The sequence below is a fragment of the Thamnophis sirtalis genome, unplaced genomic scaffold (assembly GCF_051295495.1).
Source record: "Thamnophis sirtalis isolate CommonGarterSnake01/CBP01778 unplaced genomic scaffold, rThaSir2_p1.2 scaffold_7, whole genome shotgun sequence".
In the NCBI taxonomy this organism is placed as follows: domain Eukaryota; kingdom Metazoa; phylum Chordata; class Lepidosauria; order Squamata; family Natricidae; genus Thamnophis; species Thamnophis sirtalis.
The window spans coordinates 11,054,126-11,106,273 of record NW_028261387.1 but is presented as its reverse complement, the minus strand read 5'-3'; the positions used below and the strand labels follow the sequence as shown (position 1 = coordinate 11,106,273).

The 52,148-nt window shown below is 39.1% G+C and overlaps 2 protein-coding genes and 1 non-coding gene across 3 annotated transcripts; 2 read left to right on the top strand and 1 right to left on the bottom strand.

Annotated features, from left to right (window-relative positions):
* The first annotated feature begins 214 nt into the window (after window positions 1-214).
* RPL5 (ribosomal protein L5) lies at window positions 215-9,997 on the top strand. Its single transcript, XM_014065764.2, has 8 exons — window positions 215-335; window positions 1,874-1,943; window positions 2,043-2,158; window positions 3,346-3,480; window positions 4,514-4,716; window positions 5,818-5,995; window positions 6,680-6,768; window positions 9,839-9,997. The coding sequence occupies exons 1-8, from the start codon at window positions 333-335 to the stop codon at window positions 9,936-9,938; spliced, it is 894 nt and encodes a 297-aa protein (XP_013921239.1). The 5' UTR covers window positions 215-332; the 3' UTR covers window positions 9,939-9,997.
* On the top strand, window positions 5,599-5,694 carry LOC148044537 (small nucleolar RNA SNORD21). Its single transcript, XR_015697431.1, has one exon. It is a non-coding gene; the product is annotated as a small nucleolar RNA SNORD21 (small nucleolar RNA).
* Window positions 9,998-15,898: 5,901 nt separating the features above from the next.
* Window positions 15,899-46,382, bottom strand: DIPK1A (divergent protein kinase domain 1A). Its single transcript, XM_087719300.1, has 5 exons — window positions 46,236-46,382; window positions 26,286-26,420; window positions 25,746-25,853; window positions 20,608-20,784; window positions 15,899-18,911 (listed from the first exon to the last, which is right to left on the bottom strand). Exons 1-5 carry the CDS (start codon window positions 46,287-46,289, stop codon window positions 18,099-18,101), a joined length of 1,287 nt encoding a protein of 428 aa, XP_087575426.1. The 5' UTR covers window positions 46,290-46,382; the 3' UTR covers window positions 15,899-18,098.
* Between the last annotated feature and the right edge of the window lie 5,766 nt (window positions 46,383-52,148).

Genomic DNA, 52,148 nt, shown 5'->3' with positions numbered 1-52,148 from the left:
AATGCCATTAGTTGTGAAGCGGAAGTTTTGCTACAATGATGTCAAAACAGCCGCTATGAATAATGTACTACTTATTCTGAGGAGCTGAACCCACGTAGGCGGCAGAGGTGCAGGGATGAGAACGGGAGAAGCGGAGCAAGCACCTCTCCTCCAAGCCTCCAGAGGGCGGCGTCCTCTCCTCAAACGATCCCTCTTGACGCGCGCTGCCTTGTCAGCCCGGTCACGTGCCGCGCCTGCGTCCTAAGCTCGGCCTTTTCCCACAGCGTTGCGGGTTGCAGACGTTTCGTTAGGCGGCCCTCGGCCTACGGCGAAACGGGAATCCACCGGCAATCATGGTCAGTACCGGGCCCAATCGAGCCGTGGCGGGGGAGGGCGGGACCGACTTTGCATTCCCTTGCTCGGCTGGCTCGTTGTTGGTCTCCTGCTGCCTGGATGGATCCCGATTCGGAAGTGGTGGGCCCAGCCGCGGAAGCGAGTTCCAGCGTGGCCTAATGGCTGCTCTCGCTGTCTTAATGGGAGAGCTGCTGCCTGCCCGAGCTTCATTAAAAGGGTCTCCCGAAGGGTCTGCCTTTCTCACCGTCGCCCGTTTTGCTTCGTCTGTTTCCCTTCCGACTTGGAAGAGTTTTCTTCCTCGGGGCCCCAAGCCACCTTTCTTCATTCGCTGTTCCTCTCTCTTTGGGAAATGATGGAGGGTAGATAGTTGAACCTTCTTTAGACTGAAGCTCTCGAACGCGTGAAAGGTTTCCCAGGTATGCACAGACGTGGAAGTGGGCTTGGCTGAAGGAGGGAGATGCCATCCCTGCAGGATCTGGGCCTGTGGACGGAATGAATGAGAAACAACAGGGGGGGGGGTGTTGACTGGGGTCGTTAAATGGTTTTGCAGAGAAGCCCTAATTACGACCCCGTTCTCCTAGATATGCCCCCTCCCTCTGAACGTCTCTAAGTTTCCTTGACGTTTGTTGTGTCTGGATATGTGTATTTGCTTGCTTTCCAACAGCACATGGTTAAAAACCGGTTCAGGGCTGCTTCATGCATTATGCTTTTCCAGTGGATAGGGATGCAGGCTATTTTTCTTTAAAAAAAAAAGACTTTAAATCATTGTAGAGAGCAAGGATCGATCTGGCAGCCTGTCAGGCTCAATAAAGCTTTTGTGAGTTTTTGCTGTTGCTTTGACAATCTTGCTTGCTTTTTGTGTGTGATTGTGTTCTGCTGCTATATCCAGGAATAATTTCAGTAGCAGCATTTTTTTTTGCAAATAAAAAGGGGGTCCCAGTTGATCCCAGCAGACTAGGATATGATATTACAGGCTTACATTAAGTAAAAGGACTGAACCTATTTCATCAGCCAAAAGAAGTTTAATAGAAGGTGACTTTCTTTGAGGTAGTCAGAATAGGTAGGCCTGCTGGCGTTTTAGAATTCAGTTCATGGTGGGTATCGTTCCATCCACAGTATTTTCAAGAGACTGACAGTATGTAATTTGGGAAGGGGATTAAAGCTTAGAAAACAAATGCAAATGCAGAGTACCTTCATAAATGCGTAAATTGTTGATGATAGATGGGTAGCAATAAAAAAAGTTAGGATGCTTACTTTCCTATATACATTGTCAGTGCTTCTGATGAATGTTTTCACAGTGTTTAAGATACAATTCTGTAAGCATCTACTGACAGAATGAGTTGGGCAGTCCAGTTTTCCATTTTGCCCTTGATTCTGTATTTTCAGCTTCTTGGTTCTCAAGCCTTTTTCTCTGTCATAGACCAGCATAAAACAATCGTGAAAAATTACATCTTTTTTCAGTTTCTAAGCCTCCCCTCCCCCTCATTTGATAGATTGCCATACAGATGTTCTAACTGTGTTTGTGGTCTGTTTATTCAAGGGTTTCGTCAAAGTTGTCAAGAACAAAGCCTACTTTAAGAGGTACCAAGTCAAGTTCCGAAGAAGGAGAGGTCAGTTTCGCTTCTTTACAAAGGTTCAGTACATTGAATCGATCATGGCATAAAGGCAACATTTCTAAATATATTTGATCTTTTTTTTTTCTTATTCAGAGGGAAAGACTGATTACTATGCTCGCAAGCGCTTGGTGATTCAAGATAAAAACAAGTACAACACTCCTAAATACAGGATGATTGCACGTATCACCAACAGAGATATCATTTGCCAGGTAAGGCCCAACTTTTGATTTTGGCTATTGTGAAGAACCAATTTGCATATATATCTTTTATAGCAGTGATTTTGTGTAGATATTTTATCTTTAACCACGCTTTTTCTCCCAACATTTTATTTTTTTTAGACCGAAATTATATTTTGAAACTAGAATAGTCAATGCTGTTAATAATACTTATCCTTTAGAAGAAAGTTATACCTGTACTATTCAGAACTTCATTTGATGTTTTACTCTTGTAGACACACACATACATAACAATTATATTATGTAAAATCAAGATTAATTACATTGCTTTATAAAACAATGAGTGTGCAACTTTGGAATTCTTTTGGACTTGCAACTCCTACACTCGGTCCCACTGATTAAACAGTGACATCTCTTGTGACCTGGGAAGAGTGCCTTCTCCGTCACATGGCTTGCCTTCTAAGAATGAGAACCCTTCAGACATTTGTGCGGTTCTTGCTCTGATGATCTGAAAGGTCTTGAAACCCTGGCTCTGGGTAGGATGGATGTGGCTCCCTTATTTTTTATTTCTATACATATTAGAGATAGATAGATAGATAGATAGATAGATAGATAGATAGATAGATAGATAGATAGATAGATAGATAGATGACAGATATAGATAGATACATAGATAGATACATAGATAAGTACTTGTTAAACAGATACTGTCTGGTTTATTTATATTGTATTACATAATTGTTATAGTATTCATTTTAAGTTGTGAGTGCCAAGAGTTTTGGAATTAGGCAGCAGCTAAATCTAATAAAATGTATAATACTTTTAACATTTCACCAGTAATGATGTTTAAAGAAAGAGTGGACAACAGGTAGCCTTTGACCTAAATTCAGCCTTCTTGCAATTGGGCATGGAAGAAGTGGGTGAATGTGGAAAAGAACCATCGAAAAGAGAAAATGACCTTATAAGGTAGTTATACAATAAGATGCTAGAGGTGAAAACAGATTATAAAGGAATATGCCATCCCTGGATTCCTGTTGTAAAAGTACTAAAAACGTACTTTCTGTAAACCTGGGGAACTATATTTGGATATATACATGTGACTTTCACATACTGAATCATGGATCTATTTTCTGGATTAAAGAGATTTAGTTTAGGAGTATTTGCTGCAGAGGACAGTTGCAATAAATGGATTTGAGATCACTCAGTTTTCCTCTTTTTAGATTGCATATGCCAGAATTGAAGGTGACATGATTGTCTGTGCTGCATACGCTCACGAGCTGCCGAAATATGGTGTGAAAGTAGGCTTGACCAACTATGCTGCTGCCTATTGTACGGGCTTGCTGATGGCCCGCAGGGTATGTATCTCTTGAAGATTACTATTCCTGCCTCCGTATCACTTGGAAGATCTACAGTCATTGATATTACCAATACGGGGAATGAATTACAAATCAATATGCACACAGCCTTTCTGTGTTAGTCCCTCAAGTCCAGTGAAAATTCTTACCAGTGAGATAAAAGGCATTAATTTATAGACGAATCTTATGTTAAATAGATGCAGAGATTTAGGCCTGGGTGTTAAAAGAGAACCATTTCTCCTTTTTTGGTAGTACCATATAGATTTTTCCAGTTTGAATCAGTGCTTTACAGGGGGTCTCTTATCGCACCCCACAGTGTGCAATAGTGTGGGGAGTTCATAGCATGTGTGCTTGGACTCTTTATTGGCCTTTGCCAAGTCAATTAGGACACTGTCTAGGTGATCTTTTGAACTAATATTGGGCTGCCATTTTCTGTTGGGAATTTTATCTTATTGATAAAATAGAGGTTTAATGTGTATCTTTTTGTTTTCTAAATTTTATGGTATTTTATTGTATTTTACTATGTCTTACATTTTGAAATTCCTAAAACTTTGACAGATAAATTAAAAATCTGAAAAATGAGCAAAAATGACACGTTATGGCTTAATGAGATACCCAACTCAAGGACACAATTATAGAGAAACCTTGTTTTAAATGGCTACTTGGGGAGAAGTAGTATAATAGTATTCTGAACTGTTTATTGTGAAAGTACATCTTGGCAATGTTGGTTATCTGTGATAAGTGGTGTCGTGATGATGCCATTTTACAAATGGCCTGATTACGTTATTCAAATGAGGTAAATTGCTGAGGAAATGTGATCTAGGGGTTTTGAAGTCTGCTGTAGCAGAATCCAATAAATCGTCGTAAATCAAGTTTTCATTGTTCTTTAAAAAACATAGTATCTAATTTTTTTTCCAGCTTTACAGGGTATGTTGATTTAATTCCTGTATGGTGGCAAGCATTGCACACCACTGTATAAATGAAGTGTGAACTTTTTTGCCAAGGAAAACTTAACATACGTTGTTGTTTGCAGCTTCTGAATAAATTTGGTCTTGATAAGATCTATGAAGGCCAAGTTGAAGTGACTGGTGATGAATACAATGTGGAAAGTGTGGATGGACAGCCTGGTGCCTTTACTTGTTACCTGGATGCTGGCCTTGCTCGGACGACTACTGGAAACAAAGTCTTCGGTGCTCTGAAAGGAGCTGTGGATGGTGGTCTTTCCATTCCACACAGGTAATTTCTTCCCTTCGGAATTCAATTCACGTTCAGGCAGCTATTTTGTTATATGGTCTCCCCCTTCCCAATTTTTTTTTGTACATTTTTGTACTCTTTATTGAGGCTATAACTGTGTCCAAAGTCACTTGTATTCTGTTGTGGGGTTTTGTGGATTTTTTTATCTAAAAAATTATCCATTTTTTAATCCACATTTATCTTTATAAATAACTCAAGGTGGTGAACATCCTCATTTTTTCCCACCAAAACAACCTTGGGAAGTGAGGTGAGCCAAGAAAGATACTGGCCCGAAATCACTTAGCTGGCTTTCATGCCTAAAGTGGACTAGAATTCACAAGTCTCTCAGTTTCTAATCTGGTGACTTCACCACAACACCAAATTGGCTCTCTGTTGCCACCTACTACACTTTAAGCTATTTTCTGTAGTAGATCCAGTACTTGAGTCATGGTGGTGCAGTGGTTAGAGTGCAGTATTGCAGGCTACTTCAGCTGACTGTTAGCTGCAGTTCAGTTCAAATCTCACCAGCTCAAGGTTGACCCAGCCTTCCATCCTTCCAAGGTGGGTGAAATGAGGACCCAGATTGTTGGGGGCAATAGGCTGACTCTGTAAAACTACTTAGAGAGGGCTGTAAAGCACTATAAAGCAGTATATAGACTTATATAAGTAACAATATCAATTGCACTTAGACTTAAGTGCGATTGATATTGTTACTTATTTGCTGTATACAATTCATCGCTAAAATCTTACATGAACTTGATGCACAAACATCTGCTTCTCTTTTCACTCTGATTTTAGTAGGTTTTCCGAATAAAAAAATTAGTAGAATAGGGTGATTGTAGCATTGTATAATAATCCCATCTTTTGTTTTGCTATTAACTGGCTACTGTGTGATGATATCCCACTGACTGAACACCCTGTAGTTGGTCCTTGGCGTGTGTATGATTGATCTTGGTGTTTCAAGACGGGACTGATGGTGGCTGAAACGCTTGAATCTGCCCCCTCCCCCCAAAAAAACCCCACTTTGGGGGATCTTAATGTTATGTTCCACATCTTACCCAGTTTGCTCCCAGAGTGTATAATGCTCAGCTCTTTGTTTCATAGTACCAAGCGTTTCCCTGGTTATGACTCAGAGAGCAAAGAATTCAATGCAGAAGTCCACCGCAAGCATATCATGGGCCAAAACGTTGCAGATTACATGCGTTACTTGATGGAAGAAGATGAAGATGCTTATAAAAAACAGTTCTCTCAATATATCAAGAACAATGTAACATCTGACATGGTAATACATCTGTTTATGCAAGTCCTTCAATTGCTGCTTAGCAACCATTTCATTGTAGTTAAAGAATTGCTAAAGCAAATTTGTAACTCACCAAAACTTAGACCTGATGTCATTGCTGCATGGTTTCGTGTATACTCTTGAGCATGGCTTATTCAATAAGTATCTAGCCCATATGTAACATTGACAGATGCACCTCCGCAGCGTGACTACTTACCTGCTTGCTTGTTTGCAATGTGTGATTGATTTTTGACACATCTTTTCTAGTGGCACGCTTTCTGCTGTTTGTAAGTTTCCCTCCATCTTTCCCTGAAGTACTTCCAAGAGTTGTTGGCTTTTTGACTTTTTCTTAACTGTTATTCCCTCTTCCCTCGAAATGTATTTTGCTGTCTGGAAAAACAACTCATGTTTTGGTGAAAACAGCTCATTTTGGGGGGGGGGGGGATAAAACTTGAATGATTCAATTTGGATATGAGCCTCTTGAAACCAGTTGTTACATGGATGAACCATGTTGCAGATCCTTCTTAGTGTGTTACTTGTGTATAATGGATTTTGGGGTTGTAGACAGGGGAAGCACTGCATTTGACTTTATTGTAACACTCCTTTCTCCTGTTGGCTTTTGTTTTCAAGACAAATGTACTAAGTATGTAGACAGTACGAATTAACCTTTAAATTATGTTGCCGCAGATGGAAGAAATGTATAGAAAAGCTCATGCTGCAATACGTGAAAAGCCTGCCCATGAAAAGAAACCTAAGAGAGAAGTTAAAAAGAAGAGGTAAGTTGACCTTTTCCCCCCATCTAAGAAGGATTCCAGAGGAAACATGTAATTTTGTATATTAGTAAAGGAATGTATTAAGAGCCGAGGTGGCGCAGTGGTTAAATGCAGCACTGCAGGCTACTTCAGCTGACTGCAGTTCTGCAGTTTGGCTGTTCAAATCTCACCGGCTCAAGGTTGACTCAGCCTTCCATCCTTCCGAGGTGGGTAAAATGAGGACCCGGATTGTTGTTGGGGGCAATATGCTGACTCTGTAAACCGCTTAGAGAGGGCTGAAAGCCCTATGAAGCGGTATATAAGTCTAACTGCTATTGCTATTGCTATTGTATTAACATTGAAATATATACACAAACAAACCCACAGACCGTATATATGGAAATATGGGGAAATTCTATCAATGCCTGGAAAGGGCTGGGATAGGACTATAGGATCATAGCAAAACAGGCTCTAAGCACCATATTATAGAAGTAGAGGTCCACCACGCTAGACAGGACCCAAGGCACAAACTGTGCAGAGAGACCACAGTGTGAGTCTCTGCATAGTCACAGCACAGAGTGGCAGAGTGTAACATGCAGGCAGGGACAGCATACATTGAACAGCACAACCAAGTATTTGTCGTTGTGTACAGGAACATCTATATAGAAAATGAGCTAGACTCTCCTATCTTTAGATGGAGGATCCCACAAGATCTTGTGTAGAGCAGGAGAGTTAAGATCCTGTGGGACTTCCAGAACCAGACAGGCAGGCAGAAAATGACCAATTGACTAGACAATGTAGTAGTAGAAAACAACCAGAAGACAACAGTGCCGATAGACATAGTGGTGCCAAGTGACAGCAACATCAGGAAGAAGGGTTATGAGAAACTGGAGAAGTACCAGGAACTGGAGAAGATGTGGAAAGTAAATGTCAGAGTTGTCTCAGTGGTAATAAGAGAAATAAGGGCTGTTTCCCCTAAGCTGGGCTCCAACAGATCTCGAGAACGACATCGGAAGTCTCTGTCCAGACGAGTACAATGCTAGGAAGAGCTAAGATCTTGTGCAGAATCCTCAAACTCCCTCTGATAGAGGATCTGAGATTGAGGAAGATGCATACCACCCATAAGGATGAGAAAGGTATTTATTCATTCATTTAGGGCAGTGGGTCTCAACCTTCCTAATGCCACGGCCCTTTAATTCCTCATGATGTGACCCCCAACCATAAAATTATGTTTTCCGTATTTTTTTTTGAAAATATGTGTTTTCCAATGGTCTTAGGCGACACCTGTGAAAGGGTCGTTCAACCCCCAAAGAGGTCGCGACCCACAGGTTGAGAACCACTGATTTAGGGGATGCTAAAAAGGAATGGTTTTTCTTTTGTGTTAAGAGTTAAGTTTTTTTCTTAGCAAAACACAATTTAATACAAAGCTTAAAACCAGGTTCCCGTGTTTTAAAATTGTAGAAAATAACTCTTGCTTGCTTATTTAGCATAACATCCTGTTCAGGATGATGCCAAGCCTTTTGTTGCACACCTTTCTGCGTTGGGGAAAGCTCATTAATTGATTTGAAAAAATAATTAGAGGTGTGCACAGAACAATGTGGTTGGTTTCAAACTGAAACCTTGCCTCCCCCCCCCCCTCCAATTTTGGGCAGTTTTGTGATCCATTTTGGCTGAGCAGTGATTCTTCAGAACCAAAACCAGGAATATCCAAAAGGGTCTTATAGGAGTGAGTAAGAGACTAGCCCGCTATTTTCTTTTCATGGCATGTATACAGGTAGTTCTCGAGTTATGATCGGTTGCTTAGCAACTGCTCGAAATTCCAATGGATCTACCTAGGGGGTACTTACGACCTGGATTCAAATGCTAATGTGCACACACAATCAGATGAGCACACTTTGGCCCCTTGGCAACTGGGTCACATAGCTGTGGTGTCCTGCAACTGCATTATACGGTGGTTTTGCAAAATAACATTTCCAGTTTTTCTCCAAAACCACACGCATTGGTTCACTTAATAACCTTGCTGTTCACAACTGTCTCAAGTTAGGCTCCATTACAGTTGTAACTTGAAGCCTACCTGTACTGGCCTGCCCTCCCAAGTTTCCAGTATCTGCTTTTTGCTATTTCTCTTTGTGCTATGTTGGAAATTGAGAACATTAGTGGTGGCAATCTAACTCTCCTATCCAGTCCTTATTCTTTCTAGCCTCTTCATTTTCCTATCTTCACTTACCCATCAACTCCACCACATCCTTGGCTCTTTTTTAATAGACATGGACCACTAGAAATGGAACATTTTTCACATTATTATCATACAGTTATATTTATAAGCTATACGCAGCCTGCTTGCCCTGAAATTTCTGTTTTTGTTTGGAATATAAGAACAGATTCTAATGAGCAGTAATCCAAACATGATCAAAATTTCCCCAGCTACCATAAAGCACAACATGAGGTGGTGCGATTGCATTGTACTTACCATTTTCAGGAGGAAAATAATTGGTTCCATTACCTAGGCATCACTATTCCATTGTCAAACCTCAGAATGAAGCTAATTTGTATTATCAGTTCTTTTGATATAATTTTTCATTCTAATTTGAGATGCATTATCTCTTGGAAAGGGGTATTGTTTTCTGATGAAAGTAATAGCTTTCAGGTTTTCTGGAATGCTTATTAGGATTCATTCTTACTCATTCTAAGATCGTTTACAAGTCCAGTATATTAATCTGTTTAACCAACCTAAGAATAGATAAGAGAAGTTCACAGAGGTGGAGGAGTCCTTAAGCAGAACTCCCGCTCAGTGAACTATTAGATGATGGAATACGGCTCTTGTTTACGAGCATGTTAAAAGGATGTAATGGGCAGAGACTATCATGTATAGGTGGGCGAAGGTACAGGTGATCGTCAATTGGAAGAAGAGCTGGTTTGGATGCCTTTGTGCAATTCCATGACTAATTATTCTCTTGATGGTGTTGTATTTGACCATTAATGCTAAGGATGCTTATGGTGTTGGTTCTTTTTTCTTTCTTTTTTTAAGACTCATTTGGGTAGGTTCTCCACATTAGCAAGAATAACCAACCCCCCCAAAAAAATCTTTTTGCAGGTGGAACCGTCCCAAATTGTCCCTTGCTCAGAAGAAAGATCGTGTGGCTCAAAAGAAAGCTAGCTTCCTTCGGGCTCAGGAACGTGCGGCTGATAGTTAAGATGCCTTCCATAATTTTCTGTGAAGATTTTGGAATACAGAATAAACTTATTGAATCAATGTTGCAAAGTGTTGACTTACTGAGATTGAATTCTAGCTACAATTAAATTGATCACCTGGTTTCTTGGGTCTCCTCCTATGCTTACAGAAGAAGCTACAAATGTGAAGATCAGTCTTCACTGATTCACTGTAGCAAATCCCTCTTATTTATATCCCACTTTTCATTTGGAAGCTGAAGGCATAACACTCCCTTCAGTGTTTTCCTCTCAACAGCAGTCTTATAGGTTGGGCTTAAAGAATATGGTTGGCCCCAAGTCACCCAAGAAGCTTTCATGGCTGAAGATGGTCTTGCGGCTGGGTCTTATTAATCCAACTTCTCAACTACTATGCTTCACTGATGCTCGTTGTTGACATGCTGCTAAATCTTCAAACCATTAAATAAAATCTAACAGGTAAGTGATAAACATCTGGGTGTATGGTCTTATCGGGGACATCCAGAAGCAGACTCTAATTGTGCTCTCTAGATTTGCTAGAGAGACAGCTTTCTGAATTCCCAGGCATTATATAGCCAGTGACTAGCAATAAATGAAACTCACTTAATGAAATCCCAGAAATACATATTTCCTTCTGGAATACATCAATCTCACCTTTTGAATCCCATCTGGAAATTTTCCCAAAGTCCATGTTCAGGAACAAGAATGGATTCCAGTTTTGTGGATGTCTGCTCGCTTGGGAATACTGCAAGCCACTTTTTGTTCTAATAGATCACCATATTAATACATTTTTTTAAAAAGTTGGGTCATATAATGTGATCCAGCTTAATCTTAGGCTAAACTTAGACAAATTGTGGTATCTGCCAGCTTTGCATGACAAAGTGTCAGTAGTTAGGGTAACAGTTTTCTGATGCTAATTTGGCAATTAAAAAAAAACCCCTGGAAGTCAGCAAGGAGAAAACCTACTTATGCATTATTGCCAAGAAAATTACATGAATATGTCCATGAAGATATCTGGAGTCTCACTCGGAAGTTTTAGATGTTATACCTACAATAGTATTGCCATTGAGGATATGTTGTTTTGCTTTTTGCTATTATTTTAAATATAGACTAAGCTGTCTATCCTGTCCTGGGAGAGAGATACCCCGCAGTTGGAAGTGTCTATCACTGCCCCCAGGTGGAGAAGCTTGGTAGTTGGGAGAAAGATGGCTTTTGTCCAGTTTCAAGGAGAACCCGTGGTTCTGGAGGGACCTCCTGGTGATATGGAGGTCCTATAAGGCCTGTTTCCTGGATGAGGATGTCGTCCAGGTAACATTGGAGCCTTATGGGTCTGTGCCTGAGGTGCACTGCGACTATTGACAGAATTTTTGTGAAGATCCTGGGTGCAACGACAGGCTGAGTGGCAGGGCCCTGTATTGATAGTGTCGGCCGTTGTAAAAGAAGCGCAGGAACCTTCAGTGTTGTGGCCAAATTAGGATGTCTAAATATTCCTCCTTTAAGTCAATGGATGTTAGGAGGTCCCCTTAGCGAATCCCTGCGAGGATGGTGTGCAGGGATTGTATCTTGAACCTCCTGTATGTGATGTGCCGGTTGAGGCTCTTGAGGTCCAAGATTGCCCTCCACACCCCTGAGCTCTTGGGGACCAGGAAGAGAATGGAGTAAAATCCCTTCCCCTCCTGGTTGGATGGTACCTGCTCTATGGCCTTTATCTCCAGGAGGCAATGGATCTCCTGGGTCATGAGCTCTCTCTTGAAAGGGCAAGAGAGTGGGGGGCATCGTATGAAGTTCCTTGGGGGCGGATGAAAGGAACTCCAGTGACAGTCCCTCCCTGACGGTCTGTAGGACCCAGCCGTCCTCTGTGGTCTGCTTCCATTGGGAGATGAACAGTTGAAGCCGTCCCCCGATAGGAGGTGACTTGGTGGTCACTTGGATTTGCGGAAGGGTCTGTGAGAAGCCCCCCCCCAGTTGGACTTACTTGGACTTAATCTTCGTAAACGTAAACGTCCACAAGGCAGTGACCCCCCCCCCAGTTGGATTTGTGGAAGTTGAAGTGCTGCCTACCTCTGTGCCGAAAGGACTGTCTGTCCTGGGAGCAATCAGAGGATTGATTGTATGATCTGGGGGCAGCGGAGAAGAGGGAGGAATCATTGGAACGAAAGGACTGACTCCTGAAATAGGGAGTGGGCTTACGATCCTGCTTCTTGGTCAGGGTGGGAAGAACCTTCCGTTTGTCTTTAGATTCGATCAGGAAGGGGTCTAAGACCTCCCCAAAAAGCTTGGCTCCCTTAAAGGGGGCAGAGACGAGCTTCCACTTGGCCTTCTGGTCAGCCTGCCAGTGGCAAAACCACACGAGGCGCCTAGAAGTGACATTAGAGGCCAACGCCCTTGAGGCAAATTTCTCCACATTGAGAGGCGTCGGCAGAGTATTGGGCTGCTGTGATGATCTTTGTAACATCCTGGCAGAGGTGAGTGTCTCCCGCTGGAGCTTAGCCTAGGCTCACGTAGCCAAATAATGGAAGCCGTGTTAAAGAACGAAACGGAGGAAGACGCCTTAATGGCCCATGCTGCCACTTGGTGAGTCTTGTGGCAGGCCTTCTCCGCCTTCTTGTCCTCCGCCTTAAGACCTTCCATCAGGTCTGCCAGGAGAACAGAATTAGAGGTGAGGGCTGCTATTGGAGCGTCCACTCAAGGCAACGTTAGAATGTCCTCCAGTGCAGGTGACACTGAATATAACTTCTTGGCCCCACCACTGGGCACGGCAAGGGAACCCGGTTGGACCTATTGTCGCCGAATTACATCCATGAAGAGGCTGGGGATAGGAACCAGGTCCTGTGACGGGGCCTGAGGCTTAAACATGCTGTCATTGGGATTAGCTACCGAAGGCTCATCTGAGCCTTGGCTAGCCTGACCCTTAGCGCCCACTTGAGTAGTGGTCTTGGCTTTATGTAAAATAGATTTGAAGAGGGTGGGTTTAAAGAGCCCAGAGAGAGCAGGAGCATCTGGGGGGAGATCCTCGTCTTCTGAAAGTTCCTGCTCCGGGTCCTCCCAGGTAGAAGCCTCACTGACTACTGAGGATTCCAAGGAAGGATGACGTCACCTGCGGGCAGTGCTGGGCGCCTCCTTCCTGGCCTGGGGTGGAGCTTTCCTGTGGGAAAATACATAATAGTTTGAAAGATTTCTCACCTCTAAAAATAGTTGTTGATGCTCATCATGCTGGAATGGAGAATTAAGAAAATGCTTTCCAAAGAGCACCAGTGCAGATCATGTACAAATGGAAGCAATTCAATACCACTGTTACCTTAGTTGATCAATCACTCTACTATTGGAGGACTCAAGGAACTTCAAGATAAACTCAATAAAGGCCTTTCCTGCATTGCTAGATGTCAATGTTCATCATCAGAAGAGCGCTGAACAACAATGGTATGCATGGCAGGAACGCAAGGAGAAAGTCATTACTCTCCCAAAAGAATATTGCTGCCCATAAACCATATGGATAAGCCAGATAATTATTGGAAAAAAGTTCTGTGAGCAGATGAGAACAAAATAGAACTTTTTTTTTCACTTGAATGACAAGTATGTTTGGGAAAGGCAAACTCAGGATAAGAACCTTATACCATCCTGTGATGGTAGCAGTATAATGGACCAGGATGGTTTGCCCAGGGCTGTCTTAACAGCATTATGGGCCCCTGGCAAAGCAGCGTACTTGGGTCCCTGCAACAACTACTCACAGGAATAAAAATGGTTGGTAAAATTAAACACTTATTTTATTGGCATTGCAACAAAATTGGTGTTGAAACATTAAAAACATATGGGCTCGTCTCATCTACAGAAAAAAAAATTAGTATTAATTTCTATTTAATTAATCTTAGCATTAATTAAAAATGCAGTAGAATGTAATAAATATGTTGCGGTATTTATGAGATGCAAGGTGCATTAAAGGGTTAACATACATAGATTAGTATGGGGGCCCTTATGCTCATTGAGTCCACGGGCAAGTGCCCATCAGGCCCATGCCTTAAGATAGCCCTGGGTTTGCCATTGATAAACCATTCACTGACCGAACTAGGAATTCTGAATTGTAGCAGGAAATTTCATAAAAATATCAAGATATCTGTCAGTGAACTTGGGCTCCAGTAAAATTGGGGTGTACAGCATGACAACAATCCATGTTGTATAATCAAAGAATGGTTAAAGCAGAAAAAAAGTTAATTTTGGAATGAGCTGTCAAAGTCCTCAACTTAATTAGCAATAGCAATAGCAATAGCTCAACTTAATTCTATAGAAATCTTGTAGGAAGCAGGGAATTCATGTAAGGAAGCCCACAAACAACCTTGAATTGAATCTATTCCATAAAAGGAATTGGTTAAAATTCATCCAAGCCAATGTTTAGGACTGACCAACAGTTATCTGAAACATTTAGTTGGTGTTATATGTGGACACACCGGTTACTGAAAGCGAAGGTTCACATACTTCTGCCATATAAGAGTATAGATTTGGATCATTTCTGTCACATGAACTATCAGGTTTTTGACTCAATTGTTTAATAGTGTTCTCTCCACCTAGTTTTTGGCCTTGTGTGTAGTAGAACAGATCACATTTTAGGTCATAATAATGCAGAAATGTATATGTTTATCCTGGGCTCTTATGGGAATCCCTAAATTGAAACTAAGTAGAAATGGCTAATTGTGTAATAGTGAAGCAACTTTCCCGATTTCTTTCATTACTACATGAATTTTTCAATCTCAAGAGGAAAGCAGAAGCATCCTATTTAGGGCATGTCAAGTTTTTCAGCTTTCAATTTCCAAACATTAGGCGGTGCTCAAAAATTGTGACATGCCTTGGGGTTTATAATGATATTTTGGTTACTTTAATATAATTTAGATGTGCTTAGTAACCAATTGCATAAATATAATTTTAACGTTTTGTTTCATATGTACCATTTCATTAATGTTTTATTGCATTCTATTAAATTTTATATTAAAAAATTATTAAATGCAACTGTACCTCAACCTATTTCACTAGGGGACAGTAAAGGGCTATCTGCTAAAACAGGGAATCAAACAAACTTGTCATCTCAACAGAGTTAATCCAGGTTCGGGTTTTCTATTCCTCAATCATTTCTGCTTTGCAGCAATCACCCTTTGACAAAATGAATCAAATTCAATAGTCATAAGTATCTTTTTTTGTTACAAGAATATGAAAACTACAAGCAGAAACTAGTGTTTTGGACTTATTTCAACACACCTCTGTCCACTAAAATTGTCATATTGTTTGTTGTATTTGAAGAGGATAAGGCACACCTTACACAAACTCAACTATGTAATCGAATTGAACCATGTTCAAATTTACCCAGAATCAATGAGCTCTTGCTATCTTCAGCATTTTATGCTAATAATTACCAAAAATGCAGTGCTTCTGCCCAACATGTATCACTACCAGAAAGGGGAAATAGTTTCAATTTATTGTAAACAGTTCATATTTGAAATAAAAACCTGAAAGTGGTATAACAGCAATCAAAATAAAATACAGTACAAACTGCATTGCTAACAAATCCCATTATTCCAAACTTTCAAATATATATTTTTCCACTGAGCAATGACTGTAACTACTGACATTCAGACTTACTCACCATGGGTTTCCTTATTAAGATTTAAGAATGTTTATTGGTACCACTAATAAATGCTCTCTTTGTCAATTTAAAAACAAAGTGGACATTGTGCAAGAAAACTGTTAGTAAAAATATTTATAGAAGGCAAAAATGTACAAGACCCTAAAGTAAATAATGTCACACATTATACAGGGAACAACAGTTCTTTTGTCTTTATAAGTGCATGTTTGAGAGGTTAAAAAAGAATACTTTGTTGATTTCAATAATTTTTGTCATTTTCTTGTCTTCTAAAACAAAACTGAATCAAGTCAAAAGCTAAAGGTGAATTAGTGTCAAGAGGAACATGCCCAAGTATTTCAGAAGAATTCTGCTAAACAACTACATTGAATAATGTAATTTATTAACTAGCTAGGTGCTAAATAAGATTCCAAAGATTATCCATGTGTGATCAAAGTTATCATTTCTTTCTAGAACTGGGGACTATGTAGTCCTGAGAAAAACACATAAAAGAAATGGAAAGTACAGTGAAGTCCAAGAAGGGTAGTGGTGAAAACATGTATCTTATCACTGCTGTATTTCATTTTGTTGTTTTGTAAGCAATGCCAAAACCAATATTCATTAGCTTAAGACAAATGGCACTTTAGAAATTAGCTCATCACATAGTATGAAAACAAACCTATACATTCTTACAAAATCAGCTTGAATGTAATATTCTAGTTTCCAAAGTGCATATGGTGAAATCAAACAGTTTGATGGTTGAAGGAACAAATATGATTAACTCCCAATAGAAATCTTCCACCTTACAATTACAATACTGAAATTACTTCAGGACAGTGATACATAGAATTTAACTGTTGGATAGGCTTTCTTTTGGTGAGATTGTTCATTATGATTTAAATACTTTGCTGATAAAAAATGAGGACTCAATCATTTGATTGCATTAAAACTCTGGAGCTTAGGGGTCTCTTTGACTTCTTACTTTCAAATGTATAATGCTTAATACTTTTTAATAAATCTGTTCATATAATCCAACTGATTACTGAAGTTTATTGAATCTTATATTTCATATTGCTGCTAGTGTGTGCATGATTGTGTATGCAACTTAAAAATCCTTAAATGCTAGAATGATACAACGGCTATTTTTAACTGGGAGATTTAGCAAACTTACTAACATTAAATGTATGTATGAGGTAAATGTGTATACAAATGTAAAAATCTAACAAAAAGTTCTGGTTTGAAAAACTTCCATTTTAAAACATTTGCAATTATCACATTAATTTTCTCTAAAAATTACTAATGTGCAAATTCTGCCATGCTAAAATTAATAGACAATCCCCAAAATATTATTTTTAAAAAGTAACCTAATAGTGATGGATTCTTCAGGTTGATGATTGTAAAGAAACTTCAGAATTTTAAAAATCACACTTCAGAACTTTTTAAAAGCACAATACATTTTGTATCTTTTTGAGGGGAAGCAAGAACACAAAATAAAGATCTAGTAAGTCAAAAGAACATAAGGAAACTTCTTATCATGTCTGCAAGGTGATAGCTTTGGAACAAGAGTAGGTCCCTAGATGCAATCAATCCTTCATCTACTTGGACTAAATGATATCACAGTTTAGGGACAAAGTTCTTCCCCTTACATTTAATTCAAATGAGAAGATTGTTTGAGTCACCGGGAATTCGTTCATAAAGTAAACAGCATTTACAAAAATGGCAGCTAAGAGTGCTTTAAACTGATAACCCACACAGCCAGCTTCACCTATCCTGTTCCATTCCTTCTAACTTTTCCCTTTGCTAATGATACAGGGCAAACAAAGCACAGGGAACAGTACTTTCCCAGGGAGCAGTTTGATGCTTGGGATGTTCTCAAAAGGAAGTACAAATACATTTATTCAAAGGAAGGGTGGAGGGTCTGCTGGATCCGAGTGTCTTCCACAGCCAGATGAAGCAGCTTGGCTAACTGGAAGTATCTCATGATGCAGAGGTTCTTAAGTAGCTCTCCTTAGCTATTATTTAGAAATGGAAGTGCAATCGGTGTTTTTATACTGTCCTCCTTCAAGAATTCCCAGTTTTTAATAACTAATACATCAGGGAAAAGGGTAGGATAGACTTCAAATGCTAGATTTTTTTTTTTTACATTTAGGAAATTATTCAGTTGAATACATGTGGGTTTATAAATTCTATAGAATAGATTTCCTGGGATTATACCAAATGCTCTCTCCATATGTATAAATTTGGCTTTTAGTAAGTTTCTAAAGAAACAGAATGAATACTAACAACAGAAGGCTGTTATGAAATCTCTTAAGCCAGTGAAGGATAAAAGGGTAACAGGGAATTAGTATTCTTTCCAGCCAGGAGTGTTGTAGCCATATGGCTTCAGTAGTCTGACAGGCATACATTTAAAGTACACATATAACTCTTCGATTGGGGACAACATGTCTGAAAGAGAACTGATAAAAGATGAGGACAACAAATGTTTCAAAAACTATAAAGTATGTTTCATAAAAAGTGGTCAGCTCCTACAGCAGCAACTGCATCGTCTTCTGAGACAAAGCACCTAAGAATCATCTGTATGAGATATTTTCTTCCACAATAGAGTTTTCAAGTTATTGAGTATTAAAGAATGTTCCATTTCCATCTGATTGGCTGAAACTTTCAGGGCAATGCAAGAGTACAATTGTTTCTCTAGTTCTTCATGTATTTCTAAAGGAGCCCCGAGAAGCAGATAGTCTTTAAGCAAATGGCACACCTTTGCTAAATTTGGCTGAATTATTTCTGTAGTACATTTCATTTTACTTTGGTCACATACAGTTCTACAGTCGGAGCCATATACGCAATCCAGGTCAGACTCGCAGTGACGATCTTTAATACGTTCTTTTAAATTCATTTCTGGCACTATTTTTCTCATATCCAACATTTTTAAGTCATATTTATCATTATAGCCCAGGTTTTTGGCACTCATATCACACATGAGAAAATTTCCATACGGTCCATGGAAAATGTCTTCCACAAATTCTAGAAGCCCTATAGCTATTTTTGCCTTTCTCGGCCACGACGGAGTAAACCATTGATCCATGCTCCTTCTGAAACCAAAAGGAATGAAAAGTTCTAAAATCCACGGAAGGCTTATTCCAAAAAGAGAGGTATATTCAACTTTTTCCATCACATAAAGATCTCCGCAAAACCCCAACAATTTGGGAGTGTGTTCTTTATCTTGGAGAATTACCATGAGCAGGAATTCATTTAACTGGAGAAGGGCCCATGCTGACTTTGCTTCTGGCAAGGAAACACGGCCATCTTTATTCCCATCAGCCACAGTCAAGATGAGATTAACCAATTCAGGAAGATTTCCTTGTTCTCCCAGTTTTGCCTAGAAAGAAGTCACATATATGTTGAAATATCAGGTGCACTCATTTCTTTTTTTTCTTCTAAATTTTTTTATTTTTTAAATAAAAACAAATAAAATCATCCTCTATTACAAAGTTGTAGAAAGTGTGTCAATTGGTTACACAGAGTTTTCATGCATCCCTTCCACCGTCATCACTTCTAATTCATATCAAATTATCTACTTTACATCACATATATTTATATATAATTGCTATCATACCTCATCCTTCATATGACTATAGTTGTTTTAACGTCCCTTTATAACACATTCCAAAATTTGAAACAAAACCACATAGTGGCATTCCCTTATCTATTTTCAATATCATCCAATCACATCATTCCTTTATAACACATTCAAAATAAAAAAATAATTATTTTTTTAAAATAACAGTTTTTAAACCTCTTTTCTTAATCATTGTTTACAATGTTTATCCAATTTCCTTTTTATCCTGTCAATACAAATTATTACATTATTAACATTATCAGTCATTTATTTAGCAATAGTTTGTCTAAGTTTAACCTTTCCCCCTTTTTACATCATTTAAATTTTTTACCAAATTTCCTCTTATCAAACCAATACATATATATACATTGTTTCATTTCTTTTTTTTAATTAACTATTGCTTATTATCAGATGAATTTTCAAAAAAATTAACAAAATAAGTATACCAGCAATGAGATAATCTTAAGATATGCAGCAGGTTCATATTTACCAATATCAAAATTTACTACAAATAAGTGTGTTTAAAGGTAGTTGCTTTACAAAATACCAATTGTGAAATTATTGAACAAAGCAAGAGTGAGTGACTCCATCCTAAAGGTAAGAAGAAGACACAGTGACTGAAAAACTCCATTCCAGCACCCAGCATTCACCTTTTATCTTCTGCACTTTCTCTCCTTATAGTAGAGTTAGCTATAACAAATATAATCGCATCACCAGATTCCCTGCAGACCCACATGATTTTGTCTAACCTGTTTGTGGGCATCTTTGACCTGTTTGGTCTCTATCCTTGGTAATTTTGGTGGTGTTTTTTTGGTTCAAAAGACCTATAGGAGCAAAGGTTGTTATCCATCAACGTTAGCATAATTTCATGTTAATTCAGATTAATTTCTTAAAATGTTAAAATATTCTCATAATTTGAGAATATTATTTGCAGATGGGCTTCTTTTATTTTATTACAGATATATTTGTGTGACTGCTTTCTAATAAGCTATTTAAAAGGGAAAATAGATTAAATATCCAATGGCAATGTTACTTAATTTGGTAATGAAATGTCTGCAAGAAAATAGCCAAGCTCAGAGAGCACCAAGGACCTCACAGATTATAAATGAATTACCAATGCAATTTTTAATACCTATACTTAATCCAAGACCTAGCTATATTTTAGTAGTTATCATAAGAGTGTAGTGTTTAAAAGAATAAAAGCAGTAACAGAAAGTCTGTCAACTGAATTGCAATGACAGTTTCTTATTTGTAATAGCCAATTTATAGCAGGATCATAATGGGGAAGAACTTAAAAAGTTTGTTTCATGCAATCCTTATAAAACTTCCCAACACAAAGTCTTAATTTTAATCTAATGATTTTGCCACAAATATGAAGTAATCAAAGAATCTGTCTAGTATCATTACTTTCAGCTCAATCATCACCCCCCAGGCAATGGAGAAATAGTATACTTACTTTAAAAAGCTCATAGACCATCTCTTTGAATTTTTGAACAGTAGTTCCTCTAGTTGGTTTATCAAACAGAGTTGTTTCTTTCCTTGGTTCTAGTTCAGTTCTAAGATCAATATGAGCAATTTCTTCCATCTGGCATTTTATAACTCCTTGCAAATTACCCCATTCTCCTAAATACATCTGTACAAAATGGAATAAACGACAATTATAGGTGGAAATTTATCTTTAACACAAATGCTCTCTTTAATTAGTACTCAGTATTTAATAGACTAAATTGTTGGCTTAAATGATTATTTTCAATAAGATGACCTGATTTTCTGGATAACAAATCTTAAAATGTATATGCTATTTATACAAATATAGGATTTATAAAAGGATTGTAGCTGACAAGTGCTAATCTAGAAACAGCGTTTCCACTTCTACTAAACTAGTACTTATATACTGTGTTTATATAAAAATGCCACATGCTGTCTTTAAAAATACTAAATTTAAGTGAATTTCAAAATATCAGATGAGCAGTTGTCCTTGATTTCTTCATTCTTCTCCCTTGAAAATAAGACATAGAAATAAGGCAACCTGAAGATCATGACACATAGGTGAAATGGGAGTTTAAAGTTTATAGCATTATTTAAATTATTTATATAGAAATATTTTAATGCATTTCATTACAATAAGTCTAGCTTCTTCACCCAGCTTTTACAGAGATGGAAATAAAAGACTACTGGTCAAATACAATCTCTATCCAAGATGGTTGCATAGTGATATCTGTACTCCTAGAACACTGTTTAGCTGTTGTCATTAAACAGTTTTAACAATATATACTTTTTTGCAAGGTATGTAACATGGAAAAGCAAAATTCATTTGGTAAAGGATATTCTGTAATTTTTATTAAATCATGGCTGATAATCATTTAAAATTCATACATTATTGTACATTTTAACATGTACTTTAAATCACTACTAAATATATATTTCACACTCATTTGATTTATGGCACTAATTAATAACCACAAAATTAGACAGTTCTTGAATGCAGTATTATTAATAAAACACTGTTATAAATTATTTTATAGTAACAGGTTTAAATGAAAATCTAGATGATGCTGTTCCAGTTTAAAATCAGATGCGACTAAATAGTAAGACTCATTTCAAAAAAATCCACAAGTACTGTAACTGAATTGGGTCCTTGCATTCCTTCCTATTTAGCAATTTTCCCTAAAGACTCCTTTTATCAAGTCCCTTTGCAGGAGATGATTTTGCAAGCTCAAAATACTATAATGGATGCAAACTTTAATATAGCGTGGTAAGCTTTATAGATTGGGGAGCTACATGTTACATTAAGTCTTGTGTGTAGGATACACGGGGAAGATTAATTTGTCATAACATCACTAGATAGGACTGATCTTTTCAAACTTTTAAAAATAATTTGGTAATGGGATTTCGAGGATAAAATGCATGCTTAAGACATTTGCTCTTAACCCTTCCATTTAACTTCCTCCAAAGCCAAACTTTCAGTCCTTGAATAGGAGGCACTCACCCGATGGGTGAGATTTTTTATTGCTGGAAACCAGAAGTAAACACCAGTTGCTAACAGAAAACACATTGTAAATCCTGGTCATGTGACTGTGCAATGCTGCAAAAGGATATAAATGCCAGCTGGTTACAAAGAGCCCGAAATGTGATAATGGAAGGAGAGGACAACCCTACTTCAAATCTGGGTTATAAGTAGCCCTGGGGAGATCTACCGCAACATTTTATGGTCATTAAGCAACTGGTTGTAAAGTTGAGAACTATCTGTGGGTATTTTGTGAAATTGCTGGATGTTCTGACATTTCGTTTTTGTCATAGTCCAGAACCGTTCTATGTATTGCAGTGTGAAGGGGAAAAGAGAATTATGTAGATTGGGGGAAAGAAATTCTGGGCAAATATGAGAAGGGGAAACAATAGCATGGTAGGATATTCTTAAACATTGGAGCTTAACATTCTCCTCCATATTACAAAATGCTTAAGTCAATTCTTTATCATAAAACACTATCAGCACTATTGCATGGATTCTGTAAATATCTAAGCAAATTCAAGGTTGGCTTTGGCTTTTTAAAGAGTTCTATTTTCTATGACATTTATAAACTAATATACCTTAGAATAACTAGAATGACTGTGTTTGCAGCAATCACTATGTTTAGATGGATCCAATTTTAAGGATCAAGCGAACAAATTGACTGTTGGCTTACCTGAATGGTCGTTCTCTGGGTGCTGTGGGAGTGTCCAAGCATGGGTTAACTTCAGCTTGCTGCCCAAGGACTGAGTTCAAAGTTGTGTAGCTATGCCTCCTGCTCCCTCCTGCTCTAAAGGACCTGCGGGTACCCTGCTGCTTGTTTTTGTCCCTAAACGAAGCCCTGTCATGGGAGCGGTCCTGCATTTGGGAATAAGGTCTGGTAAATCCCCCGGACGTGGAAGGGGAGTCTGCAGTCCCAAAGGTCTGCCTACGAAAAAAGGAATGGCCGTTGCGGTCCGTTTTTTTTGTAACCTCCGGCAAGACTTTGTGTTTGTCCTTGGACTCAATTAAGACAGAATCCAAGACCTCACGCTTGCCGCCCTTGAAGGGAGCTGAAGCCAGCTTCCACTTCGCTTTCATGTCTGCCTACCAGTGGCGGAGCCACAATAGTCTGCGCGAAGTCACATTAGAGGCCAGGGTCCTAGAGGAGAATTTGGTGGCGTCAAGGGAGGCGTCAGCTGAATTCAACCGCTGCAATAATTTTGTTGATGTCCTGGCATGATCTAGTATCGCCAGCTGGAAGGTTAGCTAGCAGCTTACGAAGCCAAAACAGGGCTGCCCTACTGAAGTACGAGGAAGAGGAGGCTTTCATGGCCCATGCAGTGGCCAGATGAGTTTTATGACAGGCCTTCTCCGCCCTCTTGTCCTCCGCCTTGAGTCCCTCCAGCAGATCACCTGGAAGGACCGAATTCGAGGTAAGGGCCACTATGGGGTCATCTACCTGAGGAAGCTTCGGAAGCTTCCTCAATGCCACTTTCCATCTTTTATCTACCACACTGGGATTAGCCATAGATCCAGGCTGGGCCTATTGGCGCTGGATAACATCTAGAAAGAGCTGGGGATCTGGAACCAGATCCTGAGGAGGGGTGCTCTCCTTGAAGAGCCCAGGGCCTGGATCTGAGGAACCAACAGTTTCCTTATTACCCTACTCTGTGGCATTGTTCTTAACAGATTGAGCAGGGAATCCCATCTGGACAGATGAAGCTCTTGCCTTAGTGAGGATGGCCCTAAACATGGAAGGCTTGAATAACCCCGAAAAGGCGGGGATGTCAGGAGCTGGATTTTCATCCTCAGATAGGTATGGGGCATCTTGAACACCCTCTTCATCCTCAGATGCCTCGCTGACGGCTGAGGAAGCGGGAGGAGAGGCCCTGCTAAGTTGGTCCTGAGTGGCAGCGGCATGTGCCTTAGCACTGGCTCGGCTATTGGGAGGCAAGGTGAGGCCTAGTTGCTGGATGCCGTCTGCAATGTCCTGAGAAATCGCACGTGCGACCACCTCCTGCATTGCTAGGGACAACTCAGAGCCTGGATCCTGAGATGTGTGACCCTGGTTCTAGGCTCCGGAGGAGGGAGTTCCTCCTCCAACAGAGAGCAAGCCTCCTCCGTGTAATCCTCCTCCAGGGAGGAGGCAAGGGACCTGGGAGAGGCCCTAGAAGGATTGGGCAAAAAACCGAAATCCCCTTCTTCTGCTAGGGATGGTGATCTATTCTGCTGGTTGGTAATTGCAGAAGGAGCTGCAGGAACCTCAGCTGCTGGTGCCTCCCTGGCTTGGGCAGTTTACTCCTGGGCAGATCGTGCCCTTGGAAATTGCCTTTCCAATACCTTTTGTCGCTTCTCAACCAATCTTTCTTCTGCTTTGGAAGCCCTCTTATTTTGGGGCTGCTTCCCTTTTGCAAGGTGACTTGCACTGTCCCCCTTGGCAGCAGGATTAAGTCTGCTGCGTTTGTTGGTGGAAGGACCTGTCTGATCACTGATTTCAGCCACACTATTGCTGGCCATGGTCCACTCCAAGCTGTAATACAGGCAAGTTGAATAATTTAAGCCTTGGAAGTGCCTGGGATATAAGTGATAGCCCCTTATGCAGTCACAGTTCTGAGGGAAGGGCCAGACAGGGAGCAACAGCGGTGCAAGGTTTTGGCGCCAAATTGGAAAGACCCAGAGCTCCTGCAGATCCACACTATAATAAAACAGGGAATGGCCAGAGCAAAGCCAAACTCCCTGTGGCCGCCTCCAATAGTTTTCCTGGGGAGGGGGGAACCTGCCTGGAGCCCCAGAAGGAGATTCCAATGTTAAACGCCCTCCTAGCAGCGATCTGTTTTGGAAACCAGGCTGCGACGTTTTAAACGGCTGGGAAATAAAGCGCACTACTTTTTTTTCCTTTCAAAATGGCCTCCGCAAACTTTGGAGCGACACCGGGGAACTGTCGGCAATCCAGATAGCTCAGTAGAGCTTCCGGGGCTAGAAACAGTCCTCCGACAGCGTCTGGAGGCTCCCTAACCTTCCTACCTGCCCCCTGAGCTTGCCAGTGGCTGCTGACGAGCCTCCTGGTGGTGCCTCAACTGCGGTGGTCGCGGAAGACAGCCTCGCTCCAAGCTGCCTGTTCCGCGCGTCAGGAAGGCTGTATGCGAAAGTTTTCACTTGCAGGAAAAATAATAAAACACTAATGCTTCCTAAACTATCCACTAACAACAAAAATAAAAAATAGGCTACACTAGACTGTTTGGAGAGTCCAACTTGCTGTCCAAGAACTGGCTCTCCCCAACTGCGTCCTTTTAGGGCGACTGAGCTTTTTAAACTGAGCCTCTGTGGGGGAGCAGGAGGCGTGGCTACACAAACTTTGAACTCAGTCCTTGGGCAGCAAGCTGAAGTTAACCCATGCTTGGACACTCCAAGCAGCGCCTAGGAGAATGAAGTCTTTATTAATTAATAAAGACATTAATCACTGCTCTTTGTAATTTTTTAAATCTTTAATATATGAAGTCCATTTTTATCTATTTTCAACTGAAGCATTATTTAAAGTAAAGTTACACAGTATTATTTATCATTTTATTTTTTTTGAAATACAAAAAAAATCAGAGTACTCATACCTGATTGTTGGGTTGGGTTGACAAACATTTTCTGAAATAAAGTGTTTGTCTTGTACACAGGCTACTACATGCTGATCCATCAATAACCCCACTCTTGTATTTATCACACTGGAAAAATGAAAAATTTATATGTGAGAATTGCTATAATTTTCATCAGTGGGCAAACTCAAAAAATGTTATCATATAGCTCCTTAAATATAGATCTCTCAGTCTATGTTCCCTGATTCACTATTGTATTCCTTCAAATAATTCCTAAACAATACATACGGTAGCTATTTTTTTCCTCTCCAGTGAACTGGGATTTGATAACTTTAATAGGTAAGCTACATCAGGTTTTTTTAATACTATTTCCCATGACAACAAAACAAAAACCAAGAACATAAACTACTGCTACACCTTATTGCACAAGGACAACAGTAAAAGTTTAGTTAATTCTTTCATAACATTTTTCTCATATTTAATTTATAAGAAAATACTGAAAGTGGAAGAGACAGTCAGGAATGCCAACGAACCTGATTTTTTAAAAAAATATATACTTACTATTGTTTTCTTACAGTCATGCCCTCTGCAAAGTTCTGTGTAAGATGAGTACTGAACATAAATAATCCAGCTGCCAATAAATACTCCTAGCCAAGAGAAGAAGAGATATTTCATCCGCATATAAGAGAAGCGAACCTTGAGACAGAGAAAGACAAGTGGAAAGGGAAAAGTTCCAGTCATATTTATGATATTTAAGAAAATCTTGGTTCCCCTGTGCTAGAAATGAAGCATATAACAATAAAAAAGACTTGTGTGTTTCTCTCTCTCCTTTAGAATTTTAAAGAGGCAGGAAAAAAATCTAGGGAATTAGACCACCTTCTTTCATTCTATGATTGGCACACAAGCTCTCTATCGTTCATCCCACCTAAAATCAATCAATCAACGCACATGCACATGTATGAATTACATACCTGACTCTGAGCTTTATTCTCATTCTGGTACTAGCCCAACAAGCCTAGCTAACCTAATAACAATACACTAATGATCCCATAGCAAACTCATTCATGCCCAGATCTAGCTTATATACATGCCTTGACTTCCCTTTTTGAAATTCCAGGTTACTCACAGAATAGCATCACAGACTTCCTCTCTTGTTTCTGTCATTCATTCTCCCACTCAGCTGACCCCCAGAGCATTTTTTCCTCCCTCAATTAATCCTTATTGTCATTTGCCTGATCTCTTCTTTCTACAATAGTAATAGACCGAAAATGTGAAGTGGAAGAAAGGACTAAGTTCAACATAAATTTCCTCTCTGCAGTCATGAGTAATGTTCAGTTTGCCAGACTGCTTCTCCCACTTTCTCCTAATTTAGGAATGTCCAAATTTCTTCATAATATTGCTCTTTTCTACAATATAATTTGGACTTTATTAGACTTGGGCTGGTGACTCTCCATATTTTGCAAAATAGCAGCTTACAATAGCCTCAATCTGCACGGCTAATATTAAATAATGGTTGTAGTTAAACATTCAAGTAATATCCAAACAGTACCCAATTTGTGTGTGTGTGTGTGTGAGTGTGAGTGTGTGTGTGTGTGTGTGAGAGAGAGAGAGAGAGAGAGAGAGAAACTAGGGTTAGTTGGACAGTGTGCAGATTTGGGGGAGAATGAAGCAGTTATCATGTCCTATTATTTGTGCTTTTGCCTGGGAAATCTAGTGCAGCATGGCAACTGTGCATATATTTTGTTTAACTGTACACACGCAAGTTAAGAGTTCATATATATATATATATATATATATATATATATATATATATATATATATATATATATATATATATATATATATATATATATATATATATATATATATATATATATATATATATTATCCACTGTAATCTTCCTGGAGTCTTCCATCACTGTCTATACATGTTTTTCTTTCCCAGACAAGACATGTTTACATTGCCTTTGAAATAATGCAGACTACCTGGAATGAGTTATGAGGACTTCAGTTTGCACAATACAATCATTTTGCTTCATACAGTTAGAATTTTTCTGCAGGATGCTGCATAATTCCTGTAGTATATGAGGACTACTTTCCTTTCAGCAAGTAAAGCAAATAGTATTGGTATGATTAATAAATAAAGAAAAAGGAAGACTTGCTTAGAAAGAGAAGAGATTAAAATTTAAGTGAGCTAGCCCGTGGCTCTTTTATTTTAAAATCTACCAGGAAGGCAACTAGGAATCTTGCAAAAATCTTCATGCTGTTTTCTGATTCATTCTTTTGGAATCAGTGTTTCAGGATAAAAAAACATCCAACTAAACAAGACAATGGTGATTCAGTACAAAACTTGCTTATTCTTCATTAAAAATTAATTCCTAAAATAATCTTCCTATTATTTTCTCAAAGTATAACATATTTATTGGTAAATCATGCAGTTACTATATCAAGGGTGAAATTCAGCAGGTTCTTACAGGTTCTGGAGAAACAATAGCGGAAATTTTGAGTAGTTTGGAGAACCAGCAAATACCATCTCCAGCCCAAGAGTGGGGTGGGAATGGGGATTTTGCAGTATCCTTCCCCCAGGTGTGGGCAGGGAATGCGGATTTTGCAGTATCCTTCCCCTGGAATGGGGTGGAAATGGAGATTTTGCAGTATTCTTCCACTGCCATGCCCACCAAGCCACGCCCACAGAACCGATAGTAAAAAAAATGAATTTCACCACTATACTATATCTGTTTTCATTAGAAGGAAAAAAAATATCAGAAATTAAATCAAGGGGAGGGGGAAACATTGGTTTTATTCACTGCATGGCAACTATCTAACATTAGATCTTACCTTAAATCAGAATAAATTTTCAACTGTCTTAACAAAAAAACAAAAAAACAAAAAACAAAAACACCACCCCAGTAAAATTGTTGGCAGGTCTAAATTTTGGGACAGAAGCAACATTAAAAATAGCAAACCAATTAATCTTACTTTAAAAAAAGACTAGTTTTCAATCAGGAGCTGTTAAAAAGTTTGAAAGAGCAGGAAAAAGCTAGGAGTTTATTAATTGCTCTAAATGTTGATTGTTCAATAAAATACAATGTTATTATTTGAACAATTGGCTGATGGGAAATTTGAATTGCCCATACAGAGAAAAAATGATTTATTGTTACATAAAAAGGAATTTTAAATTTTCATTATAATAAACTACAAAAAGTTATATTAGTTCCATAAAATAGTAAATGCTCTATTTCAGCAATGACTAACCTTATTGCCAGCGTGTGCCAAAAGTGGGGGGAGCACAGAGGAGTCGTGCACCCATTTTTGCCCTCCCCAGGCTCCAGAGGCTTTCTAGGAGCCTGGAAAGGGCGAAAACGCCCCGCCCCTGCAGATGCCCCCCAGAGGCTTCAGGAGGCTTCCCCAAAGCTTCCAGAGGGTGAAAAATGGCGCTATGGACAACCTGGAAGTCCGTTCTCAAACTTCTGATTGCCCATAGGGCTGTTTTTTGCCCTCCCGGAGAGCAAAAAACAGCCTAAAATGAAGGCCGAAGTCAGCTGTCCAGCGCACGCATGTGCGCTGGAGCTGACAGAGCAACGCCTCGGGTGCCCTAACAAATGGCTCCACGTGCCACCTGTGGTACATGAGCCATAGGTTCCCCATCATGGCTCTATTTAAAGAAAACAAAAGAGGAAAAATAAAAAAGCCCAGGAACAATGAAAATACAAACACATTCACACACAAAGCCAAAAATATCATAATAGATTATAAAGCAATTTGGTTTTTGAACATCAAATTAATCTTTGCCCTAGTAGAATTATATTGATCACTTTTTCCACTGCATTGGTAAAAGCCAAAGGCTGAAAGGAAGCGTGTATTCTTCAATCCAGTATTTTCAGTATGGAGCAATAGCTCTTTTCAGCAAAGGAAAATATATTTTCTTGACTATGCTCCAAGTTGTATAAATCCAATGATCATTAATTAATACATTTTAAATTGTCATCATATAATTTGAATTAACATATGTGAAATTATTTTTTTGAACAATATGAACATTAGTTTGAGTATCAGCCCAAAACAAAATTATCAGATTATACAGATGAAATCCCTTCAAATACATTATATCTCCAACATTTGCCGCAGAGTCTGATAAAGATGCAAAATGATCTTTTGGTGAATTAATTTAAACTTAAGAATGTAAGAGACATGCTTAACATTCTTGAAAATACAAGGCCAAAGCTGTATTAAGCTGGGATATTCCTATACTTTATTCTAAAGCTCTTGCAACTTTTCAATATCTATTTTAGAAATACTTTTTAGCTTATAAAAGCACTGCAAGTTTAAATTCTTCCAAACCATATCCCAATACATTTCTTGTTGTTTTTAACCATTCGGTCGTGTCCAACTTTTGGCGACTTTATAGGCAAGTGCAGCTTCTTTCAGTTATTTGATCTACATCTTCATATCAGTTTTGATGTTATTCACATGCAATATTGGATTCAACATTATGCAAACACAAGTAGTAGAACAAAGTCAAACTAGAGTCTTGGACTTTAAGAGCGCTAATTTCAATAAACTTAGAGAGAGCTTGGGAAGAATTCCATAGATGAGAATCCTCAAGGGGAAAACAACTCAAGAAGCTTGGGAAACTTTGAAAAATGAGGTTAGAAAAGCCCAGTCTAGCACAATACCAATGAAGAAGAAAAATAACAGCTCCCAAAAGAAACCATCATGGCTGCATAAAGAACTCTCTGACAAATTGAAAGACAAAAGAGATAAGTATAAAAAGTGGAAAGAGGGGGACATAACTAAGGCAGAATATCAGCAAATAGCCCGAGTCTGTAAAGATGAAGTGAGGAAAGCTAAGGCTCACAATGAAGAAAGGCTTGCCACAAAAGTAAAAAATAACAACAAAAAAGAGCTTCTTCCAACATGTTAAAAACAAGAAAAAAGTTAAGGAAACAATTGGTCCATTGCTGGGAGAAAGTGGCAAGAAGGTGACAAGCAACAGGGACAAAGCAGAACTATTTAACTCATTTTTTGCATCTGTCTTTACACAAAGGGATAAAACAGTCCAACCTATCAAAAACAGCACCACAAAAATCAGATTAGGAACACAAGTTGAAATAGGGAAGAAAATGGTAAGTGAGTACCTGTCTACCTTAGATGAGTTCAAATCACCAGGACTGGATGGATTACACCCCAGGATTACACCCCAGGAACTGGCAGACGAGATCTCAGAACCATTGAACTATATCTTTCAGAGATCCTGGAGCACTGGGGAACTGCCAGAGGACTGGAAAAGAGCTGATATGATTCCCATCTTTAAAAAAGGAAAAAAATAGATCCAGGAAACTACAGACCTATCAGTCTGACCTCAATACCAGGAAAGATTCTGGAAAAGATAATCAAGCAACAAATTAGCAAACATCTAGAAGTAAACAAAGTAATAGCCAAAAGCCAACATGGGTTTGTCAAAAACAGATCATGTCAGACTAATCTTATTGTATTCTTTGACAAAGTGACAAAATTAGTGGACCAGAGGAATGCCGTTGATATAGTTTACTTAGACTTCAGTAAGGCATTTGATAAGGTAGACCATAACCTACTACTAGATAAAGTAGAAGAATGTGGGTTAGACAGCATCACCACCAGATGGATTCGTAACTGGCTGACCAACTGTACTCAACGTGTAGTTCTCAATGGAACTGCATCTACATGGAGGGAAGTATGCAGTGGAGTACCCCAAGGCTCTGTTTTAGGCCCAGGACTCTTCAACATCTTCATCAATGATTTGGATGAGGGAATAAATGGGGAACTCATCAAATTTGCAGATGACACCAAGCTGGCAGGAATAGTTAACACTCTAAAAGATAGGCTTAAGATACAGAAGGATTTTGACAAACTTGAACATTGGGCACTAACAAAATGAAGTTTAATGGTGAAAAAAGTAAGGTTACACTTAGGCAAGAAAAACAAAATGCACAGGTACAGTATAGGTGGTACCTTGCTCAATAATAGTAACTGTGAGAGGGACCTTGGAGTCCCAGTGGACAACCATTTAAATATGAGCCAGCAGTGTGCAGCAGCTGCCAAAAAAGCCAACACAGTTTTAGGCTACATAAACAGAGAGATAGACTCAAGTTCATGTGAAGTGTTAATACCACTTTATAATGCCTTGGTAAGGCCACACTTGGAATACTGCATTCAGTTTTGGTCGCCACGATGTAGAAAAGATGTGGAGACTCTAGAAAGAGTGCAGAGAAGAGCAACAAAGATGATTAGGGATCTGGAGAATAAAACATACGAACTGTTGCAGGAACTGGGTATTAATGAAAAGAAGGACTAGGGGAGACATGATAGTAGTGTTCTAATATCTTAGGGGTTGCCACAAAGAAGAGGGAGTCAAGCTATTCTCCAAGGCACCTGAGGGTAGAACAAGAAGCAATGGGTGGAAACTAATCAAGGAGAGAAGCAACTTAGAACTGAGGAGAAATTTCCTGACAGTTAGAACAATTCGTCAGTGGAACAGCTTGCCTCCAGAAGTTGTGAATGCCCCAACACTGGAAGTCTTTAAGAAGATGTTGGATAGCCATTTGTCTAAAATGGTATAAGGTTCCTGCTTAAGCAGGGGGTTGGACTAGAAGACCTCCAGGGTCCCTTCCAACTCTGCTATTGTATTGTACATTATCAAACCAGCATTTTCTTTGCTTGCCCCTTCTTGTTCCAACCACTATTCCTATCATTATAATTATTTTTAAATTATAAGAATGTATTATACATTTTTTATTTTAAAAAAACCCAATAATTTTGACCAACTAATCACACATCTAGAGTTTATAATAATAAATAATGGGCCACACTGAGAGTCAGCCATGGTGTAGTGGTTAAGGTATCAGGTTAGTAAACCAGGAGAGTTCTGACTCCACCTTCGCCTTGAAGTCAGCTGGGTGATCTTGGGCCAATCATTTTCTCTCAACCTGAAGCAGCAGGTAATGACAAATCACTTCTGAAAAAAAATTGCTAAAAACCCCTGCAAGGACCAGTCCAGGCAGTTGCCAAGGTTTTAAAAAAAATGGCTTTAAGGAACAACAAAACAGAACTAAGTTAACCCAAATAAATACACATAAATATAGCAGTTTGTATCACTATTATTATAAAAGTTATTTGTTATACTTTAAAATAAACCATTACTCTGTCAAATTATATTAATGTTCTATTTGTCTTTCAAAATGGAGAATAAAATTTAGGATATTTATCTGTTCTCAAAAGCACACAATGAAATAAATAGGATGAAAGACTGATTTGTGAAGGTATTAGTATCAGCTTCATGGTCAAGTTGGAAATTTGAACTCATACATTCCCCAATTAATTTTTACCATGAAGTAATGGAGAAAACATAGTACAAATGTGTTAAGTAATCAATATAACACAGTCCTTTTTAATTAGACATACTTCTCAGTTTAACTAGTTTTGGGGGCTCACAAGTAACTCAAAGGATTACGTTTATTGTATCAGAAAGCCAAAATACCTAAACTATTCTCTATCTAGAAATTAATAGAGATTCTTCTGCAGAATTGTTTGTTAATACAGTAGATAATATGAAAAATTATTTTCTACACACTATTTTCTATGCATTGCTTTAAAAAAAGGATAACAAACTTGCAGAGTAAATCAAAATAGTTTTTATACAAGAATAGCAAAGAACATAGGTTATTACTGAATGAATTCAATCATTTAGAGAAGGAAAATACTAGTAAGCCAATTCCATTTCCCTACCTCAAAAACAAACACTCTAGTGCTGGCAACTCACACATTATTACAAAGTTGCTCATTTCACATTCTTCTTTTACATTTTGCGTAGATATGATAAATACAGACTGACTAACTATATATCTTCTTATCTTATCTCTTAGTATGTATATATGTATGTATGTATCAGAGGTGGGTTCCTACCAGTTCGCACCTATTCGGTAGAACCGGTTCGTCAAATCTACCGAACTGGTTAGAAGAGGTTCCACCAGTGAACCCGGAAAGCAGGCCACACCTACAGAAGAGGTTCCAAAATTTTTCGAAACCCACCACTGGTCCTTGTATATGATTATTCTACACTATCATGCTGATATTTATAAAACTCAGTGCCTCTGTGAAAGGTAAGGATGACTACTGCGTTTGTGGTGCAATCAGAACATTGCGTGTGTTGAAGTTGTTTTAACGCCAACCAAAGATGCCTTTTAAAAAACAAGTTTACATCATATTCTTATGCATGCCAATGCTGTGTGTGAGGTAATTTAAGGTGGTTCTGACAAGTGTCGTTGGCATCTTCATATCCGGTCACATGGGTGGCAAGCCACTCCCATCCAGTCACATGGGTGGCAAGCCACTCCCACAAAGGAGGCCACACCCACAGAGTAGGTTCGAACAATTTTTGAAACCCACCCCTGGTATGTATGTATGTATGTATGTTCGTTCGTTCCAGCATAACTCTGGACTGCCTTGAGCAATTTCAACCAAACTTGGTACACAGATGACTTACCCTCTGGAAACAAATACTAGGGGGGAGGGGGAGAAGACACCCCTGGTGTGTGTGTGTGTGTATGTATGTGTGTGTGTATTTGTTCCAGTATAACTCTGGAGAGTTAAGGAGAGCGAGTACGGCATCCTAGAGCAGCAATTGTTTGTAATGTCATGGGAGAGAGAAGTAGCAATAGCAATAGCAATAGCAGTTAGACTTATATACCGCTTCATAGGGCTTTCAGCCCTCTCTAAGCGGTTTAGAGTCAGCATATTGCCCCCAACAACAATCCGGGTCCTCATTTTACCCACCTCGGAAGGATGGAAGGCTGAGTCAACCCTGAGCCGGTGAGATTTGAACTGCAGAACTGCAGTCAGCTGAAGTAGCCTGCAGTGCTGCATTTAACCACTGCGCCACCTCGGCTCCTGGGCCATTAAGGAGAACATATGAGTCATCCTAGAGCAGCAATTGTTTGTGATGTCACTTCCTTTGCAGCTTCCTCTGGAAAGCCAGCCATGACGTTCGCCATCCAGTGGACCAATGGAGAAGCACTTGAAGGATTTGGGGCAAAGTGCAAGGAGCATAGACAGGGCGGGAAAGAGGAGTGCATAGGAGGGGAAAGGGAGAGGGCAGGGATGATGGGCATAGGAGTAGGAGGAAGAAAGGCCCCTCTTAATGGCTCACTGTCAGACAAATGCTTTGATGTCTACAAATACCTGGGCAACGCCGGGTTATCAGCTAGTATCCAATAAATAAGAATGTCATTAGCAAGTTTATTTCTCCTCACTTCATCAGCAGATAATATTACAAATGAGACTACCCTAAATGTACATTGTTGTTTTACTTACCATGCTTACTTACCAACTACTAGTCAGACAATGTTTGGCAACTGCAGCTATCTACAAACATTGCAATTAGGCATTTAATTCAAGGAGATACAAGTACCTAGAGGAAAAAACTGTTTGTCTCTTACCCTTGAGATCAACAGCAAGCACAAGTGAAGAGATTATGGAGTACTAAGTAAACAGTTTGTGTCCCTAACCTGTCCGTGATCTGTGACGGGAGAAATTCATTAAAAAAAAAAAATGTTCCTCCAAGTCAGTTTTTGACTCCTGGCAACTGCCTGGAGTAATCCCTGCAGTTTTCAGGGCAAGCTTTTTCAGAAGTTGTTTGCCACTGCCTTCTTCCTAAGGCTGACTGAAAGTGACTAATCCAAGATCACCCAGCCAGCTAAAGCTACTCTACATCAAACTGGCTTTCTTCCCTTAATATGACAAATCTATAAAATGTATTGCCCACGTGGCAAAGCAATGTTGCTTTAACATTATCCATATTCTGATAAATTAACTGGAGTGTTTGCATCTCACATATCAGGAAGAGTTCACAATCTGGTATACGTCAAAGTATTTATCATTTTCTTCCTCTTGCAGTGTGAGAGTGAACCAACTGCATTATTTTTTTATTAAAAAAGTAAGAAAGAAAATGAGCACTCTTGGGCCACAGATTGAGCGTTCTATTTCCCCGTCTATGCAATTACTATGATTTATAGTTTCATCTATATGCATACACACATTGCAACTCCCTTTTGGCTGTTTATTAGTATGCACTGCCTATACGTTTTTGACAGATCTGGAAGAAGAGAAACATCTCTTCTTGTATTCTAAAAATATTGGGTTAAATAAGAGACAAAATTATTTCTTAATACTTGAAAGATTATGGCTGAATTAAAAAGTATATTCAGATCCTTACAGTAATTTCTCCCTTTCCATCAAGCAATTCCCAAAAACAAAAAAAATATTGATTTTTATCCAGTTTTTAAAATAACTCAAGATGGCAAACATATATAATACAGTACTGCTTCCCATTCTTATTTTCACACAACAACCACCCTGTGAAGTGAGTTGGGCAGAGTTCATAACTCCAGAATACCTACTATTATTTCTCTGCTTATATCATTAAAGTTACTTTTTTTCTTCTAGCCTATGGAATTATCACAGATTTGCCCTTTTCAAATGGAAAAGTACCTTGGAATAATAGTGAGACTGGAAACACAGTTTTCAATGCAACCTTTTCCTTTATTAATTTTCAACTGACACTTGATAGAACTTCAAAATATAGCACAGCTCATATACAAGCAATATCTCCATCCAATTGGGTTGGCAGTTTGGGGGTTCAAGTATTTTCTCCATCACTTCCTGCTTGCATTTTTAAAGATCAATTATTCAGTTGTAGTGGCATATAAACTGAAAGTTGATATATAGTCTATTGTAGATCGTGACCCGACAAAAGCGCGAACGTCATAAGCGCGCCGACATCGCGGCGCTAAAACTGCGATGTCAAAAGCGCGCCGACAACAGCGCGCCGGCAACAGTGCGCCGACAGAAGCGTGATTTAATTTAAGGTAAGGTTTAGGGTTAGGTTTAGGGTTAGGGTTAGGGTTAGGTTTGAGGTTCTGTTAGGGTTAAGGTTCCGTTACAGTGCGCTTCTGTCAGTGCGCTTTTGTTGGCGCGCTTTAGGGCTAATTAGTCGCTCATTCGTCGCGCGGTTTTGTCACTGCGGTTTAGTCAGGCGCGCTTTTGATGTGCGCGCATTTGTGGTGGAACCATTGTAGATAATTGTTTCTGATGGTCCAAAATCTACCCTTCCCTATAAAGACCCAAGAAATATGGCAATATAATAGACAAACAATTACACTATATTGCCACAAGTATTCGCTCACCCATCCACATAATCAGACTCAGTTGTGTATCTTGCCTACATTTTCCTGGTCTCAGTCTCCACTATATTTTTCTTCCTTCAGATTTGCTACTGTGACCATTTCCCCCAAATCCTCTCTTTACTTTGGTTTGTTTCTTCTTTTTTCAAGGATCAATTTTTCCTGTAGATTTCATAGCAAATCTCAATTTTAAAATCTGTTTTGTCCTCCATTCTCTCTTTCCTCTGCTGTCTTCCTTAATGGTCTTTGGGCATTTATGAACCAATAAGTGGCAGATGTGAGTTCTGAAATTAATAAAGTTTTTATTTTGATTTTTTTTTTACAAAGACAAATCAAAGTTGGACTTGGCTAATACACAGAATGGAGATCCCCTGGGAATGTCATGGCTGTAGGCTAGGTTGGAAAAATGGAAAGAAACATCCTAGAAATCAGCAATAGTAACTAACCCATTTCACTATCATTGCCAAAAAAAAAGTACCTACATAAATCTATGGTCAGAACTTGATTTGATAAAGATTTTATCTTTAGAACAGTTAACTCTTTCATCAGTCACCAGCTGGGTCCAATCAACACTTTTCTTGCAATAACTCAAGGGTATAGCTTAATGGCCCTTAGAGGTATGTTTATAAAGATTAATTAGGAAGGAAAAGAAGTAAACACCTAATGGTATAAATTCTGTTTTAGAGTATTTTTTTTCAAAGCAATGTTATACAGAAAGGAAATGAGAAACTATAAACTAAATAGCAATGATGCAATCTGATCACAATACAATTTGTTTATAATATTGCCTTTCAATGGGGCTTATTTTGTTGTATGTAGAGAAAATATGCAACATTTAAAAAAAAAAAGCTTTGCGGGAATTTGATGAAACTATTTTCTCCAATAGTGAAGCATTTAAGTACAGACTTTCATTGCAATTTCTCTACCTTATTTATAACTGGAACTACAATACATACTTATTCATCATATTATCTTGAGTTAAAAATCATTGTGCAAAGAGCAAGAAATAATAAGCAAAATAAAATATAATTCTAACATAACAGAATATGAGACATAGCTGAATCTAGTTTTCAACACCTCATTCATTATACCTCTCTATACCTTTTTAATCTTGCAAGCCATCCATGTTTCCATCATGTCCACACATTGATTTATACAATGACCTTTATTCTTTGAACATCTCATATTTCCTAAGGATTTCTTCAAATCATCCAACTGCAAGTTTGCTCTTCCCTACTTTTTAGCCCGTTTACCCTTCTTATGTATTTGAGTTGCGATTACGATCTCCTTCTCTCTATATGGCACATATCTTCAACACAAATCTTCCATACTGTTCACTCACTTTAGCATTTAATCTACATGTCAGTATACATGACATGTACATTTGTGTATCATCCATTTATTCTTTAACCTGTTACGTTCTTCTTAAATAATCCATCCCCACTATTACTTGTTTCTCCTGAAATACTACTTTCATATAATAAAGTGAGCAGAAGTAAATTGTTATATACAGCCATTTTGTTTTCTTCAAGACACATAACAAACTGCCCACTACCTTTCTTTCTGCAGGTACACATCTTTCTTCACATTTTAGTAAACATTTTTACAAATATACTGCTTGTTCTATTTTTTTCTATTTATGCAAGCCTGGAACTGTTCACTTGACTTTGTCTATCAAACACAACTACCTTCATATTTCATATTAATTTTCAGCTCCACACTTATTCCATCACAGTCTTAAGAGTTTGCTGCAAACATTTGGGTTCTCAGACATCACATCATGCTTCTGATCCATACACCTCTAATGTTACAAGTATTTATATATTTATCAATTATGAAGTTTGAATTATTAATATAACAAGTGCTGGTTTTGGAAGGGCCCATTTTTTCATTATTATTGAGCTGCCTAACAAACAAAGCTGTCACCTTTACATCTTGTCCATGAGATTTAACTGGCATATTACTCAATCAGACAAGTTATATTTAAATTGATATGAGTTCTGTTGGGAATGGAATATTTAAATACTATGTTCATTTCAGGACAGTAACTGACTAGTCCCTAGAAAACACTAAGCCATAACCAAAACCAGTAATCTGAAACACTAAATATAGAACCCTATCCTGTGAACAGTTCTAAAAATAGCTTGATTTCAGACCTAACTACTATCTATAGAATACTGAATGAGCAAAATAATTGCTGAATAATTCCAAGTTTAAAAGTACGTCAGCCTACAATCTAAGCATATGTATTTCTCAGCATTAGAAAGTTAGTGAAACTACTCAACACAGATTTTAACATAAGATATGCAATTAGTATAATTATAGTTTGAATCATAATTGTGATAGCTACTGTAAATTTGCTGGAAGTCTAGTCAGAATCTAATCTTGCTATTAAGAATGCAGAATATTTCTTGGTTGCCATTGTCCTAGGCTGATGATGACGAACCTATGGCATGTGTGCCGGAGGTAGCACGCAGAGCCATCTCTCCGGGCACACGGAGCCATCTCCCGTTGATCTTCCGGGTTACGGCGCACCATCCAGCTGGTCTTCACTTATGTGAAAGAGCCAGAAACCAAGAGAGCAGCAGGTCCGGTGCACATGTGCATGCCAGGAAGATAATCTTCTGGTTTCTGGCACACGCATATGCACCAGCCACCTTGGCATGCATGCATGTGAAGACCAGCTAGCCAGTGCGCATGCATGCGCAGGAACCCATAAGAGGAGCAAGAGGAGCAGAGGGCCAGGGCTTCCCTCTCTTCCTGCCTGAGCGGGCTTGGCACTGCTGCATGTCCATGGTCTGGAGCACCTGGCCAGCTCAACCACAAGGAGTGGAGGGGCAGTATTTGCTAGCTGGGCGGCCAAACACACTGCTGGCTGCTCCTGCCGTTGCTGGGGGCAGTGGTTTTTGCACTGCTGCTCCCTGCCGGGATGCTGGAACAGGAAAAGCAGGAGGAGCCGCTGTTGGGGAGGCGAGCTGCCCCAGGAGGGCTGGAGGAGAGCGCAGCATGGAGACACTGTCAAGGGATAAGAGGCACGTTGGCTAGGAAGTGACTGGGAAGGGGAGGGACTGCACTGGCTTCTTCTCAGTGGCAGGCTTCGGAGGGTGCTTCATCCCAGCCAGAGTTGGGGCAAAGGTCTCCCACTGGCTGACCCCACAACCCAAGCCCGCGGAACGCCAATGATCCTTACTTCCGAGGCTGGGAAGGGGCTCCGGCTTTCCAGAGGAGGGAGATGGCCCAAATTTCTCTCCCTGACTGGGGCTGTGGAAATGGGTCGTCAAAAGCGATGTCCCGCCACCATGATGGGGGACAGGGAGTGGCAAGGGAGGCATGAGGACTGTCGAAAGGCCAGGCGGAGCCGGTACATGCACACTGGAGAGCAGGTACCTGGCACACATAAGCATTCCAGAAACTGGAACATCATCTGCTTTTCTGTTTCTGGTGCATTGGTGGTTCACACTTGTTGCCAAAAAGGATCATGCGCGCTCTCATTTTGGCACTCTATGCCAAAAAGGTTAGCCATCACTGTCATAGGACATTTATATTCCACCTTTTTGAGACTCACAAACACAAAACCTACAATCTCATACTACAAAAAATGAAACTTAGTTTTACATATGCTGCATGATAATTTTGGTGCCTTTGAGTCACTCGTATCTCTAGGTTACTGTCTAGACTGGTCTGTCCAATTTTTTGGGTAAGGTTTATTGGGAGTAATTTGCCATGGTTTTTCTAGGGTTGAGAAAGTGCCCAGCCCAAAGTCACCCAGTTGGATTTGTACCTAAGATGGAACTGCAACTCCCAGCCTCAATTCTGGCACCTTAACCACTCCTCCAATTCTCCTCAAATGATTATTACTCAGTACTATTCATTAGAACAATTTATAAATAAAACACACTATTTATCTGATATCAGGAAAAGGTAGACTGAGCAGAAAGGCAATAAACAGAATTATCGGGGAAGAATTTATGATAGTCTATATTTTTTGTAGATGATTAGATCATATAGAGTTGACGATTAAAAGAATCATCTTTGTTATAAAAACTGATAGCTGGAACAGTTTTTTCAGGACATTGGTAATATTTTCCCCATAGCTACTAACTGATATGTCATCCATTTGTCCACAGCATCCTGGTTTAGAAACACTTATTTCAAAATGGATAATCAGGAGCTTTAACAGGAAATGATTGATAAAATTGTTTCCATTAACATGATCTTAAATACATTCCTTCATTTTTAGCACTGATAAGCTTTTATAAGCTTAATGCAGTAAAGTTAAACTTAAAGTTATTTAACTGCAAAATAGTTTTAATACACAAACTGTTGTATTGGCTTCTTTGAATGTTTATGACGTGGCAAACTACTTTAAAGAACAAGTATTTTGTGATATCTGTCACATTAAAATAAAATTGCTTCAGACACTCTCTTCTCTTTCCTGCTAATCCTTTTGGAAATGATCCAGAAAATATTGAAAGAGAAAGCATATGACGACACCTGACAAGGAGTTTACAGAGTCAATATTCTGCTAAGAAATGTGTACTGCATGGCAATGAGTTATTCATCATGCCAAATGCATTTCAAGTAGCATTTCTGGAAAAAGTTACATCTCAATAGTTCCATAGAATACTCATATTAATACCAGATTGAGACAGAATGAGACAAATTGTTGCACATGCATTGAGGTAGTGCATTTCAGTATTCTTGAATTAAATGAAAGTTTAAGCAATTCAATAAATGAAGAGAGGTCTCTTGTTGCATACCACTTGCTTTGATTACTTTTTTTACTCTGTCTTCCTATTATATAAATCTTATCTTTCTGTTTGGTAACAAAGGAAAAGAGGAAATTAATCTCATAATTTTGTTGCACTAAATCACCAGAAAAAACCCCAACATGGAACAAAATTGAAATTTGGATACAACAAGCTTTAGTATTGTATCAGAAAGGAAAGACAGAAGTTCCTAGACAACAATTCCATGCTAATTGCCAGCCAGGATTAAAGGTAGCAAGCAGATCATATTAGAAGTGGGCATGCTGGTTTAACACACTAGGGAATGAATGAAAATACACACACACACACACACACACACACACACACCCCTTTCTATGTCACACAGAGAACAAACTATAATTCTTAAATTAATATTCAGGTTAATATTTCATGAATTAGTATTGATAAATAAGAAATACAATACTGAGCTTGGTGGATTTTTACATTTTTAGACGAGAGAATTACATTTGAAATCTAGATTATCTGAGAATGGTAACCAGAATTAAGCAATTAAGATCAGATAAATGTGTGTCCCTAATTACATTTAAAATAAGGAACTTGATTCCAAAAAGAGTATTAGTATCTATTCCCATATTTCAAATTCTTAGTCATAGCTTATTTGGATTCAATGATACACTATATTGCCAAAAGTATTCGCTCACCCATCCACATAATCAGACTCGGTTGTGAGCGAATACTTTTGGCAATATAGTGTATATCTTCATCAACCTCCTATAAAAGCTGTTTATTAACTTGCAATATAAATGTTAAAGTACATAAATAATAATCATTTTAAATCAATCTACTATTTGGAGAAATATTTACTGCCATACAAACAGTTAACAATACCTGTTGCTAGGAAGAAAGGTACAGAAGGATAGATACAGACATAAGTGTAGAAATACACATTTATTCATAATCTATAGTTGAAATCACTTTGAAAAGGAAACATCAGGTGTCAATCCCAAATTAAAAGCATTTGTATATAATGTCAAGTTCATAAAGTTAAAATAATTCATGTTTTAACTATCTCTATTTACTAAGCAAACACAAACAACCATTTGACCATTTTTTAAATTCACATTAAGTCAATTATGTTCACCATAGGAACAAATATACTACAGTGGCTGCGTTCAGAGAACACAGTGAGCCACAACCTACTAAATCAACATAATGGCTATGTAGTAGAGGAGAAGGCAAAACTCTCTTCCACCCAGCTGTCACCTTCATAAATCCCTCCCCTTCCTGATGTAAGCATCAATTTAATGCTATTGCACTTCAAATTTTGAAGTGTCCTGACTTTCCGCCACCTTAAGTTAGTCCCTCCACTTCCAGTGAGGCATTGGGGAACTGCTAAAATGGGCAGCTAGCAGCCCTTATTTTCATGGGAATGGAAAGTGCAAATGAGAAAGACAAGGAGATGGTGGCAAGGCAAGAGGTCTTGGCAATGAAAAAGCATCAGCCTTTCAGTTACAGAACAACAGCTGCAAAATTACTGAGATAGAAATAACAGGATGTGGTTCCCATCTCAATTCATATAGAACAGGTGTTAAGCAATGACTAGATGTACGAATATTATACTATAGAAAATAGTATAATCCTAAATCCTCAAATTTAAAATCAAAGTATTTTAATATAGAAATATAAACAACTACAAGTTTGAGCACAAATGTAAATGATCACAAATGATTCCTGTGATGCTTCATAGAATTAATGTACTTTTAAAAGTATTTGTGAAGGAGAAGTAAAGCTTGAAATTATGCCAAGGACACAAAGATTTGAGAACAAACGAGGAGAGGGGAATGACGAAGACATTCAGATATGGTACATAGCCAAACTAAAGAAAGGCTGTGAAAATAAAGGATGCATTTTATACTCTGAAAAGCCATGATACAAAGAAACAAAAGCCATAATAATTAGCTACTTTATTATGTCTCATCAAAACAAGTTTGTTCCTTTTTTAAAAAAGTGGCTGTTATTCCTGTATAAATGATTGGGAAATGTATGCGCATAGCTTCTTTATAATTGCATAGACATTCCCTCTTGTCTAAACATACACACCCATTATGCAACTCTCTTTCATGCTAAGCAACTTTATGCAAAGCGTAGAAGAAGTGTAAACATATGTTTAAACCATGTGCAAATGTATGTGAACTGATTAGGAAGCATCTAACATAGAAACAAGATTCAGCTCTTGCTCAGAGCACAATATAGATTTGTTAATGCTTTTTATTTTTAGAACAAACAAAAGCAGTATTAAAGTTATTCTGCTACTATACTAAGAAGGATATTTGATTGCCCTTGCATATAATCACACCATCCTCTTAAGGGATGTGTTGTACAAACCTCTTCTGAATCCATTCTATTAAAAAGGAGTTTCTCATTTAAAGTCCCCTGATTTTTGTTTAAATAAAGATAACTTTTAAAATAAGAGTAAACAAGAATGAACATTTTCCACCTTTATTTTTAGAATGGAATGGGAAAACTGTCACTTCTCTTCATCTAATGCTGCAAGTTTAATCTCATTTGAATATTTTTGAAAGAAGCACTTTTTACAAGGTCTTTTACATTTTTCCACCCTTCCTCACTTCCTATTTGAAATAGCTGCAAACGCTTTTTACATTATTTTTACACATCCCCATGTATTTCTTCTCTCCATGTCTAAATATAGACTTTCTATATAAGTACAGCCAAAGTATCTTTTAACCTGTATACAAAATCCTATAGAGTAGGGGTGTCAAACTGGCGGCCCACAGGGCAGATGCGTTACGTGCAGGCCACGCCCAGCCCAGCTCTGCGAAGGGGAAAAAATTGTGAAACAACACATGACAACAACAACGAGGTGAGTTTGACACCCGTGCTATAGAGGAAATTACACCAGAAAATTAAACAATATGAAAATTCCATAAAATAACAAGAATCAGACTAGAAATCAGGAGACTGTGATGTCAAAACTCAACTTAATTATGAAAGGCAGCTGGGTGGCTTTGTGCCAGTCACACTATCTCAGCCCAACCCACCTAACAATGTTGTTGTTTTTGCAGGAAAAGAGGAAGAGGAAAGCCACCACAAGTAATTTGTAAAAACTAAGAATGGCAAGGGACAGATAAAATTAAAAAAATAAAATAACATCAACTTCTTTTCTCTACCACACTTTTTAAAAACCAACAAAATAGTATAAAACAACCAAACAGGTACGGTGACTAAAGATTGTTTTGATGCAGCAAAGACGTGCATACAAGTAATTATGTTCATGCCGCAACAATTTTGTCAGGGGTGATTTTTGTAAACTGTTTGACTATAGTTTAATAGATTTGGGGATTGCTTGTTTTATGCTTCCAGGAAAGGCCTACAGAGAATTTTGACAAGTGTTGAGTGTCTAAACTCATTAGAGAATTTTTGTAGATGGCTAGGCTCTTTTCAACAATAACGTTCTGTAAATCTGATAAAAAATATCTCAAGAATATATTCTTGCTCTCTAACAATTGCAATTCTTTAAGCTGGAGTAACAGTTCAGTTCAGTTCACTTTATTTGTATGCCGCCCTTTTCCCTGGGGGGACTCAGGGCGGCTCACAGTTCAAAAGGGGTGGGGGAAGGACAAACAATTTACAACATAAAAAGTGAAGTTAAAGGTACAATGAACAGAAAATACATTGCCTTCATGATTGCATCTTTATTTAATATAGGAAGAAACGAACAGGAACACAACCAGCCCCAACCGCCTCTTCCCAGCTTACATTTTCTAAAAGGTTGGCACCTACGTTTTTGTGTGTGAGCCCATTTTTCTGTGTGTGAGCCCGCTGCTTTTTAGCCTTTTATAGTATTCTACCACTGACCTCCAGACCTCCATCAAAACAACATACCTCCACATCCTAAGGATGCCAACTGAGTCTCGGAAATTTTTCATAAAGCTGGGAACCGGGTAATGAACCTTTTGCTAGATCACAAGGAAAGCTTGGCTGGAATCACAGAGATCATCATAGTTGGGAAGACTTTTTAAGCAGGGGGGGCATCACCAGTCCCTAAACCTCTCAACAGAGCCATAGCCAGGAGTGAGGAAACAAGGAGGGGGGGAGGGAGAAGTAGGACTGTTGGGTTGAGAAGTGGGGGGGTGGAAGCCTTTAAAACGACAGCTTGGGGCCGGGCCTAGTTAAGGACCCGGCGAGGATTCGGTTACCTGATTCTTCCCGTAGTTGCTGACTCCCCCCCCAAAAGAGGCTCGGGAAGTCCTGAGAAACTGATGGCGCGGATTCCTAACCGCCGGGCGGAATTCTTTTGCTCGGGCGGCTGCTTCGCCGAGGAACGCGTAGCCAAGGATCCTTCGCAATTCCTCCCCCCCACAATGTACACACATCCTACGCCTTCCCTCCCCCGAGCGCCTATCCAACACCACCACCCCCCCTCGCTTCCCCTATTCGCGGCACCCTGGCCCACGCCTGGCTGCTCCCAACTGCAGCGCAGTGTATACACCCCGCCGCCGCAACCCCTCAGCCCCGTGTCCCGCCTGGACACCCTCTCTACTTACCTGCCCGTAGTAGGGCTTCCTGAGCCAGGCCCCCGCAGAGACCCTCCTCGCCATGGTAATGGCATATCCCCGCAGTGGGCTGCAGCAATCGGAGGGAGGGTTTGTTTGTTTTTTGTGGGGGGCGGGGGTCGCCCGCTGAGGCGGCCGGACGGCCTGAAGCCAAAAGCGGGTGAACGGCGGGCCGACCGGCGGCGGGCTGCGCTTCGCCTCAGCTCGCCCTGCCAAGAAAGCAGCAAAACGTGCCCGAGCGGGGCGGGCGGCGCCTCTCGCGCCCTCTCGGCCCCGCCCCCTTTTCCCTCCCTTTGGCAACTGTCACAAAGCGCGGCTTTCTCGCGGCCTCAGCCTCCGAGGGGAGGGGCCGCCGGAGAGCAACTCCCCGGCCTGAGGGAGGAATGGAGGCACCTCGGCTGCCGCTTCGGCCGGCGCGCGAAAAACCCGCCTGCGCTCGCCTTTCGGCTTCCCCCTCATTCTCCTCAGATTAAAAAAAAAAAAAAGACCGGGCGGGGAGGGGGGGAGAGGCTTCCGGTTCTGGAGGGAGGCTTGGTTGGCGCGCCGCCCAGAATTTATCCCGCTGCCTCGCGCCTGCCTCGGCAGCGTCGCGTGAGCCCTCCAGGAAGGGGAGACGGTTGGGATTGGGGGTGAGGCGATTGGGGGTGGGGTGGGGGGCTCCCTCCCGCCAGCCTGGGAGCGCTGCCGCTCTGCAGTGGGAGGAATCGTGCCCACACGAGTCACGAAAACGCGTGGAGTGTGTGTGTGTGTGTGTGTGTGTGTGAATGAATCCCGCTGAAGTGGGGCGGGAGGGTCAGGTCCTTGGGGTTCGTACCTCCGACACTACTTTAAACTGGATCCTGGGCTTAACATGAGCAAGGCAGCGCCGTGTGCTGCTGCTGGTGCTAAAGAGGCTCGGGATCCATGCATGGAGTGGCTGTGGGTGTGCTGGAGGTTGCCGGGATGCTCTCTAGCACTTTCTTCTTCTTCGCTATTTTATTTTTTTTTAAAGATGGTGTGGCAAGTGCTTATATGTGTGTGCTGTAGTGTAGTTGTATACTGCATAGATAACTTGTAATAGTTTAACTTGGTAAGCAAGTGGTGCTTAATTTCAAATAATTTAGTGTCTGGGTGACAGGTAAATATCACTTTGGGAGCTTCTACCCCCTTCTCGAATGGTATGACTGTTGTGTGTTTTAAATTATGTATTGTTGCGCGTTGTTTTAATTTTTTTTTTCTGTATCCCCCTCCCTTAGTTGAGTTGTGAGCCGCCCTGAGTCCCCTTGGGGGGGGGGGGAAAGGGCGGCATATAAATAAATAAACATTCACATTCACATTCATGCTATGTACAAACTGGCTGGTGCGGTTTAAAATGTCAGGTGAAAGGGTTTTTTTTGTTTTAAAGAAGGATCAAGGGCAGGTTTCACACGTCCATTGTAGACTTTATAGTACTTGCTGTCGTAAATATGTAATTTATACAACTTAATTGTATTGATATTACTTAGTGCAGTTAATTACTTGTCTTTAATCTATGCAACCACCAGAGGCAGGCAGATAATAACATTAGTTAATATTTAAGAAATTCAGGGAAAGGGACAATTTGCTCATGGTGAACACACTGTGAACTAGCCTCTTTGTAAACATTAAAACAACATTTTGGTTTCCCCTTATAGCCTATCTATCCCTCCACCCCAAAACCTATCAAATATTTCTTAAGACTACTGCAAATCTGATTCATTTTTGGCAGGTTAGAAACTCATGACATCCTCTTTCAAAATAATATTCTGGCCCAAGTACATTGAAAGTGTGTTTGTGTGTGTGCTTCTGCGTATAATACTTTCACTATTGTGAAATACTTTCATCATTAGTGAAACGGATAGATTAAATCTAGTATTCTATAATAAAGCAATTCCCATGATTCAGTGTATCTGCCTCCTTTTGAATATACTGAATGAATCTACTGGGTATCTGTCATTTGTGCTTTCAAAATACCTGATGGAAATCCTGAATAACTGTTTTATCCTGAAAACAAATGTAGGCTTCTATTTCACTCCAACAATTTTTCATTAATAATAGATATAAGGGTGATTAATCACAATGTGAGGTTTACTGATGAGTGAATAAAATTACACTCGTTTCCTTATATGTTCCCCACCCAAGCTTTTTACATCATTAATAAATATAATTGACACTGGTAGTTCTCAATAAGTTCTCAGTGTACATTAGCAAGCCATGGTATAGTCTCAGTTTTCACATCTAACTTCTCTCTGAAACCCAACGTGAAATATTTCTTGCTTTTAATAAAGGTACATCAAAGGAGAGAAAGGTATTCATGTTCATTTAAATGACAAATGTGAAGTTCAGGTAAATATAATCTTACCTAGATGTATAATCTAAGAAGAAATACCCTTCTAACCAATGAGAGTTTCCTTAGAGTGAAGTTTGATTCCTGGTTTCGTGAAGATGGTATGTATTAACCAGTTCCATCTTTGCTTTGCTTTTCCAGAATCACCAAGGTCAGCTAAATACCACTACCTACTCAACACCCATTATTACTAAATAAATGTAGATTTAGGTCAAATCAAGGTTAATGTAATTCACGGTATAGTTTCATCACGATAGGGCAAATGCATTAAAGCAATGAGAAATTAAAGAGGTGGCACAAAAGGAGGAAAATATATCTTCCAGAGATACTCTCCTCCTTTTCAAGAGGAATATTAACAATTTCATTTTTAAATTTTTATTAAAAACCAGCAAAAACATACACGAAGCACAGAATATTTTATTATTTACCTGAGCAGTTGTTGCCTGGAACAAACCCTACAAGGCAGGGTACAAAGGCAGCTTAATTTTACTTTAAGGATTAGCAGCTTAATTTTAATTTAATGTTGATGAAGAAACCGCAGAAACTTAGGTAACCCAGGAGGCATGGCATGGCTACATAGAGGGATAGTATTAGTGTTAATTCTGATGTATTGTGAAAGGAAATTGGAAAGGGAAACACAGCATTAATGTATAGAGATGCACACCAAATGTATATGTGAAACTAGATCACATTTTCACACATCTTTGATGATGGACATGATCTCCCTTAAATATTTATTATCACGTGTTAAAAGTATTGAAAATGTATGTAACATAATCAATTGTCAAGACATATGAATAGTGTCACTAGGAAAATCCATAAAGATCAATTCATAAGTAAGACTAAAAGTACTTTATTGTTGGGCAGGTCTTTGAGCCAACTTCAATAAAGGGCAAATGTTAATCTTCTCAGTGGAACTGTGGTGATTATGATGCAAATGTAGTAACTCAGGGTTCTAACAAATTCAATGCTATAATTTGCAGAAGAAAAAGATCTTAATGGTGTATTTTTGTGCTTATGTTAAATCATGAGTTAATTGATATACATCCAGGGCTTTCTGCGCAGTCCTTAAGATTCCCTTAGTTGCTGCCAACTTTTCAGTAAATTGAAATTAAATTTTTAATTCAGTTTTAGTACAGGATAAAGTGGAAGAGGGGCAGCAGTGGAAAATCCATTAGGAAATTCTATATTCCATAATGTTGTCCTATCAAGATCATCATTTGCCGGCAGGGGTGGGGGCAGCAATACAGAATGAGCTTTACAACCCTGCATCCCCCCCCCCCCCCAGTCTTTCAAATAAAGCATAAGAGTTGCAGAATAGAGCAGTTTCTACATTTTATGCCTTGCATCAGTCATGATTTTGGGAAGAAATGAATTGTATAGAGCAAAAAACCTATGCCAGGACATTAAATTTTGCTTTTTTTAGACTTACACTTCCTGGACACTTAACTTTTATTCAGTCAGGCTTTATTATGAACGTAACACAGCAAATGGTAGGGTTTAATTGAAAAGAAACATAAAAATTTTTAAAAAGTGAACTTCTAAAAAGAGTTACAGAAACGTAAAAATAAGATGCAATTATAAAAGGTATATAAATTATAAACTAAAAGGTATAAAAAGCAAAAGTTTCTAATATTTATTTCTAATATGTTTTGTATCTAAACCTCAATTTATTTTATGTACATTAACTTCTTATCTTGTCCCAGTATGGATCTTTGTCATAACAATTTTTGAAAGGTTGAAGAAGGTTACTATGCTGTTTGTAATTTTATCTGGACTAAATACTTTATATCAATCATTTGTAATTTCTATGGGTATTTTGACTTTTTAAAATACAAAGGCAGTTTTCCTTTTCAATTTTTTAATGAATAGGATTTTTAAAATACTGCATACAATTGTGTTTTTCTTTCATTCTTCTTTTAAAAGATGTTGAGCCTATTTTTTCTAGCCAGATACCTCAATGCTATAAAAGCCAAAAGGTGATTTTATAAAGTTAATTTTTCATCCTCAAAATCACTAGTTAATTAAGTTCAAGGTGTGAGATCTCTTTTTGTCTCATAAGCTAGAAGGAAGACAGATCAAGATATTCCGTTGCCTTAGAAAAATGGGTAGTGGCAGCCTTAAATTATCACCAAGCTGCAGTAAGGCGTGTAAGCAGGCCAGTGTGTATAAAACTCAGTGGAATTCTAGGAAATAAGGATTAAAATGCTCCACCATTAACATTAGGTACTCAGAAGTCTCTCTTGCTACACTTTCTAATTGGCAGAACAAAATAATTATTTTCTTGTGTGGGGAAAGATAATGCAAGACAAAAAAAGGAAGGGCAGTACATGGTTACTTAAAGTAAATTGAATCTTAAGTGCAATATGCTTCTGCATAATTGTATGTAAGAATGTAGTTGTAAATAAGCCTATTGAACTTAATAGTTTTATTTTGCAACTAGACAACCCGTGACCAATTGGGTCATTGTTTCATAAATGTTTCCGTACCTAAAAAGAGAAGCAGATTGAACGTGGGCAGGCAAAAATGGGGGGGGGGCTCTTGGTGATCCGAGCTTGGTTGTTTTCTTGCAGAAGTTGCATTACTCACAACTTATCATCAGTGCTAGTAAAGAGTAGGGTTTGCTCTCAGTGTATATTCTAATGGTTTACAATCAAGTAAACAACGTCCCAATCAAGGAGTTGCCAAACAAGCCAACAGTATACAGCCCAACCAAAGAACCTCTAAGACCACCCCAGGGCAAGCCACTAGAATATAAACTGAGAACAAACCAGTGGTGGGATTCAGCCAGTTCGCACCTATTCGGGAGAACCGGTTAGTAACTTTCCAAGCAGTTCGGAGAACCCATTGTTGGAAGAAATCTCCTTTTGTTTTTTTCCACTTTACAGGGCTAATCCTGTAAGGAAGGCAGGAAGGAAACATTTTGGTGTTGTTTGTAGCCTAACCTTTATTGCCCTCCTTACAGAAACTGCCTCTCCAGTTAACCTTTATTACCATTGTAACAGCTAAGGCGAAGCGCCCATCGATGTGAGTGACCTCGAGTTGGCCACACCCACCCAGTCACATGACCACTGAGCCACGCCTACCCAGCTGGTCATTAGGGCAGAGAACCGGTTGTTAAATTATTTGAATCCCACCACTGGAGCAAACCGTATCCTTACTAGCACTGATGGTGTTACCTAGTTTGGGTAATGAAACATTGCATGAAAACAACCAACTCGGACAACACCAAAGACCCCTCATTTCAACCCTGAGGCTGAGCTACAAATATTCTCCTTTATTGGAGGTCAGTGGAACCAGGAGAGACTTTCAACTTTTTGTTGGCTTCCCCACTGAATTTCCTTGCAGGAAGTTGGAAAGGATCACATGACTGCAGCCACTATTGAGCAGTACAACTTTGCCAAATTTCAATCCCATGGAAGTCATGGGGCCTGGATTTTGAACATGTTTTTTAAGTTGGCCCATTTGAGGTACCGGTATGTTGATTAAAAAATGGTTGCCCTATGCTACGTTGTTTTGCCTAATCACAATCAAACTGATATAAGTGTTTTCCTGGTATA

Coding starts and splice junctions, on each gene's coding strand:
- RPL5 (XM_014065764.2), top strand. Junction 3,481..4,513: donor GCTTGCTGATGGCCCGCAGG/GTATGTATCTCT, acceptor TGTTGTTTGCAG/CTTCTGAATAAATTTGGTCT. Junction 5,996..6,679: donor ACAATGTAACATCTGACATG/GTAATACATCTG, acceptor ATGTTGCCGCAG/ATGGAAGAAATGTATAGAAA.
- DIPK1A (XM_087719300.1), bottom strand. CDS start 46,289: ATGGCGAGGAGGGTCTCTGCGGGGGCCTGGCTCAGGAAGCCCTACTAC. Junction 26,421..46,235: donor GGAAGCCCTACTACGGGCAG/GTAAGTAGAGAG, acceptor CTCTGTCTCAAG/GTTCGCTTCTCTTATATGCG. Junction 25,854..26,285: donor ATGACTGTAAGAAAACAATA/GTAAGTATATAT, acceptor TCATTTTTCCAG/TGTGATAAATACAAGAGTGG.